At 33.9% G+C, this 72089-nt stretch overlaps 2 protein-coding genes across 2 annotated transcripts in view; both read right to left on the bottom strand.

Annotated features, from left to right (window-relative positions):
- The window catches only part of LOC149775438 (uncharacterized), a 22362-nt gene extending 10561 nt beyond the window's left edge, over positions 1-11801 (bottom strand). Inside the window, exon 1 of the mRNA XM_089943569.1 lies at positions 11688-11801. Within this exon, the coding sequence (XP_089799695.1) occupies positions 11688-11690 (3 nt within the window). The 5' untranslated portion in view covers positions 11691-11801. The remainder of the gene's footprint in view (positions 1-11687) is intronic.
- Positions 11802-37499: 25698 nt separating this feature from the next.
- Positions 37500-67329, bottom strand: LOC149775437 (uncharacterized). Its single transcript, XM_089943570.1, has 5 exons — positions 67265-67329; positions 56765-56872; positions 54071-54163; positions 42253-42403; positions 37500-39504 (listed from the first exon to the last, which is right to left on the bottom strand). The coding sequence occupies exons 2-5, from the start codon at positions 56867-56869 to the stop codon at positions 39497-39499; spliced, it is 357 nt and encodes a 118-aa protein (XP_089799696.1). The 5' UTR covers positions 56870-56872; positions 67265-67329; the 3' UTR covers positions 37500-39496.
- Positions 67330-72089: the final 4760 nt, after the last annotated feature.

The raw sequence follows: 72089 nt of genomic DNA, 5'->3' as shown, positions 1-72089 counted from the left end.
GCATAAATAAAAACTTTCACCGTAGTTGAGATTCCAGAATGCATAGACGTTTACCAAAGAAAATAAAACGTTTTTATTTCTGTTATTTAGCAATGATTGTCAGTGCCATCACTTAAGTACACGTCTTTTCATGCACATTTATAGTGGTCAGTGGTTTATGTTTACCTTGATTATGATCTTTACGCCAGGTGAGGTGGCTATAATAAGTCATGATTTAAGACTGGTTCAAGTTTAAATACGCGTATAATTAAAACACAAAATGCAACGAAAGATGTTTTAAATTTATAAAATGTTGAGATATCGTAAAACAAATAAATCATTTATTAGAAATCTACAATATTATTATTGTTTTAGTCATAAAATTACCTTTGCCTAGTAGATATTTATTTAGATGTATACAGACATTGCTCAATCATTGAAAAGTGTAAACCTATTAAATTAATCTTTCCACACAAACAAGTAGTAGCATTTAGCATGTTTAAAAATTTTAGAGAAAGAGCAAATTTAAAGCCAACTAATAAACAATAGATGGGAAATTGGAGCCTTGTGGAAACAAACAATGCAAGAAGTGCCAATACAGGAAGAAAGAAAAACACATTTTCAAACACATTCACAGATGAAACATTTAATATTTTCAATATACTATAAAATGTAAGAAAATAAATATGATATACCTCATTATATGCAGGGTATTCAGCTCTAAATGCTTTGGGGGAACGAAGAAATTGAACATTAGAACGAATCTTCACAGATCAGATAATCTAACCAATGAAGTGGAAAGGAGCCCAATATCGAATCATTTCTCTTCTCCAGGTCATACTTTCCTGTAATCCTGACCGGGAACGCCATAACTCAATATGGAACACAGAAGTTTAGGAAAACCAAAGAAGCTTATTGGATTCGCCAGCTGCGTACACACAAACCCAGTGGCTTAAATAAGGATGAACAAACCGGCCCTTCACCAATGCATAAGTAACTAAGAATGTACAGGTTACCAAAATCGCATTTTCCTGCCATACATACAAACATACATACATACATACATACATACATACATACATACATACATTCTTTTTATCAAACACATGGGTCACTAATCTATGAAATATTACAAACTCAATGTTGAAATATTGCTTTAGATCATAACTTTGTGCAAGTTTTACCAATGAGTCGGCTCAACAACATAGTAGATCCAGTGGATGAAAATATTGTATCTGAAATGAATATTGCTGAAGATAGCGCAAACATTTCATTGTTGTCCTCCTGAACATTGTGATTGGGGTCCTTTGTGTTAGTCATTCCTGCCTTGGAAGCACGAAAACTCGACAACATTCAACATCAGTTAACCTTTGTTTTGTATTTAATTGTACTTATCTATATCTTACATAGTGTAGACTTTGTATATTACTCATTTTTGTTTTCGGTTATATTTATGTTTATGTAATTGTCGTTTTGGGCATTGCGTCCTTGAAAAAAAGAATAGATTTTGTAAGTGCTTGGGCTGGTTTCGCACCACCCATGTTCTGTTGTTTATTAGATATTTTGTTTAATACACATACATACATACACACATACATACATACATACATACATACACGAAGTCAAATGTTCTATGTACGGAAAAGATAATGGTCTATATTTCTAGTGAATATCGGGTGACGATTTTGCATACATCATGCCACTAGAGCACAAAACGTGTTTGGCAGCCATACACGTATTGGTAAATGTTAGTGACAATCGCCTTTTGGAACTCAAGTTACTGCAATATCGTCGTGTCATTTATACAAGGTAAGAAAAAGATTGTTTCCTTTACTCTAACGTTAGGGGGGTACACAGTCTAACGTTCGCCATGCAGAATTGAATCGGGTTCGTTTGTCCTACGGTCAGGAGCACAACAAACACAAGTAACAAAAACAGAATGTCGAAGCCAGCTAGACTAGCTAGTAAGTGATCTCGTATACGCAGACCGCTAGATTACTCGCCTCTTTCCTAGACAATCTTCCTGGAATTTCACACGGATTCGCAATTCCGAGTGTTGGAAACCGATAAGATTTAAAAAAATGTATAATCTACTGTTATGAAGGAAGTACATAGTTCGTCTGTAGTAGTGTCAGGAAATCATACCATTTGTCTAAACAGTCTGAACCAACTAGACTAGTTAGTAAGTGGACCTTTACACTGTTCTCATTTCGTCCTGACATTCATCCTGGAATGTCATCCGGATTCAATGCTCAAAGCGTTAAAACGGGGTTTCAACCGGACCACCAGTTACTATTGAATGCTGCCAGAGCGGTAGATATAGAGTTTATGACGTATCTTCTACGGTAATGGCATTTGTCACTTATCATTTCGTGACTTTTCAACACTTCTTAAAACCGGACAGAAATGTGGTATATAGCCAGAAACTGTAATGGATGTCGATCTTGTAAATCTGTGAATGCAATGCAGGTAATCTAGAAAGGCTAACGGGTTGGTTTTACAGTTGCAAAGTGCAGGCATAGAGCCTGTGATTTTATTACACTTAGATTCAAAGTAAATCTCCCATGACAGAAGTATAAACAATTTTCTTTGATTTGTAATGAATTTCTTCCGTTGACCTTCAAAGTAAACGTAGCCATTGTCTATTATACCAGAAAGGACTTACAAAACGTATGTCATCAAAAGAATCAACCCAGGGTACAACAGCCCTCAGAAACAAAACAGGGAGGTAGCGTCTAATGCACAAAAAACAATGAGACCTACAGCTTTTAGACATATATACATTTGCTGAACTATTTATACAGAACATTTTTATTGTAGATATTGTGGAAATATTTAGCCTTGTCTATAAGTGTAACATACAGTTTGGTGCTGTAATAAGGTTATCATGATAATTGCACTCTATGTGTATGTCAAATTTTTAACTGCTGGTAGTCACGGTTGGCTAGACATTAATCTCAGCATGCTGGATATTTGATATCAGAAATTTTCAACGTCAACTGTGCATTACATTTAGACCAGGAACGCATGTTGACCAAATTAAACTTCCTTATATCTAAGCCCAGCATGAACAGTGCCACAGACATATTACAGACAAGTGGATGGGCTTGGTGCTATAGGCGCCAATGGATTTGATTGTAGGTTTAGCTTTAATAAAGGTTTATCACCCTTACAGTCCTGTGACACAGGTGGTTCAGACGACTCAGACTCAACAGGCTGTTCAGGTTTTGTTAAGATCACATTCCTAAATAGATCACACTGTTCTAGTACCCTAAATATTTATCTAAATTTGTTATGTAACCCGATACATCCGCATATTGGGACATAATGTCAGTGTTTTTTTTAAATAATATTCAGGTATTTACAAGGAGAAAAATAATTAAGTTATGTTGACATCATAATTGTAGCCCTCATAATATTTACTATCTTATTTAAAGTGATTAATTGATTTGACTGCTTAGTATTCATACGTCAAGTGAACAGTTTACGGACGCTACGGATTAATTGGTGCTTATGTCCAGAGAACATTCAACGCATATGAAATTGCAAGCATTGAAGGGTATGCATCTGATTATGTTTATTCTTTGATAAATCGCAACTTTATATATATATATATATATATATATATATATATATATATATATATATATATATATATATATATATATATATATATGTATATATATATATATATATATATATATATATATATATATATATATATATATATATATATATATATATATATAATGTTCATTTTGTGATATTAAGGTCAGCATTAACCTTTATGCTGAAAAAAACTATTATTGCAGAGAACTAATAGATCTTCAGAAACATTTGAAGGATGTGTGTACATACTATAAAGAATGATAATTAAATGTCAATTCTGAGGAGAACAAAAAAATAATATATGTCATCGAGGTAATCTAACAGCCTTCATTTTGCATTTTGAAACATCGCTCGGAAATAACTTATTAGCTTCTGTATGTGTGGCTGCTTTTAATGCAATGGTTTATTTTATTCGGATACAAAAGAATAAGCAGTTAATTCGTTTTGTCATTAGATTTTAAATTGAAACTGTTATTACGTATTGTTTTGGAGTAATAGTTATATTGATTTGAGATATTCATTGTATTATTGAGCATGTACACACAAATTTCTTTCTAAAAATTAAACTATCCAAAATATGTTGAGGGACGGGTTAGATTCCTAAAATATTATTAGTAAACTAAGTCGTGGCTTAGGCATAAAAGCTTAAACGAACACACGCTGGGCCCCACATTAGACTTTATGCGTCCACTGTCCAGACATTCGGATCTGGGAATCGGTAAAATAAATGGGAAGGTTGTTTTTCAGTCTCTTTGTAAACAAGTCCATTAAGGTTATTCCCAGCATCACGAATAGAGAACTAGCCACTGCTTGATGTACAGACCTTTCTGCTAGTACCACCTTGACCTCTCTGGACAGACTGTCCGCGAGAAGGTTCTTTTTGAGGTTCCCTCTGAAAATTTCCAACGTAAGAGGTTTCAAATATCGACATAAAGAGAAGGGTCATGTTGTCGTCTGTGGTACACTACCAGGATGTTTTCTGTTCCGACCATAACAAAAGAACTATTTTTCTGGTTTAAACATAGTTGTATAGGTACAAGAACTTCCCGCTTATGTGAACGGTAGCTTCTTCTCCATAGAAACAAAAACGCTCTCTTACTCCATTTGAGCTTCACAACACGATTCAGACGCGGCTATGTAGATATATAGTGAGGTTCAGGCCGTGAATTCAAACCTAGAATTATATTTCTGTAATTCAAGAAAAGACTGCTGATACATCAACACTTTAATAGCTACCATAGACACGTCATCAACTTCAGTTTTAAGATAGTTTCTTGTTTTTTTTACAGAATTGTGTTCAGGACTTTCAGTTACTAGGACTTCTGTCTGTTATTTTGGGTTATTTGGGGATTTCATTCACAATACCGTAAGTTGTTTGTCTTTTTTCTCATTTTGACTTTGTATTCTGGGGATAATATTATTTGTTAAATTGTACAAGGCTTGTTGTCTTTCACCTTTTCTGTTACTTATTCTAAGAGAATAATCTCGCAATGATATGTCCTATAGTCAGACTGGAGTGTGTTCATATTCTTCATGGTATTTTATAACTTTGAATCTTAATAGGATGCAGGAATGACAAGCTTTGAGGGGTACTTTAGACTCCGAAGAAAAAGCTATGCATCGGTGATCAGTGACAGATTGGACAATAGTGCTATTAATGTGCTTGTTTTATTTACATTCTCTAAGACACGTAATGCTGAACGTTTAAAATAATTTTCTTGATCTGAATATCCACATAAACTAAACTGAAACCGTTCTTTTTTCAGTCCCACTTACGAGTTCTTACATTGATATATCTGCGATATTTCTACATCCATTGATGAAAATAAATACATCATTAAAGTCTGTAAACCTCTCTCAATCAATCATTATTAATAAATATAGTAATGATTATTAACTGGATGACATTACATCTGCCATTATCAATTCTCTGTCTCGATCGTTGCATTTGAATGCCTGAAAATAATATCGACCACGACATTTCTGTCCTAACATGTGGATGTATTTGGTTACAATGCTAAAAGAGAAAATGTTTAGAGATTCAGAGCTGCGTACATTGTGTGACAGGTTGATGGTACTAGGGTATCGTTTATTTTCATGTGGCTCAACTTTCAAAGTTTTTTATCAATGACGTTTTTCTTGCCAGTTACATTTGTGGTTTTGCCAAACCCTACAGATAGTTGGTACTTAAGCATGTGCTTTACCCTCAAGAATGCACACAATAAATACAAAAGGATAACACTATGCCAACGGGTGGTCATATGAATAATATGAAAACAATATTGCCACATACATAGGCTCATATATAAGACCTGACAAACTCAATACATACGCCATGTTGTCGTCAGAATAACACAAATTCCACACCTTAGGCACAAATAAGACAACTGCCAGGACCAAACACTTACACCGTGCTTTCTTCTGAGTACTCAAGATCAAATGAAGCTGATGTCACAAAACTGCGAAGATGCTAACTAAATTGAAAGGCATTGGAATTATTCATTTGTTACAAAGAGTACAAAGAAGAATTAAAATAACACTTCTTCAACATATATGCTATATATGAGAGCAAGACCATCACGGAAAAAGGAATCAGTGCACTCTATTAGTGAACCTGGCTACGCCAATTAGTAAAACCAGTTCATGCTGAATGGATAAGTGCAGCTCACGCGAATATGACATACAAATCTGACCTAATTATCAATAGTGTTGAGAAAGCTGTACTTGTTTAATTCTGCAATTTGTGGATTATTTATCTGACAATAATTTGTATGTATCATGATATTTGATTGACACGATGTTGGTAAAGTGGCTTCGTTAAGTCTCACTGAAGCGTGACCTTTAATATTCTGCTATAATGAGTGCATGTACAGTGTTTCATTAACAATGGTTCGTCAAGAAAGATAATTTTACAGACTTGTTTTTCGTTTAGAAAATAATACATGGATAAATTAAAAAGTGTCGATTTTAATTTTTACACAACAATTTTACTCAAATGAAGGATCTATTTCAATAAGCATTAAATTTAATTTCCACATGCTAGTTTTCTTCTTATTCCTTATTTTATTTTGAATAGCATCTGTTTCAATACCTTATGCATTTTGCTTTTTCTCTCTATTTCACATCTCACAGAGTTTAAATAAAACACGCGTGGAAAAGCTAGTACTGTCTTACCAGTTACTTTATTGGCATTGATTTATTACATACCAGCATTTATTTCAATCTATCGAGAAAAACAATATGAACATGTTCCAGGCTGGGTTGTCATCATAGATGGCCAATTTGGTATCGCGGTATGATGGCCGGAACTCATCAACACATAAATCGATTATTTGTTGTTCATGACCCAGTTATATGTCTCCATGAGGAATGTGTCCTGAAAGCTTTGCCCCAAGATCAATTGTTGAAGCTAAAGAAGATTGCATTCCATCTAATATTCGTAAAATCAGTAATGCAAGTTCAGTTCCAACAGCGCCAATGTTTCGAAGGTACAGCAGCAAGCAAAACAAACACAGAAGAATAACCAATCTAACCATCGAATAAGCGTTATTATCGATGAAAACAATGGAAGCATATAACATTGCATAGTTCCGAGGATAATGGAAAACATACTTGTAATCCTGCCTTTTGTATTGTTAAGATAGCATGTTCTACGAAGCTTGTGTAACACACAGGAACTGTTTAGATTAACACCTGAGTATACTTGGTATCATTTAAATGGATGTTACATGGGAAACTTTAATCAATATCGTGGGTAGCTAAATGCACAGTTATGTACATTGTCAGTCTTCTGTTCTAAAGAGCGGGTATTATGTCTGATGTTAATACGTTCATTTTTATATCTTAAACAAGAAACATCACAGTGACGTTTGATGAACCATTCATGGAATAGAATGTGCGAAACGAGAGGTTTAACTCTTGAATCTCTGACCAAGATATAATATAGTCTGCACATCCTGGTTAGCATCGCAAACATAAACATAAGTAGTAAAACAAAACAACATAAAACAATTCCACCACATTGGAAATATATAAAGCAAATACAACTGTAAGTCTTTATACGACATTAACGTTATCTGGTCAAGGTGTCAAACTGTGCACGAGGATGACGACAACGTTAAGCAGCTGGAAAACGAAGCTAGTGTACACAATTATTTTGAAAAAAATGATTTTTGTTTTTTACTGCTTAGAATTGAAATAGAAATTACCGTTATATTATTAATTTATTAAGTGAGCGGTTAGCGCCATTGTTCCATTATTATTCATTTATTAAGTGAGCGATTAGCGCCATTGTTCCATTTCTCCCGTGAATCATGTCAGCTAAATAATCTGACACTCTGTAATATATAAAGCATGTGTCATTTAATCCGTTTTGCAGGTCCCAGTATAGAGAGTAGCAAGTGCAAATATTCAAGGTGTTATGTATGTTTTTTTTTTACGAGCTGGGATTCCATGCAAGGCTTCTGTTCTTGCCGTTATGAATTTACGTTGAAATATTTTCTGTATTGTCGATAATTAACCACATACATACATACATACATACATACATACATACTTACATACATACATACATACATACATACATGCACACAAACATACATACATACATGCATACATACATACATGCATGCATAAATACACACACAGAACATACATACATACGTACATACATCCATACATCCATACATACATACATACATACAAAGATACATATATGATAGAGTCGGATTTGACAATTAGATACATAATTATTAGAATTTATATGACAACTTTTTACGGTTTTATAAAGAACAAATCATCGACATACAAATTTAGTTACAGATTATAATGAATAAAACTATTTTCGAGATGGGGAATCCATGCATTATAAATAAATGAATCATTGCATAAACTCAACACATGAATAACGCAGTAGTGTATTTGGTATCCGCCATTCCCCTAAATTGACACACACGTGTGAAATGCGATTCCTTTTGTAATGTTTTTCTTATTTTCCGATTCTCTAGTCAGAGCAGAATTGTATGAGTCAGAAATGAATTAATGTATGTGTCAGCGAGTAATCTCTAGCGGTATGATTTTCATATCAAGTGATAAACGATGGCGCTCTACAGTTTCATGTTTTGCTTTATAACTTTGATGTATTTTAATTGATTTATTGTAATTTCAGGAGCAGGTACTGTCTTGTCAGGCAAAATGCGTTTCCTCTTTTTTAACTCCTGCTGAAGATAATTTTACTTTAGACTAATTCAAGCTGACCTTTTGAGCTCATTGGAGCAGCCATTTTGGTTAGCTGTGTGCTTAGACCATGCTCCATTTATACATGCACAATATCCAAAGAAAGTTCAGGCAACTTATATGCAAGTAACATAAAGGTACGCAAACATTCTCTCCCTTATGCACGTTACAAATGCGAGAAACTACACCCTACTTCTGACAATCTCTTAGAAGTACATACTATGTCTAGAGTGCCCCCACAAAAGCCAGGATATAAACAGCCACGTTTTATTCGATTCGCGTTATTGCCGGATAACTGACATGGCTATCTATATATGTTATGAAAGGTCCAGTCATAATATCAATGACCCAAACATTAAGGCAAGTTGATATAAAAGAGTCAGACTATCTGTGTAGAAGGCTATTAACTGTGTGGAAATGAAATTGGTAAGAGACGCATTGAAAACATCATGGCATAATAATCTCAGCCCTTCTTCAGGGGGTGGGGGAAACAGTATTATTGGGGATATAGGATTTGGTATCCTTTATATTCAATGCTGCTGCAAATACAATAATATGTACACGAAACGTTATTGAAAGCTTTCAGCCGCTCAAAACAGCATGTTCTACAGTAAAGTAAGAAACTAACGCGTATTAGCGCGTTAGGAAATGTCCCATCCCAATAATAGTCTCGACGTTGATATCAGCAAATATGTTACAGAAACAGATGATGCCAAAATATTTAACGTTAAATTAAGGATCGGTTTTGTCCTTTAATGTAATGATACTGGTTCTAAGATTGATCAACATTATAAAAATCAACCTAGTTTGTTATTATCAATCAACTCATTTTTTTCATTTGGAAATCATAAATAGTATAGTACTATAATAAACAAAGTATGTTTTCCATTCATCATCAGAAAAGTGCATTTTATTAGTGTTTAGCTAGCCTAACTGGCCACCGAAAGGGTGTAGATTCGAACTCCACCTTCAGATAAACCAAAGGTCAGTCATTGTGTAGGGCACTTTTATTGAGGATAGGAGTGAAATATTTAAAAGTATTTCAGTATCAAAAGTTAAAATATCACGGCACTCCAAACACTTAGGCATTAGCAGGTATACATTGTTGCTGTGCCGTATAAAACCAAACCAACCGAAACCAGTCCATCTATTGCATATTCCATCTATTATGAATCGCTAAATGCAAGCCTGACATTACTTTACCAAAGAATCAATCCTACTTCAAAATGTAACTCAGTTGCTGTTAAGCTTCTGTAATGATTTTGAGATCTCTTGTGTTTCGAATAAAAGGAAATGAATCATCTTTATCAAAATGAGAAAATATTCTTTGGTTATAATTATGTACTTCGTTGTACATACATTTCAAAATGACGACATGAAAACCCTTCATTCAAAATGCATGGATGTTTTCTCTGTAAGATTTAATAGGCATGTTGTCAGTGTTAAAAATTCTAAATGAAAGAATTAAGAATAATAATGGACACATGATTTTCTAAAGGAAGATTTAAAATATAAATGTGAACAGGAGAGAGAGAGAGAGAGAGAGAGAGAGAGATACAGAGAGAGAGAGAGAGAGAGCATTTCGGGGATATTACACAATCAAAGGTTTCGATAGTGTGTCAAGACTGAAATCATTGTTAACATTATTATCCGAACATAACAATGGAATATATATATATATATATATATATATATATATATATATATATATATATATATATATATTCTGCTTTAGAAAAAGAAATTAATTAGTCTTGGAGTTCTGCTTTTGTTCCAGTCAAGATAATAAGTTTTCTTTCTTATACTGAGTTTTGCAATATTTTCCATACAAATGTGGATAAAAAAATGATATTTTACTGATCATTCCGAACTCATAATAAAGTCATAATGGATCGAATTCTGATCATAATATATTGTTTCTAGCTCATTGGTTTAAATATTTATTTTTTCTTTCAAGGCTAAATTTTTCGGCCCAAAATAAAACTTTCGCCCCGTGCCAGAACATAATAGTTCAACAATTACTATTATTCTGTGAAAAAAAGCAATACTTAGCAATAAAAAATAAAATAATCTCAATAGACAGAAATACAATATTTAAAGTATAGCAAATATCAGCAGTTGCTTGAAAAGTTGCTACTGGGTATATGGAATTAATTAAATAACAGTAGACCGTAAATAAAGGGATCTTTGTGTATCTAAACTTGATATACACAAACACAGTAAGCGGTAATTCAACTGGTGCATGGTATCTAAAATTAATATAAAAGACAGTACTAAACAGCACTTGGGCATCTAAAACTAGTTAAACTTGCAGAGAAAGTTATAAAAGTAATGCTGCATATAACAGGAATGTAAAATAATTGTTTGAATTCTCTCTTTTAAATTCAGTTAAACGCCAAAATAATAATTTAGTACAATGTCTTTCTGGAATTAAATGAATACAAATCAACCTAATTTATATAATACGATATGGAAAGTATGCTAAGAATTCCAACAAATTAGGAAACATGTCAGACTTGAAACGGTTACTACACAAACTCAATATAAAATGAATTTGAAAATACTATCTATACATTTCATACGCATACTTTGTGTCAACTCAATATTAGTTTGAAAAATATGTTTACAAGGCCACTAAATGCATTTCTAGAGGATTTTGGTGATCTATTTTATACAAACACAAATAAAATGGGTCATCATTATTATTATTATAAAAATATTCTTTTGTTATAATTATGTACAACGTTGTACATGCATCTCGAATGTATATATATATATATATATATAGAGAGAGAGAGAGAGAGAGAGAGAGAGAGACAGACAGACAGAGAGAGAGAGAGAAATTGAGAAATTGACTTTTATACCATATGTCTCTTGTCTTTAACACAAACTGTTGCCTCTGTGAGATTTGGTTTCACCGTCTGCAAGGGAATGCTGCACTTCACGCATCATCCAAGCACTTATGTAGTCGGGAGGGAGCATTAATTATTCACTACAGTTTTTTCGTATCTCGATAGCGGAATTGATCGTTTCCTAAAAACATAATCTAATCGGTCAATCCGGAGTGTAGGTGTAGACAACAGAGGTTACTATTGCCGATTTGATGCAGAATTATTTTTGTACCAATAAGACAAAATCCTACGTGTGTCTCAAACGCCGACGGAGAGCCCACATGGATAGTAAACAAAACCCCTGTTTTCGATGAAGTATCAGATTATTTAAATAGTATGGAAAACAAACAAATGCTGTGGGAAAAACTGAATAAATCATTTAGAATCTAGTTTCAACGTCCCTCACGTGTTCAGTTTGAGACGTGGGTTATATTTTTGTCGCAAAACGTGGTAGCTTTATTGTCTCCTTACTTTTACTATCAGAAGTTTGATGGGATCGGCTATGAGCCAGTAACTGTAAAAATCTTTCACATGTCAGTTGACAGGTTATCAATAATTAGTCAATTATTATGTTATTATCAGCTCACTTGTCATTATGTGCATACTGTACATCCATCTATTTCTCTATCTATTCTACCAGATTTGACAATTTCGTTTTCTATACTTTATTAATTAACATCATAAGATTTAATATCTGTAACTACTTACTTTGTATCGCTGTACTTGATTCAAGGTAAAATGTAAATGATGTAATACTTTGGTTTATTAGTTCCCTGTTTTGAAGACCACCAGACAAATTAAGCCTCATCCTTGTGTCATGCTTTCGAAAGCACTCCATCCTCCCATGTGTTTGTAAATGACTATCCTGGAAAATGCTAACAACTAATTTACCCAGTGTCACGAGTGTCTCACACAAAATAATATCAATAACTATGTATCACAAATACTGAAAAATAACTAATTATACAACAAAGCATCAACTTATTCCCTAAACGCGGCATACGATAACAAGAGAGGAACAAAAAATGGAATGTAAACAAGCAAATTTTCCATTTGATAGCATGTATTTCAGGAATAGTTAAGAATTTTCTTTGCTAATGATAATATTACAAGTATTAGTATAATAAGACTGTTAATAATGGAACCGTGTTAACTGCAATGAGACCTTTATCGCAACTACACCCACCCCCATTGCATAGCATCATACTGCGTGCCACACCATGATTACAACACAGCCTCTCTACCCATCTTAATGGCGTGGTCTATTGCATTATCAAACTGACGCAAAGGTGTTTTGATTTTATGATCTTAATCCAACCAAAACAAAGGCAATGTTATTCTTGCATAATCCTGAACCAGTTTTCCCTGAATTAAAATTTAAACATGAATTCATCTCTTTTGAACTAGTTCAAACCACATTCACACTGGAACAAAGGTCGGTTAAATATTTCATATCTCTACTGCCCTCTTCCTTGTAGGAAAAAACAAGCTGACTGAATCTCTCTTTTTGGAGCAGTTTCCGAATCTCATGGAGTATGGAAAGTCGATAGGTGGCAACCTGATTATTTTTGGAGATTTCAATTTTCTCTTTGACTGTCATGGAAACCCACACACAACAAAACTCCTAGATTCCATTCATGTTTTCCACCTCAAACAGTCAGTTTACCAACCCACCCATAAACATGGACACATTTTAGACTGGATTCTACATAGACCGGATAACAATTTTCAACGGTCCTCACTGGTATCCCACGAACGTGCATCAGATCGCCTTTGCATTATATGCCATCTTGACGTATTATTCCCTAACACTCCACCATTTTTGCTTCTAAGAGGATCTTCCGTATGATAGATAGAATCAAACTATCGCATGCCATACAAGCAAAACTAACAACTGTCTTACACTCCTACAGCAGAAGAAGTCAGAAATTACCTACATTCATTGCTTGAAAAACATGCCCCAGCAACCAAGCGCATAATATCAATTCAAAAATGTGCTCCGGGGTAAAGCAATGTTAGGGACCAGCTTCGCATTACTAAAAGAGACCGCCGTAAAGCTGAGAGGCTATGGCTTTCAACTAGACTCACTATTCATAAGAAAATCTATGGAACCGATAAGACTAACGCCACAAACATAACCCATGCAGCGAACTCAGCCCACTACAGTACTAAGATCACGGAAAGTTACAGCTGCAAAGAACTCTTCAAGATTACTGACAAGCAAATGTCAATGAACAAATTAATACACCACTTCCAACTACCTTCTCTCCAGTCGACCTTCCGGACCTGTTTGCAAATTTCTTCTGTGACAAAGTACAAACCATTAGCGATTAGCTTGATAAAACACTTTCATTTGACTTGTCGTCACCATAAGTTGCAATACAGGATTTCAGCGGAAACCGTTATCCCCATCTGAACCTGTCTCTATATATTCAGTACGTACAATCGCGATGAGGAGCGCACAAAAGTCATGTGAACTTGACCAGGTTCCAGCATCACTGATGTTTGAGTGCTTAGATCCAATATTGTCTTCACTAACTGATGTTATTAAAACCTCTCTCTCATCTGGGGAATTCCCATTCATTTTCAAAATTGCCATTGTAAAGCCTCTACTAAAGAAACCAACACTCGACCATAACGATTTAAGGAACCACCGCCCAGTTTCTAATCTCCCATTCATATATAAGATCTTAGAAAAAAGTTGTTTTATCCCAACTTGTATCTCATCTGAGTTCAAACAGTTTTTTTTTTACAATGTACGTTCTGCATATCGCCCTTGCCATAGTACTGAGATTACTTTTCTAACAGCAGTTAATGACACTGTCTCTGTTTTGGATAGCGAAAAATTACTTTGCTTGACATTCATGATACAACGTTACTGTTGCACAAGTCCTACTTGGTCAACAAGATACAAATGAAAGACACTCCAGCCAAGGTGATGTATGTTGTTGTGTTCCACAGATGATTATTTTTGAACCTTTTCTCTTCATTACATACACTCAGCCGCTCTCAAGTGTCATAGACCATCATGCAGTGTCTCACCAATTGTACGCTAATGACACAAATATACAGATATAACCACCCAACTGAAGTTGATGTTACCACCCAAGGTGTAGAGAGGTGCATTTCTGATGTGAAATCATGGATGACATGTAACAAGCTGCAGATGAATGGTGATAAAACTGAAGCCATTATGATCACAACACAAAGACTTTCTCATTCAAATCCGTTACCTCAGACAATAAATATCAGCAACACCAACATTAAATTTACATAGTCAGTGCAAAACCATGGTGTTACTCTCGACAGTAATCTCACATTGCACCAACAGTCGCAAATATCTTTCAGTTGATGTCACTAAAACACTTGTGTGTCCATTAGTACTTTAAAGACCGGAATATTGTAACTCAATTATGTCTGAGTCAACTCAATATCTACTCAAAACCTTCAGAAAGTTCAAAACAGAGCTGTTCGGATCATTCTGAGTACCACGATTCGAGCACACCTCCCCTTTCGGTGTACCCTGCGTTTCACTGACGGACTCCAGTACAATATACCAATCCGACATCACCAAAGTTTTGGAAAGCTATACTACATCAAAGCATACCAATATTAATAATTTAACCTGAAAACTCAATGGCAGTTGATCGAAAAGGAAGTTTATACAACCCACCCTCAAATTTAAACCTGCATTTTTAATTTCCGTACGTCTTATTTAACACTATGTGACCAGTCTTACACAAGCTCTTTTCCCAGCCGATAATTCTGGGGGAAAAAACAATATGTACTATACAATTCACGCAGTTCAGATAGTTGCCGTCCAAGCCGTTTTTAGATAGTCTATTTGCCTCGAACCCGCATGTCTGCTGCTATTGGTGGCTAACTCTTCCTCCTATTTAAATCTCTACATGGTGTAGAGAAACTGTTGGAGGTGTATATGCCTCACACCAGTTTCAAAAACAGCACAAGCTCGAAATACCTTATTCACAATTATATCCATATCTTTAATTTTAAACAATACTATATAGAGGATCTCAAACGGGTAATGATTTAATAATGAATGTATGAACGGGTTAAATAATGTCCAGCTTTTGCTCGCCAAATTCAGCAGTAAAACATTACCCATTTGAGATTGTTTTAACCACATAGTTTTCATTTCAGTGGAAATTATTTAGAGAGAAAGAAGAACAAATAATTTCGTTCATTCTGACAGACGTAGCACCATTCATTGTAGTGCGTAAAATATAGTCCCAGACAAAGTTGAACCAGTATCAACGTTTGAAAGTAGAGTATACGTTTCTTACAAATTATAAGTCCAAGAACAAGCGTCCTTCTGAATAGACAGAACATATTACAAAGACAAACTCGATTTACAAAACAGAATCTCAAATGAGCGTGATATCTCATTGTTTGATGCAGTACCAGCTAGTGCAGTAGACGATCAATGTTTATGTAACCATACGTGTAACTTTCATAATTAAACATTACATTGTTGCAATATTCATTTGAAAGGTTTACTAGATAAAAGTATTCTGATATTTACAGCAATGTAGTTGTGACCGGATATTTGCATTATTTGATTTAGAACAGTAGACTGTACAGAAGACGTAAACACATTTCTTTCTGAGTCATATTTGCATCACATATTTACCGCGTAAAGATGATGTCATTAGATAAAGTTCTGTTAGCTTGGAGACCACTTTATGTCCACATCCTTATGTGAACAAAGATGATTTAATTTACTTATTTAAGTTAACATTTAAACCACGCTTGTATATAGGGTTGCTTCTGTGTTACATATATAGATTCCCCCTCCACTTACCCTACCCCACCCTCAACCCCAATTATCAAATGAGCAGTATACTGTTTTACTTGTTGTTGTTCTAGTCTTGGAGTTTTATGTTGATTTTCCTATGATGATAATGTTATTTATGACATAAAAAACTAATGAATGGGGTAAATTGGCCATATCCAGACAGACGAAAACATTTTTCCCGAATTCAGTTTCTTGAGTCACGTCGAAAAATTGACACTAATGTATTTATTGAAAACAAAACATTCCAGAAGGCGGGGTTAAAAAGGTTTTCCCACAATCGCAGCCGATCAGTAAATAGAATATTTCACATTAATTTCATGAACTTATTTGGACCCATCAGAATCAAAGAAAGTGATATGTTCGGATGTTATAATACCAAATATACGAAGCTGCACACGATACAGGCAATGCGATAAATGAAAATGTCACACCAGTGCCCTAAGTTAAGAAATTTAACAGTGGCTAATTTATAAAAATATCACCGGACACCTAAATAACGAATTAAGACTGTCATTTGGTATGTCTGATGCATTCTCCCATTTGAATGATTCTCCATCTGTTTAGTAGTCGCAAGGCACTCGTCCTTACGCATTCGTTTCCTTCCTATTTTGTTTGAACGCTGGCGGCTCGATGGACACACCTGTAGATGTCTATTGATTTTGCGACTTAGAAAGGCACGTAAAGTTTTTTCTTTCTTTCATTGTCCTTTGTTTTGTTTGTTCACACGTGAAAGTGTTTATCGCGCAAAACACCTAACACAGGTACTTGTCATTGCGGTCGACAAGGCCTGGTCTATGCATGATCCGAACCCGAAACCTACTGACCTACTGCGCGAGGGTCCTTAAAAGTAAAATGAGCGACATACAGTACGACCACGTGAAGATTTAATGCGAAGATGATATGCCAGAGGAACTACGGTAACAGGTATCTCATTGGAAATATTAATACAATGTAACATTCATTCGCCTCCAATTAACATCGTTACAAACATCGTAAATGCTCCTTCCTAACTTACGAAGGAAGTAAATGTATATGTAAAGTAGTCTGCAACGTGACTGTACTGTACTTGCATTGTGAACACAAAATAAATAAATTATATAATGCATACAGTAGGCTGGTTTGATTAATATACGGATGAGTAGTCTAGGAAGGTGTGATATTAATCTAACTGATGAATTTAAAATACTACCGCAGAAAGAGATTTCATCATGAAACAAAAATTTGAATTGTTTAGAAAGTTTTATGATAATCAACATCCTGCTGGATTCCGATACGCATGAAGTCAGTGATACGTACACACACACACACACACACACACACACACACACACACACACATATATATATATATATATATATATATATATATATATATATATATATATATATATATATATATATGAGAGAGATAATCTTTTTCATATTTATTTTCGTATCAGATTTTAAGTGGCATTAGTTTGCACGAAGATGCTGCTATTGTTTGAAATTCTAACTGCAATGTGTAATATTAAAACAATAATTAACATTTGTTTTCATCTTGTACGTCCAATATGCCTGGGAGCAGCCGTAGTCACACATGCATATCGTTACCGGTCCACCCACATCAATTCCCCGTTCAATCATCATACCTATAAGAGCTGAGTTTAATATAGTCCCATGTTTCGGTTTTTATTCAAGTTTAAATCATTAATCAGGTATGATATTATCAACATGCGTTTAATATGGTACTTTTTTTTCTTTCCGTTAAGGTCTGTAATCCATCACTAGCATGTACATGAGCCGGTTCACATGATTCTCTAACAGAATCTGCCAAGTTGAAGGGGTTAATTATTTCCCTGTTACAATAAAACTTGCTTCTCTCTGCTTTTATTGGGAATCCCTCTTTTTAACACAAAGCGGTATTATCATAATTCCAGATTTGGTGGAAGCAGGAAACTTATTATCTGGCATGTGGCGCTGGTAGAGGTCATATTACGCTAATTATAGAATCCCCGATGCCATTTCATGTGTATCGCTATGCACATCTTATATATGAGGACAATGCACTTGGATAGTTTTCACTTTAAAAAAATGTTTATTAAGTATAGATATGCAGTTCTTATTACTTAGCATAAATTTCTAAAGTCCAATTTGGGCATTTTATTGTCGGTGAAAAGCCAGTCCGTCTTACCACAGGAACATTTATGGTCATATAGAGTTTTAGAGGTAAACAAAGAAATGACATCTAGTTAGAATCCTCAATACAAATAATCCTTAAATATACCCAAAGTCTCATCTAATTAGATTTCGAAGACTGCGTTTATTCTGTTGTCAATGTTGATTGACAGGAGGGGGTGGTGAACGGTGTCAATAAATACCAACGTAAACAAATAAAAGGGGATGGATTTGAAGCCGTAATTATCAATGGCGATAATTCAAATCCGATCAAAACAAATTCAGAGTCGAACATTATGGTATTCATTTCTGCTCTTGTAACGTTATTTATTCACTTGAGAAATGATATACTCATTCAGTTTCCTGTGTTGTCTACTTTAATTTTATGTACGTACTCATTAAATGTTCCCCTTGAAATGTAGACCTAGTGAATAGCAAAGTTAGATGACTGCATATTTACTTAGTAATATTTGGTTTGCAAGAAGTTCTACCAAGGAACTATTTGATTTACTCTTCGTTATTACAGTACACTCGGGAAATAATTAATCCTGTTATAGTGAATCTGCGCGCTTGCATATCAATTGTGATAGGCAATATTTGTCTATTAGTCCCTGCATGCCTCCTCCTGATGTCTGTTTGTATATTTGTCAGTTTCTTTTGACCTTATAATCCGAACTCCAGGTACGCAGAATGGTGAGATGGGGAGGTTGGTTATCATTGTTTGGTACGACGTTTCACAAGGATAGTTAATATGGAGTTTCGGAAATCTCCCTTAGGAATAAATAGATATTTAGATTCCTTTGTTGTTTCCTCATTAAATATTTACACATTTTCAAAGTTACACCTGTATAACAGTAGTCACTACTTTTTGCGACTTGTGTAATGAATACCCATAGGGAACAAGTTGATCAACTTTATTGATCCACCGGGAAATATAGACAGGTTCCCCATAGATGGGTTAGATAAAATTATAATCAATACAGCTATCAAGAGGCGTTCAGTCAGTTCCCTGTAATGTACCTGTAAATGTGAATGCACCATTGTTTTTCATTTATTTACACTACGTGAGAAAATGTTGGAATTATTGTTATATCCATGTTTGGAAATCGAAGTTAATTCGTAATAGAAGAATAGTGTCTTCTTTCAGTGATGGCAGGTTACTAATTTACATGAAGTTCTCATCGAGTTTCCCGAGCCAACATATGTATAAGCTGTTCTTCATTACATTTACCTCAGGGAATATTATTTGATTTAACAGAGACGGTTAGATGACTACATTTTTAACAGTTCGCATCAAGTTTTCAGCGCGCTCCCTCTGTGGGCAACATGACATACAAATCCACATGCGCTCCCTCTAAATAAAACGTAAACACTTTCCGCTCTGACACGTATATATAAAAAGCAATTTGATACACCAGTACTGTTGATATAACGAATTGTGATGTGCTCTTAAATACTGACTACACAGTAGGCTATTGCTTCTATAAGTTCTTGGAAACCTCTACCTATTAATCATTAGTGACATTGGAGAATTAAGAGAAAAAAAATGTCATCCCTGTTTTAAACTGAATTAAACATCGTGCGGAATTTCATCTCTCTCTCTCTCTCTCTCTCTCTCTCTCTCTCTCTCACACACACACACACACACACACACACACACACACACACATTCATTACGGACAATATTAATTGGAAATCCGTGAAGTGAGAGAAAGACAAATAGAATTTCAATAGGATGAATCCATTGAATATGAACTTTCATCAGGTGAATCGCTTGAACCTAGGTCGGCATAATTTTATGTGTACACTTGTGAATTTCCCAACGAATTTATATACATTATTCACGATATCAACAATACTACAATAAAAAGTTTCACACGCTTGCGTATTTAGCAATGCGTTTAGAAAAACGAACAAGAGTCGAGCCAGATGAGGCTTGAAACCTCAGGAAGAAGAAGTACCAGCAATATACACATGAGAAATAGATCATACATTAAGCGACATAACCAATGAACTATGGTTATTTATAATTAGTGATAAAACATCTTTATTTCGCCTCACTACTATTACAATATTCATTATATCCTTTCCATATGTCTCTGACGTTCTATTTTACTTTCAGTTTTTATAATGTCCTCATCCTTGCAGACGTCAGCTTGTTTGTCCTAACACGACATCCCTTCTTCGCAACCTATTGCCACAATATGCTATCCCGAATTAAATATACAGAATTATATGGATATCCTGAAATTACTTCTCTGATTGTAAAACAACTTTTCGTGAAATTATTAAGATAACCATTACCAAATATAGACATGTTTTGGGATTCTGTCTCACCTAATCTCTATTCGGGATGTTCCAAAGGCATCTAATGTAAGGTAAACAGATAAGTTATTTTATATTTTTGACTTCTTGCTATACTTATATTCTTCAAACGGATAGATGTTTCTTATGACAATTTATATTCCTCAGTATATTTTGATAATATATATGAATATTTTATGGTTTACATTTCACTAAAACACGCCCACCTTCCGGACTTAAGTGTTCCACTGAACCTTTCCACTTAGGATGCTTTTCTGTTATTTTCTTTATCTAATAATTCCTTGGGAGGATGAACAGTTCGATGAAGGAAAGTAGCTGTATAATATAACGTCATTTAAGTTATAGACATTTCTTTCCTTCAGCAAACTTAATATTTCTTTACTTTCGATCATTAAATATTCTCATCAATGTGTCGTACATGTCATCACAATTTCTTGTTTATACTTTCGTTCATCCAGTCATATTATAAAACGTCTTATATCATCGTCAATATATATATATATATATATATATATATATATATATATATATATATATATATATATATATAATCTGTGAATGTGCTTTTTTGTTTTTGGCTTTACTTATGTGAAAAATATGCAGTGGTACAATATATGTTCACTGCTTGTGTTAAATACAGAGGTATTCATGAAACTGACTACTTCTTTAAAAAATTGTTTTATAATTTAGTTTAATATTCAGACGATTATTGTTTTGGCAAGTACTTTGTTATGGCTTATGTATAGATGAAAGATATATTATACTATTTTAGGGTTTAATATGCTTTTCATGTTGTGTCATTTCTTTTTCAGGAAGGTAAACAAGCTAATCCTGATGGAGATATTTGAAGAAAAGTGGCCGTGTATTAATTTAACGTCTGTTTGTTTTTAAACTAATAATTAATTTTTATAAAAGCTTTTAAGCATTTAAATGGTTTTGTTTATATTTCATATTTACGTGAATTTGTTTATTGTCACTGTAAAAAATTCAGATTCGGAAAAGGCCCTATTTAATATTGCGAATAATCTCAGAGGTTGAGATAATACATTACTCAATTTTTTTTAATACGTTTTTTTTGTTTCAGACGCAAACCTCCTATTTTTGTGTTTAAGCAAATTAACACTAATTCTGTTAGCTTTGTGCGGAAGTACCTGATATACCTATTCCCAATAATGGATCGCATTAAAAAAATGGAAAGTGGTTGTTGTCGTTTGTTAAGTATATCTGATTTAATATATATATATATATATATATATATATATATATATATATATATATATATATATATATATATATATATATATATATATATATATAATTTAATTCTTTGTTTGTCAGTTTTAAAAAAAAATCTTATATGCTATTGCAACGTAAATTTATCCACTGGAGATGATATTTTTTTTCAAATCTCAGTTTTAGGGCTTTTACGCTTGGTATCAATTTATTTTCAGTTTTGTTGCCAGATTTTGAGTTAATTATCTTCAGATCATTTGATTTCAAAAGGATGAATTGTTTATTCTCTGGAAATATTTGAAGAGTGCTACACAGATTTTGGAAAGACATTGTTTACAAGTTTAATTTGGATTTCCAATACCGGAGTGCCATTATTTGTATTTCTGCAAGGAACTGTAGATACGCACAGTACTGACTACATCATACGTCATCGTCATCCATCTTGGATTTTACACCCGGATTCGAATTCGAAATTATTAGAACATTTATTACTAGGCTTTTGTAATTTAATTCGTGGATTATTCTTAGATAATATTTATATTTGATTCTTGAAACCGTAAGTTCTTCTCCTTTTTTTCATTTTTATAGAATTTTCCAGGAAAATAAATTATTTGCAAATTTTAACAAGCTTGTTGTTTTCACTTTTTCTGTTTTACTGTTTATTTGAGCCTAAACACGTAACACACTACCATTCTATTATATAAATTTAATTTCCATTCATACTGTTTATGACTGATGTTTATCTCGTGTTCGATATTGGCATGACACGGTAACTAAAGTCAGTTTTTAACATATGATAAATACGGTAAATTTGTTTTGGATTTGTTATTCTATTTTCTTTTTCCCAAGCAGTTTAATGGTTTGGGTACTTTTAACATTTACCGTTCTCTTCATGTCAATTTGAGATTTAATTCATTTTTTTAAAGTCTTTGATATGACTCGTCCGGGGATCGAACCCACGACGAGATTAAAATTAGCTAAATAATTTTGTTTAGTAGGACACCTGCGTCCAAAATACACCCTTTCTGCTACTTACAAGTCTCATTAGATCTGAAAATCATGAAATGTTCTTTACCACGAGCCGATTAAGGAGCAACAGCAAAAGTTCCGTAGTGAGGTACACATTTTAGATACATCCCCATCAATATTTTGAATGATACTTGAAAAGTCTCATATTATTAAAATCCATCCTCTATGAGGATAAGATTCCAAAAGCAGAAATAAAATACAACAAATATAATTCTCGTTTCCAGCTATCTCGTTAGCTTAACATATTCTGAATCAATGGTTATAAAACTAGTTTTGATGAAGTACTTGATTGGTCTAAGCTGGCGTATAATAATGGATCTGCCTAATCACTAATGATCTTTGTCAGAAGTTTTAATTACTATAGATACATATAATAATAGTTAGTGAATGAAAACATTTACCTGGACACATCGTAGACACCTTTATGTAGAAGTAATTAAGGACCTGAAGTTCAAAGTTTGTAGACCCGTATTATAAAGGTGATGACGTGACTTTCATTAATTATTATACCAATTATTTTCTGCACGATGAGGTTGCATGTATAGTGTGAGAATAAATGTCAACAATTTCAAACATTCAAATACAATCGTGCTAAATTATGGATTGATTTGGATTGATTTGGGCAATAAAACCTCGTAAAACATTCATAGTATGATGAATGTAAAACATTCGATAGATCCAAAACCATGCATTCCTATAATTTGATTAGGACGAAATGTTCGACGGTCTTTTTCCAAGAAATGAAACAAATTATGTTTAAATATGTGCATTTTAAAGTACATTGGTAATATTTTAAAACAATTGAAAGCCTTTATTATAATGATATGTGGATGATAATTATATATTCAATACAAATCATCTTTGTACACATACGCAAGGGTTCTTCATAATGAACGACTGTATATAATTATTTGTTGGAAAAGATTTTATTTTTGATTAGTTTTGACTCAAACCGTAAATTGTTATACAAGTGAATTTAAGTAGATCAGTGCTTCTATCTGTCAAAGTCACGTTTAAAACTTAGAATGAATTTAACCTTTGTGTATGATAATATACATTTAGTCGTTTGATAAATATTACGGAGAAAAGGAGCTGATCTTTAAACTGAATCACAATAATTATAATGCCACGAAGTTTTATAATGTTTTATTATATGCCTCGCCACCGCATCGCTATTATTACTTTGTACATTACAGACAAGTTATACACGAAAAGAAAAAAAAAATGTTTTAAAATGGGGTTTATCTTAATTTTAGAAAGGATGTCCTTGTTTAGATTCCCGATACTAGGTTTCCATCCGCACAATAACTAACTCTAAGTTATCCTACAAACCTTCTCGTGTTGCCATGGATATATATATATATATATATATATATATATATATATATATATATATATATATATATATATATATATATATATATATATATATTCTGTTCTTTCTAGGTAATGATGTGTTTGCTTTGCATTTGCTGTACACATTATTTTGTCCCATCAAGCAAAATTGTAAGAGTCGTCATATCCTTAAGTCGAGTCTGATATGAGTTACTTGTTTCTCAACGCTATAAATGAAAATAAATCAAAAGTTCTCAAGGAAAAGGAGAAACAATTGGTTCCTTGTAAATATTGTCTCCATGATATGTCTTAGATTTATACATGTTTCCCCCCTTTCGGCATGCAGTGTCGTGTAATGTTGATATGGTTATGTCCTCATTTTCGTGATTATAATAGAGAATCGACCTGAATCGTATGGCAACATGGAAAGCATAGCGCATCTATTCATCCCCTCCCATCCGCACCCTCTCAGTATCAGTAAATTCCTGAGAAATGATTGGACATGGTCTCACATTGTTTCGAGAATCACTAGCAAAACAAACAATCTCTGCATTGGAGTAATATGCTCTGTCAATATAACAGCCATTACTGTTAACAAATTGATTGTGCATCATTGCAGTCGATGATGGTAATAACCAGCTTACTAACATAAAGTTAACATTTTACAAGATTTAAATATTACTCCTCATCATGTATACAAAGTATCGGTGATAGACACCTCAAAAACCCTAAAAAATATTTCCTAGTTCTCCAGAAACATCTTAGTCATATTTCCTAAGAAATCAGTTATTCAGGGAAACAATTAAATTACGGAACATACGGGAAATTTCCCAGTGCTAAATTTTCGGAAATTTTACTATCTGAAATATGTCCTGAGTATAATTTGCAAATTTGTTGTTTATTTTCCATCAATTTAATGTTTTATTCCTTTTCGCGACGTAATAGTTTCGCATTCTGCGACCAGGTTAAAAATTTGAACCATGCGAAATTAATGAATTCATCAGTGACTGGAAATAGGAGGTGAGGGACACATTTCAATTACATAACTTAATTAGGATGTGTTTAAGCTATAAATTTGTTGCAAATTTTTAAGTTAAAAGAATGTTTGTGCAAATTTTTTGCGATTCTTTGTTTTCATTATATTCTTCAACTAATTTTATTCCACATCGCAGACATTTTATTTCGCACACGATGACCAGGATACGCAAATTTATGTATATTTTGGAAACGGATACATTCTCAATTACAATTTACAAAAACAAATGAAAGGTTTGGAATAAATATTTTCTGCTACAAATTGCAATCGATAAGCATTAAATGGCAGTCTTCTTTGTGATGGATGACAATGTCATGGTCCCCTGGCAATAATCCGCTTAGAAAATGTTGATTGATGAATCAGATGACAAAACTGTATGCATGTTGTATATCCTTGACGACTTTGGGAATTGCATCTGCATTTGTTTGAAACGTGTGCTTTCAATTCCGCACCAAAGAGTAAGGTGCTAATTTTAGCAATGAGCATTCAAAACTACTGTTCAAGGACTGAAATTCCACCAATGAAACGTCTCTATTTTGTTTTCGTCACGTATAAGTAGGATAATCTCTAAAAAGATTATTTTTCCTAAACGATAACGAACATTATAAACCAATCCTCGCCAGCCTAACTCGTACATACTCTATTTTATGTTCAGTCATTTCCAGGCTAGTTCCCATTTTCCCATACAATTAGTACCGTGTGTCCTGTATGCATAACATAACTACACTGACACAACTACGCACAATTGTAACAGGATTATCCAGGTTGTGGTGAAATCATATCAGCGACTGTAAAAATCAGTTGCGTAAACAATAAGTTTATTTATAATGTGATTGAAAAATCATTATTCTGGCACCATTCTTTTGAACATAATATCCAACACTTGTTTAATCAAAATTATTAGCACTGAGTTAATCAACTCATACATAAGGACGAATCATACATAGCACGTAACTTGAACAGGTAATCAACATCATCAATAAATATAAATTATAACAAAATAGGATTGACTTATGGATCTATCACCATGGTTGACCAGTGTTTAGAAGTTAAACTCACAAATTGACAACGGTTATATATCATATAGGGTTAACAAGGTACGGATTGACAAAACTATAAGTGACGATTATTCACCAAGGGTAAATAAAGAATAGAATTTGTACATATACGGATGTTGCATCATCGTCAGGATATATATGCATTCACTCAAATAGAGATACTAGTATATTTAAAAAATGGAATATAAAACTCATGGCACCCAGTCAACCACCAAAAACTATTTTCAGTCCCATCGCTGTCAAATCATTGAAGAACCACCACTACCAGTCTGCTGAAGGACACCTCTAGATCCCCACCCAAGTTCGCTGCAAACCCATTGGCCGCAAAACTTTTGTCATTCACGAGAACATCAGTATCCACCTCAGAATCAATGCCACCACAGACAGCGACACAGAGGGTACATAAAATCGCACAGAGATCCAAAACTGTTAGAAAATTTTAGAGTTGGACGATCTCGTAACCACACTTGTCGAAACAAAAATGGCATGGTGGAGCCGCCACAGGGATGTAAATACACGTAACTATTGTTTTCAGTATTTGCAATATCTGTTATGATTTTGCAGTTTGCGAAGTAACAACAGAATGGAATAATTGGAGACCAACACAAATATAAAATAAAGAAAGAAAATTATCAATTTAGCGTTATGGCTGGTCGGTCTGGTGTCAGGACAATATGTCTGGGTGTGGCATCATGATACATGTCTGAGGCATGATGCCCCAGTGCTAGACATCACTATAAACTGCCATACAGACACCATAGCGATATGACTAAAATATTGTTAAATCTACATTAAAAATCCGAATCACACACATAGTAATATTACTCTACTGTTTATTAACTGTGACTACCTTCCACAACTCAACATTGCTGATCTCCATGTTAAAATATAGTAATGATATATCCTATCATATAAATTTGTGTAGGATAGGAAAATTCTATTCGAAGCGTAGACTGTTAAGTCATACGGAATGGTGTGCTGAGAGTGTAATGAAGATTTGTAATCCAAAGATGGAATTTTCAATCCTGCACTATTGCACAATGACGGATTCTTTTTCTCACATTTCTTTGCTAGAAAGGGTAGTCCATATCAAAAAGGCATACTGTAAATAATGCTGTAATTTTCAAACCTATAAAACAATCACTGAAAATTTTCATATCACAACATAGAGCATAAAATGTTAGATTTACACAAAAATATTCACTTTAACTTTCTGTGACATTTAAAAATATTTCAGCTTTCAAAAACTAGTGCCAGCAGTTAAAACAGTTATATTAATTGCAATACATAGTGTCTGTGCTCAATATAGCTTGTGCAATGATATTGTATCAAGAGATCACAATATGAAGTCCACTTTTATTGATAAGATTAATCAAGACAGACACATAATAGCAACATAGTTCTCGATTCAACTTTGAGCAAGAACTGATTTAAGCTTCAGACAAAATAATGAGAATGTAAGGTTTTGAAACACAAATCAATTACAACAACAGCTTTTTCAAGTATGAATTGGACTATAGATGCTGTTCATGTAGCTATGTTGATCGGTGTTAAACATGTTTGTGGGACTTAAATCACTCCTCAACGTAATATGTAAATATGTTGCCAAAAATATTTGATTATTGGGAATATAAAATTTCAACAAGTGTTTAACATTTTGTGTGCACTATGCTTCCATTAAATTGTCAATACATTCAGAAGTCATGATAAAGGTCAGGTGTGAAGAAAGCGCAAGCAATCCTGCACTGGCTTTTAAAGTGGAAAATACAATCATACACATAAATGTGAGAATATTACTATATTGCCGAGCTGGGGTCAGCTGAGTTGATTAGGATGCATGCAAATGCAATTTAAAATCAGATAAATTCTTCATGCTGGGATCAGTCTGGCATAGATAAGCTGATAACAGCCCAGAATATATTCCTAATGCTGGGGCCAGACTAATATAGATTGGAAATCATCATGATATATGACCTCGTGTGCAACAGACACACTCGCATGACAACCTTGTAATTAGGTCGTCATGTGAGTGTGTCTGCTACACACGAGTACATATAACACCAATTGAGTAACATACTTTTTTTTGATGTGTGCTTAGTCGTGAGGGAATATGGGCTCGTGTTTGCAGGCAAGGCGATGGGTGCCGTTTACCTGCGGACCTGGGTTTGAATCTTCGTAGAGTAAGATTTAAAAATTCGCTAACCTGTATCTGTATGATAGCAGTATTTGTATTAAAATATGTGTGTGTATGCCTAGTGAATTGGTGGTACATCTGATATTTGTTATCATGAACAGTCTTGAACTGAGAAACAAGTGTAATATATATATATATATATATATATATATATATATATATATATATATATATATATATATATATATATATATATGGGGTGTATGGGGGGTGCCGGGTGGGGTGTGTGCCTAGTGACTTGGTGGTACATCTGATATTTGTTATCATGCTATTTGTTATCACGAATAATGTTGAATTGAGAAATAAGTTAGCATACGCATGTAGTCTTCATATTTCTCACTTTGCATGTATAAAATATTTATTGATGCATGCCTATATTTGTTTTGAATAAACTGAGTCTATAAAGCTGATGAAATGAACTAGTTGTTCTGTTTATTACTAGATAGCAGATAAAACGTTGGCGGACTCACAATCATATTACGAATATGTATATCTCCAAACTCAGTTGAACAAGATTACTACCTAGACTAGACATGCATATTAGACTGTAAATCAAACTCATTGTAGTAATATTATATTTTAACATAAGGTATTGATATTTAAATTCACAATTTTATAAACAGCTGTTTATAACTCTAATATCACCATGTATATCGATACAAACTTGACATTCTATAGTTACTATAATCTTTTTATCCACTTACATGATTGTATGCAGGGGTGTCAAATGAGCAACAGGTAAACAATTCCATATTGTCTTTTTCCTTTTTCATGTGTCCTTAGTACTTGTCCATTGACTTTGTTACCACAATAATAAAACATGAAAAATCATATCAGTGCATTTCTGATACATATAAAAATCATGAAATTTGTATGAGAAAATGCTTAATTATATTTATGATAATTCCTGAATACATGTACATAACATTTAATATTTGCTGGTTGGAACAGTTACTCATGTTAGCTGCGACCAGTGATTGACTTTATTTTGAAATCATATCTGGAAACAAGAAAGATGTCATTAGTACATCAAGTATATCATCCTCAATGCCATGGTAAGCCTCCTTTGCATGATCAAAGCAGTGAGAGATTCCTAAGAATTGTGGCATTCAAAACTGAAAAATGTACATTGCTGTGGACAGTAATGGTTATCATTGTGAGATCCATTGTTTGTAGAGAAGCGAACTACAGTAAGTTGTTGTTGTTGTTGGTGTAAGGTTTAACGCTATTTTTTAGCACAAGCGAGGCTATACATGGCGGCCAGTAAAAATGCAGGAGGAAGAACCCGAGAATCTACAGGCAAGGTTTCTCACATACCCACATTGGCCGAACTCGAGGCTTTAGACCACTCGGCCACTCCGGGCCCAGTCTACAGCAAGTGTCAAAATACAGTCTTGACAACAACAAAAATAATATCAATCTAGACTGTGTCCTGATTGAAAAAAGTGTTTAAACATTGCTCGACCAGACCTAGCTCTTGATCCCTCTCCTTTCTGAAATTAAACAGAAAATAAAAATCCTCAGAGAAGTGAGACTGTAGGGCAAATTGAAGCCCAAACATAAGTGGGAGACAATAGACAATCATTTTTTCCCAAAGACATCTTTGTTTAAATGACGGAAAAGAAGACACTACTGCTACATGCAACCTTTTTATAAAGTAATTTCCAAAAATATAATTAAAATCAAATAGGTTAACATAAATTAGTGAATTACTTTCTTTTAAATGAGGATTAATTCGTATTCATTTTGCATTTTTAAACACAATTCTAAACGGCATATATGATTAGCGATATCAATTACGTATGTAAAATATATTGACTACAATTGGGCTGCAAATTTGGCTTAAAATCAATAATGCCCATTAGATAAAAATAAAAATGATTCCATAGCATTATAAATATAAATTTGCTGTATTGCGACAGTAGAAACGCAATAAGAGGCCAAAGTAGGCATCACACCACTAGTTATTATTCCTATTATACCTATTATTATTATTATTATTATTATTATTATAGACTTCATCACTGGGAAATGATTAAAAATTGCAGCAGCAAGTTTTAAACATTTCTAAGCTCTCTTCGTCTGTTAGGTCTGATGATATCATATTACACACTTTTGTTCGAATAACTGTCCAGGCAATTTTGTAGTACATAATTAATGTGTATTTTCTAAATCATACGACATATATTAGGAAATGTAAATCCATGGAATGGAACAAATGTTTTAGTTATATAATGATACAATTTAAAGAATGTACACAGAGTTGTCATTCTAACACCAGACTCCTATTAAAAACATTTTCAGTGAAGTAATTTATTTGTATGTAGTAGCAATATGCAGCACCCAAGAACATTTATATTTTAATTTTTTGAAATGATCAGGTACTGACCAGGTTTCATAATATGCACAAGTACCTGCCCGGCTGGGTTTTAAGATAAAACTTTGATATTACTGGGTTGGCACTCCCACTCCTTCAGCAATAAAAATTAAAAAAAATAAATGACAAGAATAATGTTATGATTGACGAAATTAGAGGAGTGAGAGGCGATGTGAGGGGAAATGTGAACGAAAAAATATGACCCTACCAGAGACATGGCTAAATTTTCATACCTGTCATTCTCTAGTAATTTGTTACATGGAAGTAACGATTTTAGGACATATCATCAATTTTAGCGCTACTTGACACATACCAGGTGTGCTTATATATGATGTTTTACATTGTCTGTCCATATGTTAACTCTAGCTTGTTCTTACTACTTCTCTTCAACCACCGAGACTGCTGCATTGTAATTTTACACACACACACACAATCACCCCATGGTCTATTTGTCCCAAAAAATAATGGCGCTTTGTGGACATCCAATATGGCATCCAGAAAGACATTTTTGAAATCTTGTTATTGCTACTTCTCCTGTATGGTTGATCCCTTCAGCATGTTGATTCTACTAAAAGTGTTTTTATGATGTCCAGCTGATCCTAACAAATGGCACTGTACTGATGTCCAATATGGCTGCCACAGCAGTATCGTAAAAATCTTGTTATGGCTTCTCCTTTTGAAAGGATTCAATTGCCATGGGAGTTTTGAAAAAAGAATTCGTATGATGTTGAGTTGATTTTAGTTGACTACAGTGGCAATCAAGACACTACTCTTAGTTTTCCTGATTGAATGGTCACATCAGCATAAGGTTTTCACAGAATGACTATGAAGTCGAGTTGGTTGTAAAATGTAAATGGTGCAAATCTGACTTCCTATATGGTCAGCACATTAGCTATCTTGAAAATCGTGTTACCTCTATTGTATTTTCACCACAATACGTCCTATGATTTCATATGTTTCCAAGCTGGAAATGCTGCCATTATAATATCCGGATTGACCACCGTCTTTTACATAGAAACTCATATCAACATGAAATTCCATCAGAAGACTTCTCTTGACATCTTGTTGGTCCCAAATGATAATGATGCCAGTGTTTTCCAATATGTCCAACATAGCAGTTAAATTGAAAATCCTGTTATTATTGTAGAATATCAGAGCTGGTTTTAACATTCCGCAGTTTAAAAAGAAAAACGATTTTATCTTGAATTACTAACCAAAATTGACTGTATAAAAGGTATTATGCTTTTGAGAGAATTTTGTTCCATTCTATTTACACATTTGTTTACCTTTCAAACAATATTTTCTTTAGAAGGAACGCTCTGGTGGCCTAGTAGTTTGAACGCCCGCATCGGATGAGGGATGTCGCGGGTTTGAACCCCGGTCGATTCATACCAAAGACATAAAAATGTTACTAACAGTTGCCTCACTAGGCACTCAGCGTTAAAAGGTTCGTGTTTGGACTGGTCAGCCTGGTATTAGGATACTCTGACTGGGTGGGATATGATGCTACATGTCTGCAGCATGATGCCCCAGTGCTAGACATCACTATTAACCGCCACACTGCAGACATCGTAGCGTTATGACTGAAACATTGTTAAAGCAACGTTAAAAATCCATATCACACACACACTCACCTTTTAGAAGAAGCTGTTTTAACAAGATTAGTCAAAACAATTTTTTTTAAAGTTTTAAAAGAAATCCTTTTCTAATAATGTAGTCTTAAATAAATGTTTTGATTTGCTGGTTTTCAACTGTCTATCTGACAAAGAGAGATTAAACTGAGATTATTATTATTATTATTATTATTATTATTATTATTATTATTATTGTTAGTAGAAGTAGTAGTAGTAATTTAAGTAGTATACATATTATATAATTTATATGTTTGCAATAAAGTTTTCCAACAACAATCTAGTCCTTTTGCCCTGTTTCGCAATGATGCCTTAAGGTTGTATGTCATTGCAACCGTTTTTGTGAGACAAGAAACTATGGGCAATCAATACACTCTTGCTACACACATCGGTAAACAGTTCAAGTGAAAACTATGGCATTATCTATTGTTCAGGTCGAATAAAATAGGTGGGCGCAAATGTGTAAATATAGTAAATATTTTTTTAATAAAAAGATATGAATAACTGAATCATTAGGTAATTATGTTGCTTATGTTTCATCTTTACCTGATAGGTCTACATGTCTTCCTCTTATGTGCAAGTTTGAATACTTGCTCTTTATTAAGTTGTACCTTAAAATTATTGCTACCAAATTAACTTGATTCTATGTGGTGGACATGGTTCTGCAGATGTGCCATACATACATACGTACATACATACATACATACATACATACACACACACGTACGTACGTACCTACGCACGTACATACGTAAGTACATACATACATACATACATACATACATACATACATACATATATACATACATATATACATGCATACATACATACAGCTTTTGTCCTTATTCTGTTATCATTTTTCTTATTGCACAGAAATGCGAGTCCAATACTGTCTACATGCTATTTTAATAGGTATACCATTTTTTAATAATATTCTTTTTTCATAGTTTTTGCAACAAATTTGAGTGTTTCAAGAATGAAGGAAAACATAACAAAAAGCCTGTTTACATAAAGGTCTAAATTTAGGCTTGGTAACCATATTTAATTTCTTAATTACTTCCAACAGAGGGAAGAGTCTCTGGTGTGAAAAGATCAAAGGTAACAGCTGTTGACAGCATTTAAAGAGAGTGGCAGAGCAGTGATTTTACCTGAGATGGCAAAACACGGGGGAAGGTGGAGGCGGCGGAGTTTGCTGAACTAAAATTATGAAACTAGCATGACAAACATCTGAGGTGTGTGAGCAACTGTTTTATGACTGGGATCCCAACTATGTCAAGAAACAAATTGTAATATCTCTCATCCTTCATTTCAGCTGAAGCAATTTTATTATTTTACATGACTCTACAATATCCTACTACTGATTCAAATTTTGTATCATTTGCTATTGAACCAGGGTGATGAATTCAAAGGCCATGTGAAATAATGAGCTTAGTAAATCCAGGCATGTGCAGAGTTTTTAGGTTTCTTAAGTCTTATTTTGTTCACCTGTTCAAAAAATAAGAAATTAATTTAGTTTACGTATCTGAAAATTATTTCGTCAAACGTTGATTGTGATGTAGCGGTATTTCTTTGTGCATGAAATACAAATTGAACTGCACTAAATTTAATCTTAAAACGTATTCAGGCAGTTGTCATTGAAACAAATTATATTTCTTCTCAGTTTCTAACGTTGTTGAAACTCTAGGCATAGCAGTTCTAACATTAACACCTTTTTTGTTAAGCTTCTTCTATTATTTTAATTTTTTGTTGTTAAATTAAGAATTGCTAGCCTGTTGTCAGTTCTATGTTGTTGGTGTGATCCACAATTAGACGAAGTGGACTTCAGCCACGGACAACTTCAAACAGAAACCAACTTGAAAGATAATGAACAAAATCAGTTTAATTTCTTCTAACCAATATTTTTAAGTATCCCGTTGTTTTGTAAATTTCCAGTAACATCCTTCGTTTTAATGTTTCTGATAATACCTTGATCGTTCGATTCATATAGATCAAATCACTGATGCGGTTAAAATTTGTTTTACTAACTTAAAATTGTAATATTATCATCAGTAACGTCTCTGTTAACGTGAAACACTCGCATTTCCATCTGGAACACAGCGTGTAGATGAAATTTTATCTAAGCATTTCAAGGTATTTGTTATTAGCATTCTGTTTAACTTTTGTCTTATACCATGTCTGTGTCTTTACACCAAACGATGCTCTGGTTGTATTGTTAATAACAACGGCCAAAATATTTCCTGACAAAACGTTATATGTTTGATATTCGTAGAATATCTTTTGCTCATTAGCCCTTTCCCTAAGATTAAAAGATCGTATTTTTCCATGACGTGTTTTGTATAGTAAATTCTAATCTCTAATTGAGAATTATTTAGCATTAAGTTGATTGTTTATCTTATACTTAATTAGAGAAACAATAAACCTATAAAATATTATGTGGAAATTGCGATATATTGAGAAAGGTAGCTTAACTTTGAACATGTTCCCCAATAAAAGTTTCTTCGGCATTCGTCGGATTCGACAACAGCTTTAAATGTGACAATCAAACTGTTCTAAGAAACATTTCTTTTACAAATCTATTTCATCTGATCCAACTGTAAAACGCGAACTTAACGAACATAAGGCATGTAAGATCCTGTTACAAGCTCATGTTATGTTATCAAAGTTAAATATAACTGAAACAGATTCTGACGAAGAACTTGTTGATTCATATATTGCAACGAAACCTAAACGTGTGCTAGTCGGAACAGATCTTAAAATATTATCAGATGAAATTTATCAAGACATTTGGATAAAGACTGAAGAATATACTGCATCTTGCTTTGGTCAGAAGTTTGAGGCTATTTTCGAAATAATATTTCATACAATGAAATAAAATCGGATAAGAGGTAACCCATACGTTGATCTTCCAACTAAAATAAACAAAAATGCTATATCAACGTTAAGAACATCGACGACAGATGTTTCCAATGGGGTTGTAGAATTAGTTGATAATCGAAAAAGCATGTATTCTTTGTATATTTCAAAAACATCAACCCAACTGTTAATCTGCTGTTTTATGAAAATCATTACGTTCGGATTATAACCTTCAACCGGTTAGTTGGAAAACAGTAAAAGAAGCACAACTAAAGAAAATGCTTTTGTTACAGTTGCTTGCACGGATTTGAAACAGAATTAAACTTTAATAAATCATCTCCAATATTTCGTTGACGTTCAAGTAATAACAACGCCCAGCGAAAAAGATAAAATCTTAAACTTCAAAACCTACAGACATAAAATGAAAGTTCCGTTTTTAATTTAGTTTGATTTCGAGTGTATTTGTCAACCTGTACTTGGCGCAGAAAATACTCTTGATAAATCAAGTTAAAGGAAAGCACAAAATCACGTTCTTTGTGGCGTCGCTTATAAAAATGTTTGTGCAGCTGATTCTAGCTTATAGTTCCTAGTAAAGTTTATCGAGGAACGGATCCTGCAAAGAGACTATCAAAACGGTTGCCTGGAGAAGCGGATCGTATTTCAAATGTCATCAGAATGAAGCGGTTGACGAGCAAAAAAGAAACGGATTTAAATACGACAGAATCATGTCAAATTTGTAAACAACCTTTGCGTGATGATCGAGTAAAAATTCATCGCCATATTACAGGATGTTATATAGGTGCGAGGCATGACAAAGTAATTTGCACTAGAAAGCTCCAGATTTTATTCCTGTTCGACTCTTAAAATCTACTTTGGTGTTGACTAACAGCTTAAGCTACCTACAGAGGCTACTTAGAAATGAAAATAAAAATATCGGTACATTGTAAAACTGATGGGGGTCCAATTGTCAAACATCGAAAAACAAAGCCACTGACAGTTACGATGGGGGGGGGGGGTGAAGCGGATCTTCATTCCATCCCCACATTGCAACTATCAATGCTGGCGTCTTTCATTATATGAGTGTGAATCCAATTGATATAAAGTTAGTCTTTGAAACCCGCTTCCATCCGTTTCCTATATTCATTCACCTATTGTTTAAAGTTATTTGCAACAAGCTGCAGTGAATGTATTGTATCCCTAAGGACCTTGGCAGATTTTGAGTTTTCCAGACTATATTTTCGAAATCAAGTCAAGCACAAAATGATTTAAATTCAGAAAAAACAACAAAAATGTATTATTTGATTCTGTCGAATCAGTTTACCCTCGTTTCTAAATAAAATGTAAAACCAATGTTTTCGTTTCGTTTTAAAGAGATGTAGTGTGTGTGCCTTCCAGTTCATTGGTTCACTAGCTACATAGCACGTGACTCTATTTATAGAAGTTAGTTCTCCGTATTGGTTATACAGAAATAAACGCAATTGGATCTGATCACATGAGTTTGTTGTGACCAATGCAAATACTCCCTTCATTTGTCAACTGATGCAACTGCAATTATTGTTGTTACAAAGTTATTAATGAAACATACATGAATTACAAACAATTGACATATGATATGTTCTGAACCAGAGTTGCTACTTGTAATAATGGCGGGAAGATAAGATATTCATAGCACTAATTCAACAATGGAAACCAACACACGGTCGTTAAAGAGTTTTTGTTTATTTCGCTAGAAACAGTGAAACAATAATAATAATAATAATAATAACACTAATAATAATACGAATAATACCGAGAAGAAGAAGAACTTAGTTGTGTAGATTATACCCAGTAATATTTATCAAACGACAAAGTAGATATTCTCTTACACACAGGTTAATTTTATTCTAATTTTTTAACATGACTTTGAACGATTTAAGGACTGATCTACTTAAATTCACTTGCATAACCATTTTCGGTTTGATTCAAAACTAATAAAACAAAAATAAGATGTTTTCAAAAAATAATCATATACAGACCTTCATTAGAAAGAACCTTGTGTACATGTACAAAGATAATTTGTATTGAATATTCAATTATCATCCACATAATATTATAATAAAAGCTTTCAATTTTCTACAAATATTAACAATTTTCTTTAGAATACACATACTTGAACATAATTTGTTTATGTTCTCGGAAAAAAAACTGTCGAACACTTTGTCCTAATCGAATTATAGGAATGCATTGTTTTGGATCTATCAAATGTTTAATATTCATCATGCTATGTTTTATACCAGGTCTTTTATTGCCCAAATCAATGTATAATTTAGCACGATCATATTTGAATTTTTTGATTGTTTGTATTTATTCTCACACTATACATTCAACCTCATCGTGCAGCAAATAATTGGTACTGTATATTAATTAATGAAAGTCACGTCATTGCTTTTATAATACGCGGCTACAAACTGAGAGCTTCAGGTCAGTAATTGCTTCTACATAAAAGTGTCTATGGTTGTGAGCAGGAGAATGTTCCATCCACTAACGATAATATATATATATATATATATATATATATATATATATATATATATATATATATATATATATATATATATATATATATATATATATGTATGTATGTAACTTCTGACAGAAAGATCATTAGTGATTAGGCAGATTCATTTTTAAATGCCATCTGTATACAGCATAGATCAATCAAGTATTCCATTGAAACTATTTTCATAACCATTGCTTCTAAATGGCTGAAAACGAATTATAATTGTTGCATTTTATTTCTGCTATTTGGAATCTTATCCACAGAGAGGTTGGATTTGAATAATATGAGACTTTTCAAGCATCATTCAAAATATTGATGGGAATGTATCTAACATTTGTACCTCACTACAGAACCTCTGCCTGTTGCCCCTAATCGGCTAGTGGTATAGAAAACTGCATGATTTTCAGATCTATTGAAACTTGTAAGTAGCAGAAAGGGTGTACTTTGGACCCATTGTCCTACTACACACAATTATGTAGCTGATTTGAAGTTCTATGCAATATTATTTGCTCCTTGTATTTGGTGATGAGAATAAAACGCCATCTTTTGCACGAAGAAATGTATCTCAACGTGACATGAAGAGAACGGTAAATGTTGAAGGTATCCAATTTATTAAACTGCTTGGGGAAAAGAAAAGAGATTAACATATCCGAAACCAATTACTGTATTTATCATATATTAAGAACTGACCTTAGTTACCTGGTCATGTCAACCTTAGTTACCTGGTCATGTCAATATCGAACACGATATAAATGTCCGAAATCAACACAGTGAATGGAAATTAAATTCATATAATAGAAAGGTAACGAATGAATCCACTTTCCGTTTTGTTTTTATGAGATTCCTTATTGGGAATAGATATATCAGGTTATTCATGGTAATACTATCATAAATAGGGTTCATTTGCTTTTAAACAAAAGGAAAAGGTTTACGATTGAAAATAAACACATGCAAAACAGCCCGAGTAATGTATTATTTCAACCTCTGAGACTCTTGGTAACATTAAATAGGACCTTTTCCAAATTTGAAACTTTTACAGTGACAAAAACAAAAAAGAACGTAAATATGTAACATAAACATAACCACTGAATTGCTTGAAAGCTTTTATAAAAAATAATTATTCGCTTCAAAACAAAAAACAAACATTAATGTAATACTACACGCCCACTTTTGCTTCAAATAGCTCCGCCAGGATTAGCTTGTTTACCTTCCTGAAAAAGAAATGACAAGACATGAGAAGTATATTAAACACTAAAATGGTGTAAGATCTCTTTCATCTATACAAAAGACATAAGAAAAGGCTTACCAAAACAATAATCGTCTGAATATTAAACTAAATTATATAAGTTTGTTTTTAATAAGTAGTCAGCTTCTAAATATAAAAGCAGTGAACGTATATTGTGCCACTGCATATTTTTCTCATATGTTAAAGAAAAAAGAAAAGCACATTCACGGAATATATATATATATATATATATATATATATATATATATATATATATATATATATATATATATATATATATATATATATATATATATATATATATTCCGTGTGTGTGTGTATGTGATATTTGAACGAGTGGCGAACCAAATGTTAAAATATATCGTGTTTGGTGGCACCACAAAATGAAATATATGCGGTAGGTATATATATGCATGTATATATGATTTAACAATTTTTGTATCATGATGTCACGCTGTTTTCATTTATGGAGGCTAAACTTTCTATACATAACTTTCACGTGAATGTAGCTATTATTGATATATGTGATATATGTACACAGCTGAGGAATTCAAGGTTCAAAGTCTGTCATAAAAGAAGAGTGACAACTTAATCTGTTTGAGCCAGTTTAGACGTGCAGAGTAATCCCTTTACTCTCTACCCACACCCTTTTCTCTCCTCCGTTTGTTTCTTTTAAATCAATTGTATCATGCTCATTTGCAATATTCGTTTTGTTTATTCTTTCTCCATATTAGCTCGATGTACTTTTCAGCATTTATCTGTATCCATGTAGCAATCCTCTGATCCAACCATTACACATTGCCACTGTTCGTTTATGTACTTGTGTATTTGGTTGAGGGCCGTTGGTAAGTAGGTTGTGCTAAAAATACGGCAACACGATATGTATAACTAAACACCAGTTTATCTAAAAGTGCAAAAAGCAAACATGTAATGCATATTGGTTTTTTTTGCATTGCTGTGAATGAAAACCACTCATTTCGAAAATATTCCCCTTTAAACATTTTGTTTTAATATTGAGATCAAAGTTTCCTCATGCGGATATAATCACGTCACTCTACACTTATGACTGCTATAATGAATGTATGCATAAATAATTAAATATTCCCACTCATTGCGTTAGAGCGTATATGTCATTGATGAACTGAACAATATTTAATGCTATCGAAGCCAAATCCATAATTTATGATGGAGATCAGGCCTGAAAATCATTCACCTATTAGCTACAGTTCGACCCAATCAGAATGGTATTTACTATTTAATAGTATTTTGACTAGCAGAGTGGAAACCAATCTCAAGATTAATCGCAGAGTTTTATGAACTCCAATCCTGGAGATCTTTATATGACTAAATTGGCTACTGTATAAAACTTGACTTATATCGCCCATGTAAACGTAGAAATAAATGTGATATTTGACAGATATATGACTAATTATTTAGTTTTGACCGGATAATGTTTGCATTGTTCTCAGAGTAAAATAGAGACCCCAGTGTCACTGAATATTCCTTTTCCTGTTATAATTTCATAATTTGTGTACACATCCAGACTGATACGATAATTTATCATTCCAAAAATGTTTCCTGGGACCAGACAGTTTACTAGAAAATATTATAACACAAAGATGATACAAATTATGCTAACTTCTACCACATTGTATGGGACTTGGTCGACCCTTCAACATTGGTGGTTTCCTCCAGACCGTGCAGATCCTTCTACATAAAGTCTAAGCCGCTAACTCTGTCTGAATAGAAGCTTGGATAACATTTTGTAGATATGTCAAACATTTAGATACGTTTGAAGTTCGAAACAGATGTATCAGCTGAAATTGCAATAAGCCAAATAACTAGTTCCCTTCGAGACGATTAATACTTGGGTACAAGGTAACACATTCAGCTAGTATTAAAAATAAGGCTGTATTTTATAATCCATTTGAAAACTCTAACATGTATATACACAGGTGCATAACCTGTCACAAAGATAATATACCTGCCGATATGCAGCAAAATGTCAACAGTACCTGTTTGATAAAAAGAAATGTTTGGTTGTGGTGCTTAACGGCACAAGCAGCATCAGTAGGTTATTTAGTGCCAAGTCAAGTTGAGTAATGTGCCTTTTTCAATGGCAAACCAAAACAGAAAATATTTTCATATTCAATACTCTCAGTGTAGATCAAAGACATTCATGCGTATTGTTTCACCAATCTTGCAGTTCATAGATTTCGTGAATCCTGTAAAATGTGACGTCCAAGCAGTGATAGAAATAGTAGCAAATCTCAATAAATAAATAGCATTAAGTACATTTTGGCCATTGTTTACAAACATAACCAAAGCAATCTGGAAAGGAACATGATGTGACTTTAACCAGTCTAACTGGATTTGGTAGAATTTTTAATTTTATTTCCATGACATCATGCCATGCGATAAACATATATCCGTATTCTGCTATACAAAACCCCTTTAAAGTGAACAATGTGATCGTTATGCACACTTCACATGTTTTCAAATATGTTTAACATGTGTGTCTCACATACACATGTCTGACATATAAGTGGGAACATTCGTTGAAAATATTTTACTCAAGTTAAACATATCCTATTTCTTCGTACTAATTGTGTGGTCTATCAGTAAGTAAACATCGTTGACTCAAGACGAATTGTCAACAGTAGTTTTAATTTATGTAGATGTTATGTAGATGGCTTAAGAAATAGCAACTAACCATATTTCCAGCAGGAGGCAAAGCTCATGTCGGTCGCACTTCGAAATCTACACAATGTTTTATATAAGCTCCGCCGTTTTACCCTGTCTTCGGGTGTTGTCGCTGACTTGGGCACCACGAGTTCCTTGTTCATTGTGCCCTCCTCGTCAAGCTAAAAGTACACAGACTAGTATTAGTTTTCTAACAGGCTTTATTATGCTTGTTTCGTTTGGAGAAAAGAAAACTTGCAAATATATAGTGGCAATGGGCGTGAGAATTAGGTCAGTCATATATATTTAAAGCGTGAACCTTCTTTTCATGTTTAGCATATTCGGGATAACTATAAGCCGGGATATTCTTTTCCTAGTCATTGTTGGCAGAATAAGATATTTCGGCTAATATAATAGTTACAGAGTGTTCTATCAGAGCACATCATTATATTAATATACATAACATATTATTATTAGCAGTTGTAGTAGTATCCGCTACGTGAGCTGGTTAGGATACGCACTGATGATTTTGATGCTTATTATTTAGCAAATTCACTTTCTTTTGGAATGAATTAAGTTTGAGAAAACTTGTAGATATGGTTTGAAGTATGTATTAACAAGCGTCTTATTAAATACTTCTATTCTGATCTTTTTAAGGTTTGTTTAATCTTATACATTAAGCACATTATACACGCTGAAGGCATGCATGTACATATGTCACGCCAGTACATTCAGTTGTATAGCGTATGACATAAATTAAGCTTGGGAGTGAACAACGAGCTTTGAAGGGTCAGAAACGGATACTTTTTGCAACCGGTGAAGATACGCTCAACACTATCTGTGCTTAGGGTTGGTAATATTTCTTCATTGATCCGTATTTTACTTTTTGTATTTAAGTTATCCATGGAATCGGATCAAACCCAGAGCTTAGGCCGGCAGACTGGGGAGGCCACCAATAAATCATGCATGTTTGAGTCTGAGAGGATCCGGCACCGATACACGGAGAGACTTTAAACATACGGACTGGTTCAAATATAAACGCACGGTTCAGTCGGTATCGATGCATACCTCTTTTCAGCAAGGGTATCAAGGGTATCAACGCCTCACTTTACACAGTCACAATTTTCGCAGCAAGAGAAACCAGAATAGCTTTCCTCCCCGGATGCCATCACAAATCAGATAATCTCATACAGATCATGAGTGGTATCCCTAAACGATACAATCGACAGCTTTGAAGATATAACGAAAAAGCTAAATACGTCAAATAAAGTTTTGAAGGCGCACAACAGCAAGTTACAAGTAAAACTGAATGATCTCAATGAATCAATGGTAGTTCTTTCAATAAAACGTTTTGAAGAACGATTAAAAACTTGAGAATCAAGCAATACAATCACGCAAATCAAAAGTGAAAAGTGGAAAGACATGGAAAGCACTTTAAGAGAATATATAAAGCAACTATTGGGAAAAGACGATTAAAAAATTGAAATCTAAATAGCGTACATGCTACTTTTGAAACGGAGACCATGGCCAAAAATTGTTAAGTTTTCGCGCTCTAACTACATGAAAATACTTGTTTTAAATGTAGAGAGAAATTAACATGACAGCCCAAAACAAGACCTATGTGGAAGAAAGTGAAAATAAAAGAGTAGCAGCTGGCACTGACAAAATCCAAATGTTTCAGAGCTACCTGAACTACATAATGGGGAATCTGAAGGTCCCAGAAAGGGTATGTCAAGCACGAACAGTTATCTCTCCCGTCTTCATCCAGGCAGTCGGGGTAGTTAAAGTAGCCATATTTGAAATATGACAGACGGCTTATTAATATAACTAGGTATGTGATTAATGATGTACTGCAGGATATTGTAAGTATAAATAATTAACAAGGGTCTGACCATAGCAAGTTTTGCATTATATATATATATATATATATATATATATATATATATATATATATATATATATATATATATATATATATATATATATTGTTGTTGTTGTTGTGGGGTTTAACGCCATTTTTCAGCACGATAGGCTATACATGGCGACCAGTATTAATGGTGGAGGAAGAACCCGGAAAACCCCGGAAAGAACCACCGACCCACGAGAAGCTACTGGCAAGCTTTCTCACATGCCCACATTGGCTGAATCTTAGACTCGAACCGCCGCAGACAGAGGTGAGATGGCAGTGATCCGTAACGAAGAGCGCTTTAGACCACTCGGCCACTCGGGGCCCCTATATATATATATATATATATATATATATATATATATATATATATATATATATATATATATATATATATATATATATATATATAATGTGGAAAGGACTAGTGAAACTATCTTTTGAATCTGGAATATTTCAGATTTAACTTGAAAACTATCAAATGAACTGTCGAATTTGGATTGAAATGAATATTTGATTTAATTTATATTTAGTTTGATTGAATTGATTGTTTGTAAGTTCCAAACTTTGTTTTTTTTTTGTTCCATTACATGCTATTGAAATGGAATTTTTACTGCATTTGATATTGTCCAGAAATTTAGTTCAGTTTTTTGAAAACCTAATATTATAACTTTGTATCTAAAAGCTGACCTAGTTCATGACGTTATTTCATGATTGGAAGTAAATAACAATTTTATTCATTCTTAGTGGGGGATTTATGGAATGAAATTGAGATTGTAGTGGGAGGACGTGACATTAAACATGTAGCAATTATTTCTTAAGTCTGATTTTACCGGAGTGTTCACCCTTATCCAGGCTTTTCTTTTTTCGCAGTAGCAAGATTTAATAATGATTGTTCTAGAATTAATTTCAGTAGGGCTTTTTAACACTTGGACATAATTTGTTCTTGCTGACCAGTTTGAGTTAAAACTATATTTTATGGAATTATTAATTCTTTTTCCTGGGAATACTTAAGTGCTCATACAGAATTCTTGGACAAAGAAATTTATTCAAATTCTCAAATTAAAAACTGGAATGTTATTTTCTGTGGTTCAACAAAGAACTGTGGACACTTCAGTACTATACTGATTACAGAGTAGGCCATTGCCTTCCATTTTGGATTTTCATCGGGACAGGAACTTTATTAGAACATTTTATTGTTAGGACTTCTAATTCTTAGTTCTAGGATTATTCTTGGATTATATTTCGATTTTGATTCTTAGAACCATAAGTTTTTGTCCTCTTTTTTACCTTGTTTTTCAAGGGAAATAAATTATTTGTTAAATTTCACAAAACTTGTTGTCTTCAATTTTTTTCTTGTTGCTGTTTATGAGAGCCTAGACACGTAACATGATTGCATTACTTTCGTTATTTGTATGGATCATTTTGATAGTTTGACACTGGTCGAGACGTGGCCAATGATAAAAATGACATAAGGTGTTTTGCAAGTTAAATAAGTGTCAGAAATAAAGAGGTTAATGAAAAACGTTATTGCAGTATAAATAAATGACCTTAAGGTATTGCCGTATATGTGAATGAACATTTAATATATAATGTTAATATTTATCAACTCGAGAGTTAATAATAAGTACTACCTGGATACAATTTTCATCTTCTATACCAACCGCTCATGAAAACCTGGTGTAGTAAATATGTTACCTGATAATCGTCAATACATGCAGAAGAAGACATTTTTACCCTCAGAGAAGGCGAATCAGTACGTTATAAAGTTCTGTATCCAAACAACTTGTTTATTACTGGTGAAGATCTCAATGTCTATACCTACACAAAACCAGATTATATCATACTAATAAGATGATTGATACAAATATTGTCCATCTTCAGGATACAGGTTTAAGAGGAAAAACAAATAAGGACAGAAAAAAGATAATTCACTATGGTGAGAATTTATCTAAATGTCGTCAGTTATATCTGTAATGAGGATTGCAAGTGGTAGGTGTGGAGATGATAAAGGTATTGGTTGTTGCTGTTTCTGTTGTTGTTGTGGGGTTTAACGCCATTTTTCAGCACACGATAGGCTATACATGGCGGCCAGTATTAATAGTGTAGGAAGAACCCGGGAAAACCTCGGAAAGAATCACCGACCCACGGGAAGCTACTTGCAAGCTTTCTCATCTACCCACGTTGGCTGAATCCGAGACTCGAAGAGGCGCAGTCAGAGGTCAAATGGCAGTGATCCGCAACGGAGAGTGCTTTAGACCACTCGGCCCCCACTCGGGGCCCCATGATAATGGTATTGGAAACTTTACATATTTATAGGATACGTCTGTCACAACCATAGACAACTTATTATCAGATTGACCATTATATTCATGTGGAACTACTTTAAGAATTGTTAATAATATCGAATCCTTTCATCAATCAATAATAGTTCACATGGTTATAGCTGATCCTATTACCATCACACTGAAATTAATTAAGGTATTTATCCAAGATAAATATAACGGAGAAATGAAACGCAAAGAATTATCTTTGTCCAAAATGTAATTCCTGCACTATCAGAAAAATATAATACTATATTCACACTGATAGAACAAAATCAACTCAATGCTGCTTTTCATTTTGTAATGGAGAGTATTTGTAAATCAGCACAGACAGTGAAAGAATATTAAAATGATACCAACAAGCAGCCTTGGTATGATGCAAACAGTAAAGCAGCAAAATATCGCGCACTTGATGCACATAAAAACTTGTGAAATATTGATATGATATAGCTTGGCTTAAAAGCACTGTAGAAATGTATAGAATTATGTACAAAAATACAACTAGGCACAGTCGCAGCTAATACAGAGAAAACGAAAAGGTAGGTCTTTAAAATGCACTTTCATACAAGTATTCCAAATGCTTGTGGAAACATTACAATATGCAAATACAAAGACAGGAGAACTTAACATAACCGGATGGTACCATTACGTATTGATTAATATGCATAAATATTTGCCATGAAAATCTGGACGGTAATATAACTGAAGTAGAAGTGGAAAATGCTATACAACTTATAAACTAGGGGAAATCATGTGGAATTGATAAACTTACAATTGCTTTTAAAAGGAAAATGAAAACATTACTGTACGTCTCTTAGTGTATATCTTCAATAAATTATTTGATCTTGGAAATGTCCCGATATATTGTACCACAACGATTATTTTACCCATTCACAAAAGGCAAATATAAATATGTCCGAAATTTATAGAGGGTTTAGCCTTTTACTGGTCTTCAGCAAAATCTGTACCTCAATTTTATATGTGAGACTAGCCAGCTGGATCGAGGTTAATGATATTTTGGGATAGAAATAAGATGGTTTTAGAAGTGGATATTCCACTGTATATAATACGTGTACTCTAAGCACGTTGATATGTAAATATCTGAATAAATAAAGAGGTAGGTTTAATGTTTGTATTTCTATTTGATGATTATGCAAAAGCCTTAGGTTGTATTAACAAGGGCTTACTTTATCCTAAATTAGTAAATAAAAATATTATGAGTGAAACACTAACGAACCTAAACGTTATATATGCAAATGTCTAAGCTTGTACAAAAATATTGAATGGCTAGACAGAAATATTAAACTGCCAAGATGAGGTACGGCAAGGTTGTTTTATCATCACCTTTATTGTCATTATTTCTAAATTATGTAATGACACATTTCGGAGCAGAATAATGGCTTAACACAATCATTTATAAAGTATTTTGCTCTATTCAGCGCAGATAACTTAGGTTGCTTTGAAAAAAAACTGCTAGTCAACTTCAACGGATTCTAAGTAAACTAAAAGAGTACTGTAACATCTGGAAACTACAGATAAACAAGGAAAAAAACTAAGTTGTTAGTTTTTAAAAAAGGAGGATATTTGTGAAGATATGAAAGGTATTTTGGTGACTGAGTGATAGAGACAGTATCTTATTATATATATATATATTGGCTGTATATTCTTTTCGACATAACTGTGGTATATGTGTCGAAAACGATAACAGCACAAGCGGCGAAAGTACTTTAGAGTTTGAAGACTAGATCAGATAGGTGTCGTAACCTGTCAACAACAATTATGTTCCACATATTGTCACTAATTTTGAATTATGGGTCGGACGTTTTCGTTTCCTACAAAGTAAATGACACTGAAACTGTACATACATCATTTTGTAAATATATCATTGATATAAAAAAGACACCAAATGTTATTGTTTATAATGAATCATTCCGAATTCTCGTACAATTATTAAGTTATTGAGGAATTCTTAAGCACTGTTTTAAATTATTACAGATGATTGGTGATAGATTCCCAAAACAACGCTATAAACTACAAATAATGATCGCTCCCTAGGCCTAGTGGTTAGAACGTCCGCCTCGGATGCGGAAAATGGTGGGTTCGATACCCGGTTGATTCCTCGGCCGAGTCATGCCGAGTCATACCAAAGACCTATAAAAATAGTATTAACAGCTGCCTCGCTTGGCGCTCAGCATTAAGCGGTTAGTGTTAGGACTGATAGACCTGGTGTCAGGATAATGTGACTGGATGGTACATGATGCATCATGTCCGCGGCATGATGCCCCAGTGCTAGAAATCCCTATGAACTGTCTCACTGCATACATCTAGCAATATGACTTGACGATTGTTAAAGTTACGTTAAAAGTCCACAACACACACACAGATCAACTACAACTGACATGGGGCGCACACTGTGTTTGTTGGGTGAGTAAAGGTAAGAAATCTACGTTTTTCATGCGAAATGGAAGACGTTTGTGGTCAATCATGGGGTTGGTGATGAGAAACTCATTTTCATTGTGTTTAAGCAAGGTAGTAAATATGGTTTTCAACAAGAGCAAAATGGAGAGTTAAATTCAATAGAGAGATTGCGATTGTATAACAAGTTTAAAACGATCTGAGTTGTCGATAGATTGTTTGAACGCTTCACAGTCTTACTTGCTATACATGGTTAGAAATTTAACCTATCCCTTAAATGTAAATATAGGATAAAGGCAGTTATAAAATTATCTCCTGTGTTGAAAGACTCTTTGTGCAGATATGGAAGATGAGTTTCACTTTGCTATTTTGTCCCAAGTATTATACCAAGATAAAGGGATTTTTACTTTCATTAGTTTATTGTAATGTAAATCAGATCATGTTGTATACCATTATCCAGAGAATCAATGCTAATAATATTATCCTGCATAATTAGTTATGCATCTAGCAAAAGTGATAAAAGTTAGACAGCCAATGTGTTATCTTAAAGATGTTGTACCATATAATTAATGCATACATGTAATTTGGACCGGTGAACTATTTCACAAATAAAGATTATTATTATTATTATTTATCCAGATGATGACGGCTCTTAAGGTAGGGGTGTGTAGTGAATTAATACATTGTTAATTACTTAAGACAACATGTGGCGAAGCGCTAATTATGCATGTTTTATGAGATTGTTGTTTCTCATAAACTCTTAGCCTTGCTAAAGGAGGTGTCACTCATAACCGTGTAGATATGGCTACCAACCATGGGGAATATCGCATGCGGAGGTACGGAGGGAACGACTGTAATGATGCAAGCCTCTTTGACGTCCGACGAAATGGACTAATTTTATTTAAATTCTCGACATATAAAATTACGTTCCAATATCAATCTACATTCAATTAAATTTAGGATATAATATATACATATAAAACTACAATATTACTTCACTTGCCAACATCATACATTTGTATAATTTCTGCCTTTTAGAATATAATACAGGTAGTTAAATATCGAATAAATTCACGATAGCTAAAGAATCAAAAATTCAGTATTTCAGATTATTACCGCAATTATTGAGTAGAAATAAATTTTACTGAATGTAAGCTAAAATACCAAAATATTAAACACTATTATTTAAAGAGCATTTTATTTCTGAATTACTTATTGCTGAGTATGAAGTTGGTAGCAGACGTCGCCTTTTATAATCGTCAATAATATGATTACAAATAAATATAAGTTCTTCAAAAAATTAAACTTTCCAAAACATAATATTCAAGAACAGTTAAAAATATTTAAAAAATTCAATGTTGCAAATGTACCGATGATAGAGTGAACTCTTTCTTTAACATCTTAACATTAATAATCCCAATACTGTATAGAAAATTGTACGCATACGGTAGCTTACCTGTAATGATACAGGCCTCTTTGAGTTCCTACGAAACGGACTAATTTTGCCAAGCAATTTTTCTCGTTTCTTATACACAATTTCTTAAGACGCGGCCAAATATGGTGATACGTATTATTTCTTGGGTTTCGCCAGAATCTCAAAATGAAGCATCTTTTCTTACCGACTACTGTCTGGGTCTATATATGCCATCAGATTTTTTCCATGAACACGTGAAACCTTAGTGATATACTTGACCGAAAGGAATTTGCTTATCTAACACTGCTGCTGCAGTGTTCTTAATTTGCATACTTTAGTATTATACAATGTGTAGGATTGTTTTGATTTCACATAGAAAAACACAGTCTTTGTTGAAATAGTACACATTTATATTACAAGAATAAAAATTGACTTAAATAGAATTTACCAAAAAATTCCATCCTAACAATACCCTCTGGGTCATTTGAGCCGAGTCCTTGAGGCTCGAAAAAAAATTACATAAATGTAAACAATAAGTAAAGGTGAAAAGGTCAAATCGAAAAATGGTAAATATCGATTCGTTATTGACAATAGAAAACATAATCAGGTGACACAACCGATGACATTTTCTCTTCCAGGATTAAAAGATGTAATTGATGCAGTTTTGGATAAACTCATCCATGTCTTTTCAGTACTTTCGATTTAAATTCAGATTTCTGACAAATTAAAATTGGGCAACTGACCTAACATAATATCTCTTTTATAACATCACGTGGTCTTTACCAATGAAATGTATTGCCATATGGAATCATAAATGCACCCGCTACTTATTGTGTTCATTTCGGTCATGTTCTTAGAGTTATACCATGATCAACGTATCTTGCATAACTGGATGACAATGTCATTATTTCCAATTCATTTGAAGACCACATCAAACATCTTGAACTCATTTTTTATTCCTTACATGAAGAATAACTTGACACTCAAGTCTTCGAAATGTGTATCTGCAGCATCTGAAGTTGTTTATACTGGTCATACATTCTCAACAAAAGGAATCAAAGTAGATGAATCTAAAATAAATAGTTTCACAGTTCCCTGTTCTTAAATACACAAAGAGTCGTTAGGAGTTTTCTGGCCTTGTACAATTATTACAGAAAATTTGCTTACGATTATTCTACCATAGCAACACCATTAAATAAATCGTTCACAAAAGACATTTCATTCGCTTGGACAGATAAGTGTCAAGAAGCATTTGAAACTCCTAAGACAGCTCTGAACTCAGTGTCTATTTTGGCTTATTCTGATTTTAACAAACCATTTAGACTAACATGTGATGCTAGCGACATGGCTATAGGGTATATTTTTGTTTTCAATAGGAACTGATGACATTGCTTATGATAACAGAGCTTCTAACAGACGCTGAAAAGTATTCTTCAGTTACTGAACAAGAATGTTTAGCTATTTTGGAAGGTATCAGGACATATCATGTTTACCTATCACATCAGAAATTCACTATCATTTCAGATCCCAAATCACAACTGTGGCTTAAGACAGTTAAACACACTCTCACGTCGACACTACGAACAAACTGATAACACCCACCAGGAATCGAAGAAATCTCCAGATTAGATAGATAAACAATTTTTAATAAGAGCAAGCTGTTTAGTCTACTTAGCAATAATTAATAGAAATTACGGTATATTACACTAATGAATATATCACAATCTTATTGTGCAGTACACTCCAATGATAGCACACTTAGTTATCCTTCTTCAGAACTATCAGCTGTCGCCCAATATCAGCGCGAGGCCCCTTATTTCAAGGATATAGATTTTTACTTAGAGAATGGAATCTTACCAAAAAATACTCATCGTGCGAAATCTATTCCGTGTGAAGCAAGTCAGTATGTACTTATCAATGGTGTCTTACATAAGTTTTCCAGCCTCAATCAAGACACAAAACTTCCTCAGATATACTCATAAAACAAGCTGCTCTGCCAACAAATTTGAGGCACGACTTTCTTCTGTGTTATCACGTTTCAAAAGCACGTGGTTGTCATTTAGGTGTCCAAATAACATATCAAGCTATCAAACAAAAACATGTTTAGCCTAAAATGTATCAGAATGTGTATGAGTATTGACTAAATTACATCATGCTCTCAATGTCAACTCATTAAACGAGACAAATGCTCGAAAGACCACATTGTACGCATTGCCTCCGGAAGATGTATTTTCTCGGTAGCACATGGACATTTTGTGTGTGCCAAAACCTTTGGACGGTTACCAGACAGTTCGTCACATTGGTGTGAAGCCTTTCCGTGCGTTCTCAAACAGCAACGGAAATCGCGATTTTTCTACAACGAAATATTAACACGTTATGATCCAACAGGACGAAACTGTATGTCTCATATTGTCCGTGTTATATGTGGATTAATCCAGGTAACACGTCACCATACCAGTTCATATCATCCTCAAACCAATTATGTGTGCGAGCGTGTGAGTAACACCATGTTTATTGAAATGGTACACATTTTTAGTACAAGAAGAAAACATTGTTTTTAATACAATTTACTGCAAATTGCCATCCTAACAGTTGTAGTTGATGCCATTTTTACTAATGTTCTGACTGGGCATAAAACAGCAACATGTGCTCTACTGGTGAGAGTTATTCACTTGATCATAGTGAAACATCACTGAAACTAACCAACTGTAGAAAAGTATGACATGAAACTGACCACATTAACATGATTGCATCACAAATGTCAAACTCTGTAGATTACAATCGAATAGGTCTTGTATGAAAATGTAACACACACACACACACACATATATATAGCAGCCTATACGTACATTTTTTCATGTATAATTTATCCCTGTCCAATATTATAGATAGTTCATAATTGCCACACACACACACACACACACACACACATATATATATATATATATATATATATATATATATATATATATATATATATATATATATATATATATATATATATATATAAGACAAACGTGTTTTAAAGAAATATAGAGATTTTAAAGTCCATAATGAAGGATATAAATGTACACCTAAACTAGAGGGAAAATAATGTACTGGCAATGGCAATTATGAACTATCTATAATATTGGACAGGGATAAAGAATACATGAAAAATGTACGTCTAGGCTGATTTCGACAGACAAGAATAAAAGTAAAAGTCAAATGATCCTATTTACATAGTTGTATGAAATAGCTTAGATTTTAGCAGATGTACATTTTCAAATGTGATCAGTCCTTCACATAATCGTTTTATATAAATTAGGATTCAAAACATAGATTCAAAACATTACCTCGCACTGTTTGAACATTTTCAGATGTCAATTTCTGAAACATCAAGCGAGAGAAACAAATCTAACAACAGAATTGCCATCCTTGAAAACCACAATAATTTTCCTTTATTAGTATGTAACAACAAATGTGCACACATCACTGGCTAAGATGTAACATGTGAGTACAACATACAGATATGTCACGTGAGAACTAGTGGAACTAACCCTCACATTAGTGTTACAGATTGCTTATGTTCCATGTTTCAAACTGTTCCTCTAGAAGTGAGTAGCACAGAACCAGTCTAACGATCTTGCAAAAGCCAAGTGAGTTTCATAGTATAATTGTTCGTTTTATGTTCATATATAATTCAGAATATCACATTTCAAAGGGATTATTTGCTGACCTTTCTTTGAGATAGTTAAATTTTACCACCACTCAATTTTGACAAGATGTGTAATAAAACCATTGTTCTTACCTCTTTCATGTTGTAAAGGAGCAGGTCTTTAAAGGCCAAGAGGTCAATTGGGTCCATATATCTGGGTCGTTTGTTAGTGGCCATAATCTCCTCCTTGACGAAAATAAATAAATAAATTAAAACAATTAAAAATAATAAGTTAATAGTTCTGAGAAGCCCACCAACAGTGACATACACAAATAACATTTTGTTCTCCATTTTGCAATGAGCTGTGACACAATATATAGATAATAAATTACCTCGAGATGTATAGTTAACTGATAAAATCCATTTCACAAAATTACATCATGCCCAACTTAGATACAATTTTAAGGCTTAGAAAAATGTTAACATTACCGAGTTTTAGGCATTTTATTCTCCAGAAATACTCTCAGTTCGTGCAAAATGTTACAAATAAAAAGTCAGTCATTTGGTATTAGTGTTTTACGGCACTGCAATACAAGAAGGTTATTTAGAGCAAAATAAATTACCCGTTTCATCTCGGTAACGAATTTGGTCATCTAATATAAGTCACAGCAACCCACAATAAATTGCTCTACGTTGAACTTTAGGATAAATATTAATGAGGCTTTGTCAGCAATTACCACTGGATATAAAAATGTACAAGTTGGGATCACATCATTTATTTTCTAACAAATATAGTGCAATGTCGTTCATTTTAATACAAATACCAAAATATGAAAACTGAAAAAACAATTGAAGATTTAAAACGTAATATCGGTAATATTTATACTCATGGGCGTATGATAGTATACAAACAGTTCACACATTATTACCACAATTAAATGCTGCTGAATTCCATTGAACAGAATAAGAATTATACATAGATCGGAAACATATAGCCAATATTGTCCTGACGTGCAGGTAAACTTTAATGGATGAATGCACACTTCATTAAAAGTAAATTTTAGTTGATAAATATACCGTACCGTGCTATGTAGGGTATGTTAATATTGAGACTGGTGCAAGAAAGGATGTTGTGCTCCACTAGAGGCGCCAATATAAATCATATCAAGTTGATCATTCAGTGATCATTCAGTGGTCATTCAGTGATCTCCTTATCTAAATTACGATTACAACTTGGACAATCATTATATTGTCCAAACCGCACGGCTTATAAGATGTCATATGAATCCCGATGATAACTAACAATAAATCGACCTTGACTCCTGACTTCACAAAATAGCTAGTAATGTGTATGGAGCTGATTAACAACGCAGACGATATTTGAAGAAAACTGTTTTGTCTTCAATGAATTAAATGACAGAATGAGTCTACTTCTGTACTGTGACTTGAAAACGCAATCCTTTAATATTTGAGTTTTGTTGCATCGTCTAAAGATGGTAATATCGTGTCCTCAAATAATGTCTCTGTATAGGTCGAATACATTAGTTGCCCTTGGTTGTCTTTCTATGGTATATTGATGCAACAGAAACATTTATATCCCTTGGATAGCTTTGTATGGTATATAGATACAACGGAAACACTTATAAACCTTGTACATATTTGGTGTAATCATATTTTGTGAAATCTCCATTAACAGTAGATACTTAATGTATAGTTTTATCTGTAAAATTTTACAAAGGTGCTTAATAACTGAAATGTACCTTAATATCTAGAGTTCAACCCCAACAGGTTAATATCTTTTGGTATACAATTTTTACTCAGGTCCCGGGCTTTTAATCAGACTCTGGGCTCTTACTCAGACTCGGAGCGTTTACTCAGACTTAAGGTGTCTACTTAGACTCATCTTTGTACTCCGGTTTTCGCAGACTTAAGGTTTCTTTTAAACTCAAAGCTTTTTTAGACTCAAGGTTTTGGGATCAGACTACGAATTTTACACAGACTCAGGTTTTGACACATGCTCATGGTCTGTACTCTTTAGGGTTTTGTCAGACTTAAGTTTTTTCTCGGACTCAAGGTTTTGATGCAGATTTGGGGTTTTGCTCAGACTGTGTTGTTATTCCGAGATAGAACTTTTGTTCCCAGACTAAGGGTTTTTCTTGGACTCGAGGTTTTATTCAGATTCAGGGTTTTACTCATACTCAAGAGTTTGACTATAAACAAAACAAAGTTATAGTGATGTAACACAGTGGATCGTGCAAAGGCAGACGCGTCAGTTCATGTATAATATCAAAAAAATCAATATCACGTTACTTCAACATTTAATTGTATATCTGAATTTTGAGCTTGTGTTTGAGTTCATGCTTATACAGATGGATAATTTTATAGGCCAGAAGGTATAATGCATTGAGGCATTGGTTTGTATTCAGGTGTAAATTAGACCTGTATGGTATGGTACATTGGATCATGACCTTGCACTCAGGCTGAAATTTCACCTGGAAGATATAATACATTACAGCATGAATTTGTATTCAAGGTTAAATTTGGCTTGAGTGGTATGGTACATTTGAACATGATTTTGCATTCAGGCTCATCTTTGGCTTGGAAGATATAATACAATACAGCATGAGTTTATATTTAGATTCAAATTAATTATATGAATAGATCTTCTGCAAATAGACTTACAACACCATTACAAAAATAATATCAAAGAACGTTGCTTGTCGTATTTTGCAAATTGCATAAGGAGACTTCAAAGGCTTACTTTTTAATGGGTCTTATCTATTTATCCCCCTCTAGTGTGTGTGTCTGTATGTGTGTATGTTCTATATGGTCCTTACGTGACCCTACTTGATCATCATCTACTTCTGGGAAATCAATGATCTGAGGCCGTGTCTCTGACACATGGAACAATACAATGATGGTTGCCAGGATAGACACAATTTTGAGTTCCATTTTCTGAAATTGGAAATAAAAGATAAAAAAGTGAAAATAATAAACATATACATATATTGAGTTTACATGCTACGGAACTTTCACACAGATAGGTCACGCGATCTAAGATGGAAGTAAGAAAAAATAATTTATACTGAGCAATATGTTACCATCCAAGGTACATGGCCATATACAGAGAGTTATGCTATCGAAAGTACATGGCCATATGTGACGGCTGTCCATTTGTGTGTCCATCATTCATAACATAAATTAATTATAAAACATTTCCTCTGTTTTTTTTATTTCGTCTACATATTGCAGGTCCGAAAAAAGTAAGATAATCCAGATCTTAGGGTATGTACATATTAACAGTAGCATACATCATTACTGCCTTATGGTATGTGGATATTAACAGTAGCTGGCATCTAATACGCATACATCATTACTGCTGTATGGACTGTGCATATTAACAGTAGCTGAAATCTAATACGCTTAAATCATTACTGCCTTATGGTCTCTTGATACTAACAGATGCTGAGATCAAATATGCATAAATCATTACTGCCTTACGGTCTGTGGATATTAACAATAGTTGTCATCTGATACGTATTAATCATTACCGCTTTCGTAAGTACACAACTGACACGGAAAAGTTGAAACTCTCGCCCAGCTACACACTGTACTGTCAGACAGATACATCTAGCATTGCTTGGACACTTTCTGTTTTTTTTTGTACTGTATTGATATGTCAATTATCATTTTATGACACTTCAACACTTCATTAAACCTGGCAGAAATGAGAGATACAATCAGCATCGGTACCGATCTCGGACTTGTAATCATGTTAATGACCATGGAGGCAGATTGGAAAGCATAACAGGTCGGCATTTCAGCTGTAATGTCCGTGAGTCCATGCATGGAGTCCACAAACAGATTAGAAATTTAATTAAATTTACAGCACGTAGAAACAGTATCAATTTTTTTTTCAAAATGAATTCATTTCTTTGATCTTCATCGTAAATTTAACTGTTGACAAACATTCCAGGAAACTTCTTTTATCAAGCGCGTCAATTCATCATGCAAAATGTTCGCAGAAACAAAACAGGGTTGCAGCGCCTACGACATTTAAAGATATAATAGGCACAACTTTTAGAAATATGTGAATTTGCTGGAACTATTTATACGATGGAAATACAGAACATCTGTCGATGTCTGAGTTTGTAAGCCTAGGTTGATCACCTTTAGGACACACAGCACAGATACGACTGAAACTGATGATCTCAATAGACAATGGGATAGCTGGTATTTGTCTCCGGCGTTGATGTGTGTGTGTGTGTGTGTGTGTGTGTGTGTGTGTGTGTGATTTAGATTTTTAACGTAGCTTTAAACAAATTGCAGTCATATCGCTACGATGTCTGCAATGTGACAGTTGATAGTGATATCTAGCACTGGTGAATGATTCCGCAGACATGCAGCTTCATGTCCCACCCATTTACATTATCCGGACACCATTCCTACTATTCCTAACAATAACCTCTAATGCTGAGCGCCTAGCGAGGCAGCTGTTAATAACTCGGTGGGTTAGAACTCGTGACCTTCCGCATCCGAGGCGGAATCTTAAACCGCTAGGCCACCGGAACGTTGATAGTACCTCAAATCGTCTAGCACCTCTGAAGTATCCTACTCAGAGGAGTGTTTAGGCCTCCAGGAGAGCAAGCTTTAGACGGTTATTAAAATGGTAAAACACGACGTTCGAGGTAGCTTTACCGATAGCGTCATTTAGATAAACAAGGAATGTCTTGCTGTTTTCGGCCCCGCGTGTATGCCGGATCTCTCATCCCAACGAATCTCTTTTGAAAGAAGGACATCCCTTAACTCATGACGTGGAATCATCTGACTACCCTTAGTAGCAGACGTTTCCTGGAGCACGATAACTCTTTACATCCATCCTGGATTGCCTGCGAAAAAAATATAGCCCCTCTCGAGCACACGACACAGGTCCACGTTATCCAAAACCCAATATGTTCTTAGGCCAGGGCATGGAACTCAATGGCGATATGAGCGGATAAGGAACATTCACTTCCCGGGAAAGGAAATGCCTACATCTCGTACGGATTTGAAAGGTTCATAGTAAAGGGAAGATAGAAACCCAATCCCCATCCCGCTCCCAGTCACTATTGGGATTGAAGGGTAGCACAGAAACAATGAGATGACATCGATCCTTTGCTTGTATCTGGTGCAAAGATTGAATTCCATTGACCGGAGAGTAGTGCCGCACAACATATGATCAGTGTCTGGCGGCATCAACATATGCGATGGAAAGGTTATCGTTCGATGAAATAGATCGAGAACCCTGCTTCTGCTTTTAAGAAAGCACAGTCTACCTTTCGCATTCACAGGCATCACAGGTCAGACAATAGAACCCTCATTACCCAATCTAGAGCGAGATCGCTCTTTGTCCTGGAATGCTATTCTAGGGAAGGGTTCACGACTCACTGTAGTCGGACGTATTATCTTCCTTGGGGTTCACCAAGGATCTAACCATATGATGCGTGGACTTGTCCATAAAGGCGGTTAAGAGTGTTTGGATCTGGGTTTGCGTCCCGCGTGACTTGTTACCTTCTTTGCCCAACGGAGAATTGCTTTTTGCCAATAAAGAGAAGAATTCCAATTACTCCCAGGGTAGGATTGTCACCAATGCAAGATAAAGAGGACGAACATCCTTTCTTCCTCCCCTTGGAGGTTCGCCTATTTACCAAAGTTTATCAGACTATAAAAAACACCGATAGCCGTACGTCTACACATTGTTTGCAAATTAATCAAGTAGGTGGGTATCCCAAAGGACCTAGTATGCCCAAACATTTCCATACTTTGAAACGTTTGCCCCTGAATTGTAAAATTACTCCAAACAATATTTCAGTAAATAATAATGTGAACAATATTTCAGTACGAAATATTAGAACTCATGAAAACACGTTTCCTGAAAAGTAAATCGTATATCCATATTCCTGTAAAGCATATTCCTGTAATACAACTGAGGAAAACGCCTATCAGAAACTTGAAAAGTTATGATTTACTTTCTCTGACACCGGAAATGAAATGAATAATTTAAAGATAGCTCCACTTGTTACTTAGCATAGCGCAACAAAATCCACAAGGCTGACAAGAGACCGGGAGGTATATCATTTATACATAACAGAAATGCAGACAATTCTGCCAAAATACGTGCAAAAAAATAAAACGAAGGCATGTCTACGGAACAAAATTGCACAGGTATGATCAAGCGCAAAATCCATGAAAAGGACAAGATATATCCTGCATGAGCTTATGACGTACAGTCATATTGGTGTGTGCTCATTTTGTTCAAGGTTCTCAAGAACTTTGCATGATAATTGAAGGGATGAATCATAAGCTTTGAATGGAGACTTCAGTCTTAGAAGCAATGCACTAGTGACAGATTACGTATTACTGCTATTAGCGTGCTTCTTTTATTTTCTTCTGTATAATACCCCCCTCAAGTTTACATTTTACTATATGTACGAAAATTCTACACAAATCGATTAGCATAAATTATTTAGAAAAGTCTGTAAACCTCTCTCAAGGATTTTAAAGCAATTAAATCAACAAGCCATAAATAATAAGCATTGTAACAATTATGATGAGACCATTATAAAACATCTGTCTCTGCATATGCTTTTAAATGCCTGAAAATTGATATGAAGCACAAACACTCTATCCTAATGTGTGGAGGTATCTGGTTAACATAATGATGGAAAAAATGTTTAGATTAGCAAAACCAGGTCATGTATTTGACCCGTTGATGATAACGGAACACGAAGCAACCTGTTCAGTTTGAGTTGACTAAACTACCGATATCAAAGAACTGCCTTCTGTGTTTTGTGTTCTTTGAACCCGAAAGAGATTCCATTAAAAGCCATTTATTTTTTTGAGGGTGCGGGGATTGTTTATCATTATCATACGATTCTATTTGACAATTCTGGGAGCTGTAGATCGAGCTAAGTTGACAAGGAAGGAACGCTTGTGCTAAGTACATGTAGTTTAGGAACGAATTGATTGACCGCTTTATAAAACGATCACAAAGCTGAGGTGTTGGGTGTGAAGAAGAAAACTGCTTAGACGTATTACGTACAGATGGCCAGGATTGATCAATAAATACAGAGATTCTTGGTTGGTTGTGACCGAGTTATCATTCTTCTTAAAGAATTGATCCTAACAGCATTACCGCAAGATCAGAAACATAATTTTGAACAAGCTTAGATAAATTGATGTGGCTAAAAAGATTACATTCGTTACAACATTCTAACCAGTTTTCGTAAACAAGATAATGTAAGCTCTGCGCTAACAACACGAACGTTATGAATGTAACGTAGCAAGGGAAACAAGCATCGAAGAACAACCAATCAAACACTAAATGGTTAACCGACTGTTGATAACAGATTTGTTTCAAAAACAAAACTTTCATTTGATATTGCTATGTTGTTTTCTAGAACAACGTCTGGACATATGGACATTATGGCGGTGTTTGATCATGCTACTACAATACCTTTCCTCTGAAGGATATTAAGGCAACATGTCTGGCTAAAGCACTGTTGGAGTTGTTTAGCCTAATTTGTATTCCAAGGGCCATATTAACTGATAAAAGTAGGACCAACCTCACTAACACTTTATTGTAACAGCTGTATGATCTGTTGGGTATCCGTGGTGTTATAACAAAGCCTTTTCCCCTGCGAGCAAATACAAATGTAGAACCCTTTAACCAAACAATGTAATTAGGGTTGCAGACGTTATGTGCAGACAACAAGAATGAATGAGATGAGATATTACCATCCTTATTATTTGCATACCACAACGTGAAACATGAGAGATGTTGCAAGGTTTGCCGGTTCAAAGTCTATCACAAATTTTACGAGCATGTTTACGGGAGGAGAGGATGTCCTAAAGTCATTTGTGGCGCATGTTGCAAATATGCGCGAAACGTTGGCTCACGTTGGAATTCTTTTGAAAGATAATCCGCTGAATTAGCAAAAACAATCAAGGCTTGAATTATGGTCGTCATACGAACAAAAGGGAATTTAGCCCAGGGAATAGTGTGTAATCTCTTGCCATCAAGTATAAAGTTTCACAAAAATGACGGCAAAATTGCGTGGTCATTTTCAACTTGGCATAACTAAATCAAAGTAGCAGAACCAATAACCTCAATGACGTTGAAGGGACGACAATACCAACTTGTATAGACTGTATAATTTAATTCTTTAAAATGTCGAAGAATGTTGTTATTGCGATCGCCGTCATATTGGCATAGGATTTCGGAATTTTCAACAGTTAAATGTGAGGAACATATATGGCTGGAGGCTTCTTCCTGAAGAGCAGATCTACGCAGCTATATCACTAAAAATTCCTTGCGTTTGTTTGGAGAAACATTCGGTCAGTCATTACTTGACAAGGACAGTTGTGGTTGATAAGGTTAAATTAAATACAGTGAAATACAATGAAAGGAAACAGAGTCTCCTTAGATGGTGTTTGGATTCCTCGGCCTTGCCTAACTTCATTATAATTCAAACAACATACAAATGTGTATGAATTGACATGACCGTAACTGAAATATCATTAATAGGACTAGACATAATGGCGTGCTTAGTATACTTAAAAAATCATCGATCTCAAGATTCATGGATGTTTCGAACTCGATTTGTTCTGTTTCTTTGGGAATCATTTTCAAATCTATATGGATATAGACGGTAACTGGTTTGTTGAATTACCACACTTCCAGATGGTAATTGAGCAAATTCAGTATTCATTTGTCAAAGTTTTCTCTAAAAAGTATCTTGTCTCAGCATGATTTCGCACTCGGTGCATATCAAGTTATATTTGTTGGTAATGCCAGTTAGCTAGAATACTCATCTCAGTATCCTGAATATTTGGTACCAGAATTTTTTTTATAATAACTCTGCCTTGATTTATGCCCTTACAGAAGGTACATATGTTAAATCAATCAATTCCTCGTCTCTAACGTTTACTAAAACAATGATGGAATAGTAGAGCTTGGTATGAAGCTGCAAGCAAAAACGGATTTGGTTTTATTGATTTCAGCTTTCGCTATATATTAAGCTGTAGGAACCATACTTTGCGTTTATGCGTCTTTTGAATCCAAAGTTCAGCTGTTTCAAGTAATTTGATATGTATTATATTAACTTGTTCATGAATCAGCCTTTACAACATGTCTATTTCAATCCAACTAGAGTCGAAAGGTTGATGCAATTCCTTTTTTTGTCAACATAGTATACACTTTTTGAAAGAGGAAAGTAAATTGTTACATTAACGCATATACAACATTGACACATTCTATGTTATTGCTCCGTATGAGTCTAACTAAACCTATTCAAAACTGAAAGAACAATTCGTTCTTCTTGTTATTTCTACAGTTAGATAAAGTTACCTAATGGTGTCAAATTCCCCTTCTAATTTCTTTTCCAGAACGTTACCTTAACATGAAAAATTATGAATGTATTTTTAATATAGATAACTGATGCAATTATAGTAATAATGCCAGGGTTTTTATTACAATGCAACCATGGATTTAATAAAAGTTAATGTACAGTTCCTTCTTTCTGCCACTTTGTTATGAATGACGTTGTAAGATATAGTGTGAGACCGTAGTGAATCAAAACAATTCCGACTGGCTCCCACACCGATTTCAGAACATTCACCGCTGCCACAACGAGATTATTGACTTCCAATTCATCATACAGAACATCAAAGATGAGATGTGATAACATTTTATTAAATATTACCAGAAAAAAATATGACAACTATGTGTGTAGTTGTATTGAATACAATAAGATCGAATTATTTGGATATATAAAGACTATTATTTACGAAATCTACTTGATTAAAATGTTCAGCATCTTCTATATAAACATTTGAAAATAGAATCGACAAATTCTATAAAATCAAAACACGAAAATAAATTATACATAACCAAGTATGTATATACATGACCATTGCATTCTCGCTGATGTAATACACACTAAACATCATATCTGTTTAAAGACCTAGACTTAAAATAAAATACGAAAACATCTGGAAACACGATACATGACAAAGCAAGCATGTGCGATCCGGCCTCTTCCGTCAAAGTCACTATTTGCACTAAAATTTACCGTGGCTTGAATCAAGTGAGCATTTTATAGTACAATTCAACATACTCATTTTGACTGGATGTCTTTTTTCCAATTTAGTGAATTACATACGTAAGATTGTTTGGATACATTAAAATGTGTATAAAAATGAAAGAAGTATCTTAGGGTAGCAATACATTTTTAAAAGACCTATAGCGGGTAGAGGTCTTTCATTGTCAGGTCTTTATACCTTGGTTTATCTGCTATCGTTAAAATGGTATTTACTTATAAAATATTTATCGTCAGGTATGATACCATGTGTCTAAAATGTCTGGTCAAGATAAGTGTAATTTTGAATATTAAACAAAAAGATATCAGAGTGACTATCGTTGAAGAATTCAAGGAAATGAATCGGCAAATTCGAGGCCTAACTCCTGATTCCATGACAAAAATGTTCCATGGACTGCACTTCCCACAATGCTTATCGACTAGCATGAATGTATTTTCTTGGAGGTTTCTCGTCTTTAAACATATGAAAATAATATTTTCATTGTGTGTATATATATATATATATATATATATATATATATATATATATATATATATATATATATATATATATATGTGTGTGTGTGTGTGTGTGTGTGTGTGTGTGTGTGTGTGTGTGTGTGTACCATCACAAAGAATCTCAGCTTTGGTTTCAGCATCTACGTTCAAATCTTTTGATCTTTCAACGTAGCGATACTGCTTGTAAGATTGAATAAGGTAAACTTGAATCGAGTTTGATCCATTCACCCAACTGACTGTTTTAATTGGGGAATCAATGATGTTAAACTAATATAATAAAGAACGTGTATTTTCCATTCATGGTTATGTGCTGCACTGTCTCGTCGGCAAGAGTGCCGAGCTCGCATCCGAAAGTGCGCGACTTCGAATTCCACAATCAGATCAGCTCGGATCAACTATCAAGGTCAGTCACGGCGCGGGACACTCTCACTGAGGATAGGATGAAGTCAACCTATTTCAGGATCAAAATTTAAAATATGAAAGCACTCTAACTATAACGGCTCCAGTATGCCTACATGTGTTCGTGTCCCATATAACACGAAAACCAACTCTAATGAATCCGTCTGTTGTATATTCTTTCTATCAGAATTTACTAAATTCAAGCCTGACGTCGCTTTCAAAAAAAACAATCCTACTTACAAAATGTAACTTCGATCAGGTTATGCTTCTGCAATGATGTTGACATATCTATTTCTTCGAATCAAAGGAAATGAAAGTCAATATTATCAGTGAACAAAAATATTCATTTGTTATAATTATGTACTATGTTGTACGAAAATTTTGAAATGTACACAATTTTCCTGCGACGAACATGCTAAACATTAAAGACATGAAATTTAACGGCAATGTTCTCAGTGCTGACAATTATAAATGGAAGCTTTCGTAAATATAATTGAAAGCTAATTGTATTAATGATTACGTTTTAATCTACAAGTCAATACGAGAGACAGACAGACAGAGAACATTTTTGAAATATCACGCGTTAAAATGTTATATATTGTACCAAGACACGAAACAAATTTCACTATTTATATCCAAAATATTTTGCATATTTTGACAAATTATTATATATATATTTTGCTTTACGAAATAATTTAATCAGCCTTCAAGTTCTTGCTCCTGTTTTACTCAACCTATTTAGTTTTCTTTCACAAACTGAGCTTTTCACTAATCATTCACGCACTCATCAAGGAATAAAGTTATAATAGATCAAATCTCAAAACATGATTGTTTCTACTTCAATGTTTTAAATATTTCTTTCACGTTTCATTTATTGGCAGCATTTAACGATGGAATAACCGCCTCAATAGTCAGAATGCAATAGTTTTGGAATAGCAAAAGGGCCACCACATACTTAAAATTAATATAAATAGCAAAAGGGCCAGCATATATTTAAAATTAATACAAACAGCAAAAGGGCAACCAATTGATTACAATTAATACAAATAGGAAAAGGGCCACCAAATATTTAAAATTGATACAAATAGCAAAAGTGCCACCAGATATTTAAAATTAATAAAAATAGCAAAAGGGCCACAATTTATTTAAAATTAAAACAAATAGCAAAAGAGCCACCAGCTATTTAAAATTAATACAAAATAGCAAATGAGCTATAAGATATTTAAAATTAATACAAATATCTTAAGGGCCATCAGATATTTAAAATTAATACAATATCAAAAGGGCCACCAGATATTTAAAATTAATACAAATAGCAAAAGGCCACCAGATATTTAAAATTAATACAAATAGCAAAAGGGCCACCATATATTTAAAATTAATGCAAATAGCAAAAGGGCCACCAGATATTTAAAATTAATACAAATAGCAAAAGGCCACCAGATATTTAAAATTAATACAAATAGCAAAAGGGCCACCATATATTTAAAATTAATGCAAATAGCAAAAGGGCCACCAGATATTTAAAATTAATACAAATAGCAAAAGGGCCACCAGATATTAATAATTAATACTAATAGCTGCAGTGGATAGGAAAAGAGCTGTCGAGTATTTGACAATAATTAAAATAGCAGAAAACGATTAGAGAACGGATCTTTTGGGTACATAAGCAACGGTGAACTGTAATTAAACGGATGTATAATGCCTAAATTGACAAATAACTGTTGCCAATCTAATATTATTTAAATCAGCATCAAATGACATACAATTAAAAGTGTATATAACAAGACTATAAAATAATTTTCATTCCTACTTTTAAATGAAATCGAACGCCAGACTCGTAACTGATTACCTTAAAAGTTTGCTCTGTTCTTATAATTTGTAAAATGCTAAGCTGTGTTATTTACATATATCAAAACAGAAATATGGTTTAAATATATATGTGATTTAATGTATAGAATCTCAAGACGTTATGAAAACATAGACATTAAGCGGTTACTATTCAAACCCCGTATTAAATCGTAAATTCTGTATCTTTCATATGTATACCTTTTGCCAAATGACGATTATTTTGAAGAAAAACAGACAAATGTTTTTTCAGTCATTAACTGTGTTATATGAGAGTATTGCTGTAATCTACTTGATACACACACATACGGACGTACATATATTCACACACACACACACACACACACACACATATATATATATATATATATATATATATATATATATATATATATATATATATATATATATATATATATTTAAAGAGAGAAACACAAACACAGACAAACAGCATAGAGTTTACCTTTGGATTCTTTTCCTATTGTGAAATTTTGGCTTCAGCGCCTGTAAAGGAATGCTGCCCTTCACGCATGATCCAAGCATTTATGTAGTCTCTTGAATTAGATGGGCGCATTAAGTATTCAAATTTTCCATAACATGACAGCAGAATTGATCGTTTTCTTAAAGGGTCGTCCGATGCATTATTCGGTCCATGCTGATTGTGTTGCCAGTTTTACGTGGAATTATGGCGTTGTACAGATAATAGAAAAACAAGGTGTGTCTGAAACGCATCTTTGATTCTATACTTTATCTAGTGAGTGGTACATAGCCAAAAATATTATATAAATAAAAATGTATTAAGTAAAAAATATCGACACGCTTTTTTTAATAACCGATTTTTTCCTTTTTAAATAGACTAATATTATATAAGCCAATCAAAGACATATAACATTAAAAAGATTATTAGATAATCTACTGTTGCATCGTTTGATCTCATTGACTGTAGCTTAATGGACTGGTAGAAAATCTTGATACGCACTGTGAAATTAGTCTAATCCTTAACATTTCAGAATAAAACTTAGATACAACTGTGCATATCTAGTCCCATCAACAAGCATTAAAATTTAAATGGAATGATGGGACGATGATAGGAATCAGAGTGAGAACTATATACCTTGCACTGTCTCTATTTTTTCAGACACCTGTTTCTGATTGTACAAAACCTTTCTCGTGTGGATGTCATGCATCCATTGCCATTAAATAAAACGCGTTACAGTTTATGTGCTTCAAACAGCGGTTCTATACTGTGTTTCTATATTAAACAATATCACGTTTGCTGTGCTAAACTATTGTATTATGTAATATATGAAAATAATGCAAAGAAAAGACCAGCTTCAATTCGGAATTTTCAATAATATCTAAACGCTGGCCCATTTTCAATCTATGACAACGGTTATAAAGGAATAAGATGAATGAAGACATTAAACAAAAGCATAAAACACAAACCTTAAGCCAATGACACAAAATGTTTGCAGATCATGCTGGGAGATATAATTACTCACCATAGCATGTATAGTTATGGGAGAGTGTCATCATGCTTGATGCATATGTGTTTATTAATCATAGCTGTTAACCTCCATATAACCAATGCAATGAAAACATAATGCCAATGTACAAAAGCTGCAATAATTTGATCTTTATCATTTGATCTCTTTGTTTTCTTGCTTTACAATGCTTCTTGTTACTAATCGTTTGGTGCCGTTGATTTAAAAAAAAGCATTTGAATTCAAACAGTTGTTTTAGCAATGTACAATCTGCATATCGCCTTTGCCACTGTACTAAAACTATTTTTCTAAATGTTATTAATGACATTCCCTCTGCTTCGGACAGCGAAAAGATTACAGTCCTCACCCTCCTTGATTTGTCTGCATTATTTGACACACTAGACCATATGTTACTCTACAGTCTCCAGCGTGTATTTGGCATTCATTATACAGCATTACTGTGGTTCAAGTTCCACTTGGTCAACATAACACAACTTATGTCCGCAGATGGAATACTCTCCAGCCAAGTTGATATATGTTGTAGTGTTCCAAAGGCGGTCTATTCTTGTATCTGTTCTCTTCATTCTATACACTCAGCCGCTTTCAAGTTTCATCGATCACCATCCACTGTCTCACTAATTGTACACTTACGACACCCAAATATACAAATCTAGCCATCCAACTGAAGTTGATGCTACCATCCAAGATGAAGACAAGTGCTTTTATGATGTGAAATCATGGGCGACATGTAACAAGCTGCAGATGAATGATGATAAAACTGATGCCATTTTGAGCTCAATACAAAGACTTTCTCATTCATATCCTTTACCTTCAAAGAAATATAAAAAATAAGCAACACCAACATTACATTGAAACAGTTAGTGCGAAACCTAGGTGTTACTCTGGACAGTACTCTCACATTGCACCAACATGTCATGAACATAAGCAAGACTGCATATCATGAGCTGAGACGCATCAGCTCCATTCACAAATATATGTCAGTTGATGATACTAAACAACTCTGTGCTCATTAGTACTTTCAAGACGAGACTATTGTAACTTAATTCTCTCTGCTTCATCTCAATATCTACTTCAGAAACTTCAAAAAGTTCAAAACACAGCTGTTCGGATCATACTTAGAGTACCACGATCAGAACATACCTCCCCATCGCTCTGTACCCTACAGTGGCTATCCATTCGATCCAGAATCAAACACAAAATTTGTTCTCTGCGATACGCATGACTGACGGGCTCCAGTCCAACATACCTATCCGACCTCACCCGGTTGTACACCCATCAAGATGACTACGCTCCTCTTCTGACAATCGTATACTCATTATTCCCACATGGAAACGAAGTCATATGAACAAGGTTCTTTTGCTTAACAGGCTCAGCAACGTGGAATGAATTACCCAATGCACTTACACACAAAGACACAGTGATCCCATTCAAGAGTGCTCTTACAACCCACCTATTTCGACTGCAGGAGCAGACTTAAAAGACCTAATAATGTTACCTACCTTAAATATTTTCAGCATGTTTTGTATGTTTTCTAATTTATTGGTGTTTGTTTTCTGTAATTATATAATTTTATATGTATTTTTATGTAACAGGTGTAGTTTAATATTGTAAACGCATATAGCTTCTAAGGATTAGGATCTATACAGTCATTATTATTATTATTATTATTATTATCTGTAAATTTGATTTTGTGGCTAACAATGTCTAATGGGGTGTCACCGTAATCGCCATTTCAAACTCTCATAACAAGCCTGTGATATGATACACGAGCCTGAAATAGCGTATATAGCCGAAATGTTGGTCTGCATAAAGATTGTAATTGGGAAACGCATAGTAAATCTTAGCTGAATAATACGGCACATTTATGGAAGTTCATGTCTGGTAAATTAAATTGGTTTCCCTCAAAATGAATAAATTCGTAGTTATGAATATTAAAGATTTGTTTTGCGATGGGTTCGACATGCAGATGATGGAAGAATATGCGAGTTTGCCTTAAAATCTGAATGACGTTACTGACATTGCCTTTCTTGAGGTATCAAATGACTCACATTACCACAGTTCATTTGAACTCGAGCAAACAGATTATTGAAGTAGACTAAATGCCGATGTGCCCCTGACTACCACAGAAAATAATTCTTTACGAAAATGGATGTTTAGAACTTCACAAGTTGAAGTGTCCTAACTAATAGAATGTGGCAACATAATAATATATACACCTTATTGTGTTGATGTTCCGCTAAACGTTATAAAATAAGTTTAATATTTTATCAGTGAGTTTCAATTTTTAAAAGAAATAGTTTGATACTTTTTAATGTGTAATTTTCATACATATTTGCATGGTATATACTATTACGTGCTTTTTCAAATTCGCCAAATAATCAGAAAGTCTCGATTTCAATATAAAAATGTAGGCTTGTCTATCGAATCGTCAACGTTCAACATAATAGGAACATCACGAAATTCATAAGAACGGGCGTTTTATGACTAGCTGTCGACCTTGTTTAAACAGACGGAGGATCAGTCGAAACGAATGAGACATCTTATAAACTAAATGACAATCTCCATTTCCTATTTAGATAAATATTTTTTGTAAAACCTTGACACTAACGTCTGAAGTAGAAGTGGCACAGAAAGTGACGGGATGAACATAGACTAATACAGATTACATAACGTTAAAGACCGCTGTCGGTAAAGTGAGATACAGCCTAGCAGAACGACTGAAACTCACGCTACATGAACTCATAATTCATCATGGAATAACTCACCTTTTATTGATTGGTCCTCGCTTAAGAGGTCATTTGCTAGCCTTGATGCTTTCATTTCATTGATCAAAAGAGAACCACATATCGCGAACACGTAAATGCTGAAACCTAAACAAAGAGGAAAAGGAAGAATTTAAGTCACTTAAAGCAGGAATAGACATCATAATCAAACCAGATATAAAGGGTCTGATGGACCGAGAATACGGTATCAAGGAAGTAAACAATAAGCTTACTGATATAGAATTCTACCAGGAATTAAACCTTGACCCAACACATGAATCTAGAAAGACTGCTAAGCTTATCGTTAATGAAAAAATAAATGAGGGTCATATAAACTATGAAACCATGGAATATCGTATTTTGAAAACCCTAGAGCAGGGAGACCATATTTACTACTCAGAATACACAAGCCAGGAAACTTATGTCGGCCTATTATCTCTAGTAACGGCCACCCAACCGAAAAAAAATATCTGAATGCTTACGCCCTACATCCGTACACTTCCTTCCTACTTTCGTAACACAAGAGCCTATCCCGTGTAAAGAAAAACCAGTGAACCGTTACCACCCGACACAATTCTTGTTTCATTAGATTACAATCATTTAATACCAGCATTCCGCATGATGATGGAATACATGCATGTACAGATGATTAGGAAACAAAACCTGAGAAGACGCTTCCCAAGGAATTATTCGTCAAACTCCTGGGGCTAGTTCTTAAACTCATCCACTTTGAGTTTAATGACAAGAATTAGCTCCAGATAACCGTATAGGCATGGGGACTAAGATGGTCCGATCATAAGCAAATACCTAAGCAGGCAGATTAGAAAGTCAACTTCTCGACTATGTAAGCCGTAAACCATTTCACCAGGTACGTTTCATTGATGACGTATAAATAAAACAGAACGACAGGATGGAAAAACTATACGAATTCACTATACCGATCAATACCATCAATCATTCAATCAAATTCACTGCCGAAATTTCGAACACAAACCATACACTTTTGGGCACAAAAACTTAC

The sequence above is a fragment of the Sinohyriopsis cumingii genome, chromosome 19, assembly GCF_028554795.1.
Source record: "Sinohyriopsis cumingii isolate HCF-2022 chromosome 19, ASM2855479v2, whole genome shotgun sequence".
Lineage (NCBI taxonomy): Eukaryota > Metazoa > Mollusca > Bivalvia > Unionida > Unionidae > Sinohyriopsis > Sinohyriopsis cumingii.
Note: the sequence above shows the minus strand (reverse complement) of the source record. Positions and strands in the feature narration are given on the sequence as shown.

Bases quoted from the DNA above. Each gene is read 5' to 3' on its own strand.
- LOC149775437 (XM_089943570.1), bottom strand. From the start codon at position 56,869: ATGGAACTCAAAATTGTGTCTATCCTGGCAACCATCATTGTATTGTTC. The intron at 54,164-56,764 runs GTAGGGTCACGT...ATTTTCGTCAAG, and splicing joins CAGAAGTAGATGATGATCAA to GAGGAGATTATGGCCACTAA. The intron at 42,404-54,070 runs GTAAGAACAATG...GTGTACTTTTAG, and splicing joins TCCTTTACAACATGAAAGAG to CTTGACGAGGAGGGCACAAT.